We start from the raw sequence: 65,308 nt of genomic DNA, 5'->3' as shown, positions 1-65,308 counted from the left end.
CATAAGGGAACACAACCAGTGACAGACTGGCAGGTAGATTATATAGAGACTCTAATCCCCAGTGAAGGAGCAAAATATACTCTAGTTTGTGTTGACTCTGTTACACAGCTTGGCACATGTTCCCATGTAAACAAGCGAACCAGGCTGCTACAATAAAAAAAAGACTACAAAAACTGAACATTTTGTACACAGTTCCTTGAAGGATTGATAGTAACCAGGATACACATTTTACAGGTCATGATGTGCACAAATGTGGGACCAAGAGCAGGGTACAATGGCATTACCACCTGCCCTATAAACCCCAGGCCATGGCCCTGGAGGAAAGGAAGAACAGTGTCCTAAAACAACCAATACGAATGCTTATGTGCAAGCCTTCCCTGACAAGGGGGCCTAAGGGGGTTCCCGGGGCTTTGAATTAGATAAATTCAGTCCCCGCTGAGGTTTTAGCCCCATATACCAGACTAGGAGCCCTGAGTGACCCTACAACAATATAAGTGGCATCACAGGCTGTGGTAGTGTATCCACCAAGATTGTTACCAGAACAAAACTGCCTGGTCCTCTGGACACCTCAGGATCCAGCATTGGTAAGTGGAATCACCTATTGGCACCTGTCAGGGTAACCCTACCAGGGTGGATTGGTTACTTCAACTCTGGAATTGGAATAACAGATTGGCCTACTATAAGAGTCCACCATTCTACTGAATCGAGGGCCTCAACAGTCACAATTTACATGGAAATGAACTAAGACTATTTCAGGGGGGCAGAAGTAGGTCACCTTTCTGGCAAACAGCAAAATGGATGACTTTACTTCCAACCCCTCAAGTGACCTCCCCAGGGCAGCACATATGACACACTCAGCCAGGGAAAATGCCTAAAAATCAGTCACTGTTCTCACCACTCGAAGGGAAGCCACCAGTGTGATCATGATTGAAGGGGAAGATTTATCCTATTTGGTACTTACTAAACACCTGCCTTTCTGATTGTAGTAATGGTCTACTCTATTTTCTTCCCTTCAGGCCTGCCAATGTCTTTCTAGAGTGGGCTCACAGCTTTGCCGTAGTCCACAGCAAAAACAGCTGCTGGGACTGTGGACAACTGTTCTTCTCAAGCACCAAAAACATGTCTTAGAGTGTAGAAACCCTGTCTGCAACTGATTGGGCAGCTGCAGGAGACAAGGGAGGGACATTAAAGCCTGTTTAACTCATTGGGGTATAACAGATAGATGCCTTGGACATACCTGATGAGTGGTTTGCTGTGGCCAGCTAGTTTTCCTCTTTCCCCTCAGGTGGTGAGGTTTTTGGTTGGGCCTTGGTCTCTTCCTAGTTATAGGGTTTCTCTGCTGTGTTTGTCTCTATTGCTGATGTGGTCTGTGCCTCCAACGACAGCAACACTCTCTTTTCCTACCTGTAAAGGTATAACACCTCCTCTTGGAGCCCTCAGGGACTTTGTGGAAGAGGGGAAACGTGCCAGATTGTAGGAGCCAGCCTTGAGAGGTGGACCGAAGGAGAAAATGGCTTTTCAAGGCCATGCATCACTGCCCTCATGCTTTCCACTAATTCACTGCCATTTGCTAAGTTATTTTTAGGAAATTCTTGCTGAGGAAGCCTTATGTAAGCCTAGGACCATCCCTAGTTTGTATAAAGCCTGGCACTATAAAGCCTCTGCCCTGCCACTATGAGAAGCAGAGATCAGCTTGGTCCTGCTGACGCCCAAGATCCAGCTCGTAGGTCTCCCTAATAAACTCCTTTGCTGCCACTCTGGAGTGGCTTCCTCATTCCATGATCCCTCAGCTTACTCCATTTTTGGAAGCAAGTTTAACTTTACAAGTCCATGCTGGGACAGTTACAGTGATCACAACCACGGGTGCAACTTTCTATTAACAGCTCCCTCCACCTGAGCAGTGTTTCTCAACCAATTATCTCACAACTGGGGGTGGGCCTAGGCACACTTATTTTTAAAAAGCTGTCCAGGAGATTGTGATGCGCAAAGAGAATTGGGAATCACTGCATTTGCATTTAGGAATTTTCAGTCTCTTTACTGCAATAACACAGAGTGTGACACCACCACATTTCTTTTCAAAAGCCACCTTGGTAGAAACTAACCAAAATTAAACATCATATACCAAAAAGGCATATTATATTCCAGGTATCTCATAATATGGAGCCCTGGTGGCCCAGTGGTTAAATTTGGCTCCTAACCAAAAGATGGGCAGTTTGAATCCATCAGCGGCTCCTTGAAAACCGTAAGGGGTAGTTCTACTCTGTCCTATAGGGTCACTATGAGTCAGAATCAACTTGTAGGCAATGGGTTTGGTTTTGGTTTATACAATAGTATTTTGTGGATTTAATGAGATAATACACACAGAGCACATAGCAAGAATTCAATAAATTGTAGGTGTTTCATCATCGTTAATCTTAACTGAAAAAATTCAACAGTGGCATTTTGAACATCATGACTATTGGGTATAAGGTAGGTATCTGGGGGACTCAGACTTTCCAAGAGACTCTTGATTCTGTCATAGAAGGAAAAATACTTTTACCACTAAAAAATCACACTCTATTTAAAGAGAAATTAGGTCTTTTGTATTTTCATTCCCAGTAGCTCAGAATTACCTAACAGGTTCTGCTCCACTGATAGAACTACTCACAGGAAACAAATTGTAAGCTTCAGTGCCACAGTATCACTGCCAAAGCCGAATATCTACTAAGCAGCAGTGACAAGAGGATTATGAATTTACAAATTCTTTATATGGATCCTTATAATTTGGAACAAGATTATAATTGTCTCCTTCCTACCCCCATTTCCTTTACAGTTTATATCATGAAATTGCTGAGAACAGTTATGCTTTCTTTTCACTCTTGCCTCAGTTTTCTTGCTTAGCACTTACTACCAGTGTCATACTAGAAGTACAGAGCTGATCTTGAAGAAAAAGTCTTTGACCAAAAAAGGAAGTAGCCCTTCCCAAACTGTTAACAGAGTCCATAGGAAAGAAAATTATAATTCTAGTGTCAACTCTGATATTAACAAATAAGAAAGTCCAAAACTTACAGACAGATGCAAAAAAACAAATAAAATTGAAAGTGGGAGAATAGGAAGAACAACATAAATGTAGTGTTCCAACTAAGCTGGTGTCATGGTCATCTAGTGCTGCTATAACGGAAATACCACAAGCGCGTGGCTTTAACAAAGAGAAGTTTATTCTCTCACAGTCCAGTAGACCAGAAGTCTGAATTCAAGGCGCCAGCTCCAGTGGAAGGTATTCTCTTCCTGTCAGCTCTGGAGGAAGGTCCTTGTGAGACATCAGTCTTCCTTTGGTCTGGGAGCATCTCAGAGCAGGAACCTCAGTTCCAAAGGACACACTCTCTTCCTGGCACTGCTTTCTTGGTGGTATGAGGTTCCCATGTCTCTCTGCTCACTTCTGCCTTTGGTATCTCAAAAGAGATTGCCATAAAACACTATCTAATCTTGTAGATCTCATCAATACAATTGCCACCAATCCATCTCATTACATCATAGTGATGGGATTTACAACACATAGGGAAATCACATCAGATGACAAAATGGTCAACTGTCACACAACACTGGAAATCATGACCTAGCCAAATTGACATACATATTTTTGGGGGACACAATTCAATCCATTACAGCTGGTGTTGCTGGTGTTTGTACCATTAAAAAAGTAACCTTTCAATAGGACCAAAATAAACATCTGCTCTAAAATAATAGGAGATGATATGATCATCATCGAAACACTGAGTCCCAAGAGCCCAAGGGCTCCTGAGGGAAGAGAACTTGGGGATATGGCTGACAACCTTCCTGCATAAAGTTCTATTTTTAGAATTCATAGGAGACTATATTCCTTAGGATACATAAGACATAGATTTCAGAGTAACATAGATAAGTCCCTGTGGTAGAGCAAATATGCCACTTTCCCCACAAACCAATTCTGTGTGTCCTGCAATGTAAGTCCCCTCTCTGGCTGCTGGTTGCCAAGGATGCTATGCTTCCCATCCTGCCTGCCATTTGTTGCAGTAAAAACAGAAGATTACAAGGCAGACCTGTCAATTCTATGTGGAGATGATTTCAGAAGAGATATAAGTATAGGACAGCTCTTAAGCTCGCTGTTCAGTTATGTCTTCTAATGTGTGACTGTAAAAACAACAGCATCTCGACTTATATGAATGAATGTAAGGAGACTCATCCTTACAACTAAGGAGGGCTAGGGAAACTCAGGAAATTAAGAGATGAGGGCAGGGAAGAAACCTCAGTAATATGTAAACGCTGTCCTTATTAACCAATCAGAACCAGCTTTTTAGGGAACAGAGACATTGGCAAAGTGTTTTCTGAAAAAGACTGGAGAGGGCTGATGAGGAGCAGGGCTCAAAGAAACATCAGCTCTCTCTGTCTTATAGATGTATTTGGCTCTGCCTCAGATCAGATGACAGCCACCGAAAGATGAGAGACCAACCAGACGATTGAGCATGCCACATCGATGAATTCATTTCCATTTGGTTTGCAAGCCACTGGAATTTTCATACACATTACCCACCAAATATTTCTTCTCAATTTTCTTACTGTTTCCTTGTGGTTTCTTTGGCTTCTTGGGTACTCTGAATTCCTGTTACATAAAACGTACTCACAGCTTTGCCACACCACAGACAATCTACTCATAGAGCGAAGAGGAGCATTACAGCAAAATGTGATGTGAAAAATTCTGAATCTCTCCTATCCCATTGTGTCTCCAATTGCAATAATCAAGATCATCCTTAAAGGTATGGCATTTTGTGATGTGGAAAGTAATGCATTTATAACTCATACCTTAATAAATATTTTTAGCTAAAATATTTTAAAAAATCAAAGTGGGGCTGCATTCTGGACTTCTTTTCCTATATGAATATCACCACTTGGAGCTATTAAGGCTCAGTTAAAGACTATCCTTCACTAACTGAGGGGTTCCAAAATGACCAAACTATTGGCTACCAAATCTTAGATTTCTTTGGCCTCGTTTTGCCACTCTCACAATGCAAGTCAGACAATGTTCCAGATGAAGTCTAATTCTGAGAAGGATGTTTTCATGAAGATTTTATATGCTTCAAAATTACAATGACTCCCCAGTTCTCCTTCTACTTCCCAAAACTACTCCAACCTCTCACACCTTTAGTGGGATGAGAGCAACAGAGAGAGCTGCGAAGCAGGAGAGGAAATCCTTATCTGGAGAGACAGTTTACGGCTCTGCCATTTGTCCCGGAGGTTTCTACGTGGGAGTGCCTGGCATTTGTAGTCTTTTGTGTCCATCCATAAACTGGACAAACAGGAACCTTTCCATAAATCCTGTCACTTCAAGCAAAATTCTTAAAATAAGATACCAAATCTATTGTTCACTTTTTCTTCCTGTGAGGAGAGTTGTAACTTAGACTGAGGTTTACCAGTGGTATTTAAATTTAGCTGGTAAAAGACGGAATCAGGTATAAAGCCATTTTGTTGATGCCTAGGTATTCAAAAAGTGTCCCTGGGTGGTGCAAATGGTTAAGCTCTACCTACTAACTGAAATGTTGGCACCTTGGAAGAAAGGCCTGGGGATCTGCTTCCAAAGGTCACAGCCTTGAAAATCCTATGGAACAGTTCTACTTGGCAACACATAGGATCACTAAGACTCAGAATCAACTCAATGGCAACAAGTTTTTGGATGTTCAAAGATTTCCTGCATTAACAGACATGATGAACACTAAAGAAAGCATAGCATATTTGACATTTTTTTGGTCTAGGATATCAGATCAGCTTAAGATTAATAACAGTGTAACTCCAACACTGATCTAGAATGAAAGCAAATTGCATAAAGACTTTGTTCATTACCTTTCTCTATTTTCTCCTTCTCTGATGCATAGCATTTGTGGCTCTGATTCCAAAGATCTAAGTAATTGAAGGAAACCCTGGTGGTGTAGTGGTTAAGAGCTATGTCTGCTAATGAAAAGGTCCGCAGTTTGAATCCACCAGGAGCTCCTTGGAAACTCTATGGGGCAGTTGTACTCTGTCATATAGGGTCACTATATGTGTCTCATATTAAAAGTCTTTTATATCTTATTCTATGCATGATTTTCATACTTTCTTACACATGTTTGTAAGTACTGTTATTAACTATCTCCAAGATGCTTATTGCATAGTATCCTGTTCTTTCCTCTGAGAAAATTCTGAAACAGGAATGAGAAAGAGTTCAATGATTCACAGTGTCAGATCATATCAAGTGCTTTCAACGTTCAACGGTGTTCAGCAGTAAAGATTATTATTTGTTTAATAAAATAATATAACCTGAGGAACTTAGAAATTTCTTTTCAAAAGAAAGAAATATCCCCTGTGAATTAAGTAATAAGGCCGTTTCAGTCATTGTCGCTCTTTTCCTCTGTATACCTCAGGAAGTCATGAATATGTCAGGAGCCAACACAGTAACTGAATTCATACTCCTGAGTTTCCCCTGCTCCAGACAGGTTCAGATCCTCCTCTTCATGCTGTTCTCCGTGACCTACATCCTGACACTGATGGGCAACGGGGCCATCATCTGTGCCGTGAAGCTGGATCGAAGACTCCACACCCCCATGTACATTCTGCTGGCCAACTTCTCCTTCCTGGAGATCTGTTACATCAACACTACTGTTCCCAATATGTTAGGTAACTTCCTATCTGAAACTAAAATCCTCTCTTTCAATGCCTGCTTCCTCCAGTTCTACTTCTTCTCCATGGGCATCACTGAAACCTTCTTACTGCCCCTCATGGCTTTTGATCAGTACCTGGCCATCTGTAGGCCTCTCCACTATCCGACCATTATGACCAATCATCTCTGCATGAACTTGGTGGCCATCTGCTGGGTGACAGCCTTCCTCTGCTACCCAGTCCCTATCTATTTTATCACACAACTCCCTTTTTGTGGCCCCAATACCATTGACAACTTTGTCTGTGACCCAGGTCCCCTTCTGGCCCTGTCCTGTGTTCCTGCCCCTGGAATTGAGCTTTCTTGTTCTATATTGAGTTCTTTTATTATCTTCATCACCTTCTTCTTCATCATTGGGCCATATACCCTGGTTCTAAGAGCAGTGTTATGGGTCCCTTCAGCAACTGGCAGGCATAAGGCTTTCTCCACCTGTGGTTCCCACCTAGTTGTGGTGTCTTTGTTCTACGGGACCCTCATGGTGATGTATATCAGCCCAACCTCTGGAAATCCAGCTGGAATACAGAAGATTGTAACCTTGTTCTACTCATCAGTGACCCCACTGGTAAACCCTCTGATCTACAGTCTCTGGAACAAGGACATGAAGGCTGGCTTGAGAAAAATTCAGATGTGCAAGAAAACCCATCAAAGAGAATGAGAGCAGATGAGTGGACAGGATCAGGCTATTTTTCCCCCATTTCTGTTGCCAAGTAAAAGGTAAGCTTCTGTTCATGTGCACCTACAGACATAGACCCAAATTCATCAATTTCTACCTAGTTAAGGGATGAATGACAGCATTGCATTTAAACCAGATCTTGCCTGCAAATCAGGACTTGGTAGCTGGTAAAGTGAATTAAATGACCTGGATATCTGGACTTTAGACCTTTCTCCAATAATTTCTTCCCTTTTTACGTGTGATTATTTACCTAGTCCCTGACTTTATGTTTTTGTTTTGTATTTATCTCTGATTAGTGCATATTCCATTCTTATGCCTATTTTTTTTTTCCAGCCTAGTGTGTCTACTGTACCCCAGCAAAGGAATAGAGCATTCACATCGTTGAGGCTCAGGTAAAAGGAAATTAGTGCCACTCAATAAATCATAACTGAGCCAAAATTTTTATTTAATTGGCATCAAAGTTAGTAATAGTGATGTAAAGCACTGCCTCCCAAGCTTGTCTATTTCATAATTACTTTGAAAACATTTTAAAAGGTCAGATTCCCAGGCCTTTCTTCAAATCTCCTAAAACAGAATCTTTAGGTGCACAATGAAAAATCTTCATTTTAATGCAATCAGGTGATTCTGGTGCACCTGGACCAGCACCAGTAGCCGGGTTGGTCTTTTAGGGACACTACTTTAAATAAGCATGTGATAAAGACAAAATTTTTAAAAAAAAATTTATAAAAATTTTACATTAGTTTTGCTCTTAGCAGGGAAAAGGAAAGAAGCTACAGTGAATACTGTGACTAAAACACTTATGACACCAGGAGCTCTTCCCCCCACCCCCCGATTCAATTTTCAAGACCTCCATTTACAAAATAAGCATTAGATTACATTCTTCTTACCTTTCGCTGACTGTGAAAGATAGTTAAAATACCTGGAATAGGGTTACCTTTTTAAAGATTATCTTGCAGTGGCATTAAACCTTGGGGTTAGTTTCAAAAGAAGGAAGCTTAAGTTGAACACGCAGCCCAGAATAGGTGAGAGCAGAAAGGGAAAAGATAGAGTGATTCTAAGATATTGAAGGGGAGAAAAGGCAGATTCAGAAGCATTTGATGGCACTCAAGGTGATTTGGTCTATTTAGTCAAAGCAAATTGGTCTGTTGGCATCTGGGATCGATGTATTACATTCCTTAATTCAATAACCATTTATTGACAAGACCAAGTCCTTGCCTTCATGAAGTCACATTCTAGTAAGAAAAACACATAATAAGCAGTTAAACTTATAGATCTATAATTCCAGTAGTCATGAGTGCTGTAAAAAGAATAAAAGGGAGTAGGAATATTAAAAATATTGGGGTAGATGAGGGATAATTTAGATAGCATGGTCACAGAATTGCTTTCTGAGGAGGTGCTGTTTCAAAGGGAGGGAGTAAGCAATGCCAAGAGCTAGAGGAAGCAAGTTCCAAGTAAGTGTGGGAATATGTTTGGGGTTTTCAAAGAATAAATAAATAAAAAAAAAAAATTGCCATCAAGTTGATTCTGACTTACAGGGACCCTAATAGGCAAAGTACAACTGCCCCGTAGGGTTTCCAAAGAACGGCTGGTGGATTCAAACTGCCAACCATTTGGTTAATAGCCAAGCTCTTAACCACTGTTCCACTGGCGCTCTTTTCAAAGAACAGAAAATGTTACTTTGGGCTACACAGGAGGAAAATGGTATATGAGGCTGGAGAAGTAGGCAGGATCAGACCATCTAGAACCTCTGGGCAACAGTAAAGAGTTAGGATTTGATCTGAACTTTTGTGGGAGAATGTTCAATACTATGGAGAACCTGGTGGCATAGTGGTTAAGAGATAAGGCTGCTAACAAAAGGTCGGTGGTTCAGATCCACCAGGTGCTCCTTGGAAAACCCGTGGGGCAGTTTTATTCTGTCCTATAGGGTCACTATGAGTTGGAATCCTTGTTGTTTTTTTTTTGGTTTGTTCAATACTGTTTATAAAAGGAAAGTCTTAATGAAAATTTGACCAACTTCATAAACTATCCTTAAGAATGAAGATTTCTGGACTATAAGATTTTGTGTTGTTATTAAAGTCAAGTCCCTGAATTTGTACTGAACTCCCTTTTAAGCAAAATGAGGAAAGGGGGAAATATTACGTGTATACGATTTTCGTTATCTGTGAAACAAATGGGTTTCTCAGAGGCAGTAAATTCTTATGCTCCTTGTTGTTAGCTGCCATTGAGTTAGCCCCCTACTCATGCACAACCGAGCCAGATGCTGCCCGGTCTTTCACCATTTCCATGATTGGCTGCGGATTGGACCCTTATGATCCATAGGGTTTTCATTGGCTCATTTTTGGAAGTAGATCTCCAGGCCTTTCTTCCTAACCCTTCTTAGTCTGAAAGCCTAGCTGAAACCTATTCAGCATCACAGCACCACACAAGTGGTCATGGGTTGAATTGTGTCCCCCCAAAAATATGTGTCAAATTGGTTAGGCCATGATTCCCAGTATTGTGTGGTTGTCCTCCATTTTGTGATTGTAATTTTACGTTGAGAGGATTAGTGTGGGATTATAACATCACCCTTACTCAGGTCACCTCCCTGATCCAATGTAAAGGGAGTTTCCCAGGGGTGTGGCCTGCACCACCTTTTATCTCTGAAGACAAAAAAGGAAAGGGAAGCAAGCAGAGAGTTGGGGACCTCATACCACCAAGAAAGCAGCACCAGGAGTAGAGCGCGTACTTGGACACACAGTCCCACACCTGAGATGCATCTCGACCAGGGGAAGATTGAGGAAAAGGACCTTCCTCCAGATACAACAGAGAGAGAAAGCCTTCCCCTGGAGCCAACATCCTGAATTTGGACTTGTAACCAACTAGATTGTGAGAAAATAAATTTCTCTTTGTTAAAGCCATGCACTTGTGTTATCTCTGTTATGGCAGCACTAGACGACTAAGACACAAGCATCTACTGAAAGCGGGTAGTGGCTGCACTTGAGATTCATTGGCCAGGATCAAACCAAGGTCTCCCGCATGGTAAAGAGACAAAATATATAAACAGACATTTCATCTGAAGATACACAGATGGAAAATAAGTAAATGAAAACATGTTTACTACACAACAAGAGAGAGCAATGATGAATCTGCAAAACATCTCATGATAGGGATGAATCTAGAGGGCATTACGCTTAGTGGAAAAAGTCAGTCACAGAAGGACAAATATTGTATGAGACCAGTATTATAAGAATTCAAGAAAAGGTTTATGCAGGAAAAAAAAAAAAAAAAAAACTCTTTGATGGTTATGAGTGTGGGGAGAGATGGCAAGTGGAAATCATTAGCTAGATAGTAGACAAATGTCAACTTCCGTGAAGGGAAGCAGAACACACAATATAAGGGTAGTCAGCACAACCTGGCCAAGGCAGAGACATGAAAGTTTCCTAGACACAACCAAACAACTTGAGGGACCAAGTTACTGGGGCTGAGGGCTGGGGAACATACTCTTGGGGGGGACATTTTGGTCAATTTGCATAATAGTTCATAAAGAAATTGTTCTACATCTTACTTGGTGAGTAGCATCTGGGGTCTTAAAAGCTTGCGAGCAGCCATCTAAGGTACATCTATTGGTCCCATCCTGTCTGGAGCAAAGGAAAATGAAGAAAACCAAAGACACAAGTTAAATATTAACTCTAAGGACTAACGGAGCACAAGAACCAGATTCTCCACTAGCCTGAGTCCAAAGAATTAGAGTATGCCCAGCTACCAACCACTCTAACAGGGATCACAACAGAGAGTTCCAGACAGACAGGGAGAAAAAATGTGGAACACAATTCAAATTCACAATAAAAGACTAAACTTACTGATCCAACACAGACCGAAGGAACCCCTGAGACCACGGCCCCTGGACGCTCTGCTAACCCAGAACCAAAACCATTCCCGAAGCACACTTTTCAGACAAAGGTTAGACAGGCCTATAAAACAAAGAAAGTAAGTGGTCATTAAAAAGACAAGATAGAAAGAAAAGACCTAAATGGATATCAGAGGAGACTCTGAAACTTGCTCTTGAACACCAAGTAGCTAAAGCAAAAGGAAAAAATGTTGAAGTAAAAGAGATGAACAGAAGATTTCAAAGGGTGGCTCAAGAAGACAAAGTAAAGTATTATGATGACATGTGCAAATACCTGGAGAAAGAAAACAAAAAGGGAAGAACACACTCAGCATTTCTCAAGCTAAAAGAACTGAGGAAAAAATTGAACCCTCAAGTTGCAATACTGAAGGATTCTACATAAAACAAGTGTCTTAAATGAGGCAGGAAGCATAAAAAAAAAAAAGATGAAAAGATTACACAGAGTCACTATACCAAAAAGAATTGATCGACATTCAATCATTTCAGGAGGCAACATCTGATCAGGAACCAACGGTACTGAAGGAAGAAGTTAAAGCTGCACTAAAGGCATTGGAGAAAAACAAGGCTCCCGGAACTGACGAAATACCAATTTAGATGTTTCATCAAACGAATGCAGCACTGGAAGTGCCACTTATCTATGCCAAGATATTTGAAGACAACTACCTGGCAAACTGACTGGAAGAGATCCATATTTATGCCTGTTCCCAAGAAAGATGATGCAAACGAATGCAGAAATTATTGAACAATGTCATTAATACCACATGCGGGCAAAATTTTGCTGAAGATCATTCAAAAGTGGTTGCAGCAGTATATCGGCCAGAAATTCAAGGCCGATTTAAAAGAGGACGTGGAACTAGGTATATCATTGCTGATGTCAGATGGATGCTGGCTGAAAGCAGAGAATACAAGGATGTTTACCTGTGTTTTATTGACTATGCTAAGGCATTCGATTGTGTGGATCATAATAATTTATGGATAACATTACAAAGAGTGGGAATTCAGAACACTTAATTGTGCTCATGAGGAATCTGTACATGATCGAGAGGCAGCCATTCCAACATTCCAACAAAACAAGGGAATATTGCATGGTTTAAGGTCAGGAAATGTGTACATCAGGATTGTATCCCTTCACCATACCTATTCAATCTGTATGCTGAGTAAATAATCTGAGAAGCTGGACTATATGAAGAAGAACATGGCATCAGAATTGGAGGAAAACTCATTAATAACCTTGCTTTCTGAAAGTGAAGAGGACTGGAAGCACTTACTGATGAAGATTAAAGACCACAGCCTTCAGTGTGAGTTACGCCTCAACATAAAGAAAACAAAAATCCTCACAACTGGACCAATAAGCAACATCATGATAAACGGAGAAAAGATTGAGGTTGTCAAGGATCTCATTTTACTTGGATCCACAATCAACACCCATGGAAGCAGCAGTCAAGAAATCAAAAGATACATTGTGTTGAGCAAATCGGCTGCAAGAGATCTCCTTAAAGTGTTAAAAAGCAAACACATCACCTTGAGGACTAAAGTGCGCCTGACTCAAGCCATGGTGTTTTCAATTGCCTCATATGCATGCCAAAGCAGAACAATGAATAAGAAAGACTGGAGAAGAATTGACACTTGAATTGTGGTGTTCACAAAGCATATTGCCTATATCATGGACTGCTAAAAGAACGAACAAATCTGTTTTGGAAGAATTACAACCAGAATGCTGCTTAGAAGCAAGCATGGTGAGACTTTGTCTCACATAGTGTGGACATGCTATCACGAGGGATCAGTCACTGGACAGGGACATGATGCTTGATAAAGTAGAGAGTCAGCAAAAAAGAGGAAGACCCTCAACGATATGGATTGACACAGTGGCTGCAACAATGGGCTCAAACATGGCAACAACTGTGAGGATGGCACAGGACTGGGCAGTATTTTGTTCTGTTGTGCAATGGATCACTATGAGTTGGAACTGACTCAACAGTACCTAACAACAACGACAACAACATAAAACAAACAATAAAACATGTGAGGAATATGCTTCTTAGTTCAATCGAATATAAGAGACCAAATGGGCAACCCCTGCCCAAAAGCAAGACAAGAAGTCAGGAAAACTGGACAAATGGACATGGAGAACCCTGGGTGGACAGAGGAAGATTGCAACCAATGTCACAAAATGATATTTATAAATTTTTGAATGAGAAACTAACTTGAGCTGTAAACTTTCACCTAAAGCACAATAAAAAAAAAAAAAAAGTTCAACCTCATTAGCCATCAGGGAAGTATAAATTTAAAACATGAGAAACACACATACTAGAATGACTAAAATTTGAAAGATTGACCATACCAAGTGTTGGAGAAGATATAAAGGAACTGATGCTCTCATACACTGCTAATGGGAATGTGAAATGGTACAAAAACTCGTTGCTGTCCAGTCAACTCCAACTCATAGCAACCCTATAGGACAGAGTAGAAATGCCCCATAGAGGTTCCAAGAAGCAACTGGTAGATTTGAACTGCCCACCTTCTGAGCTCTTAACCACTGTGCCACCAGGGCTCTGAAATGATACAAGCACTCTGCAAAACAATTTGGCAGTTTCTTAAAAAGTTAATAATACACCTACCATATGATACAGCCATTTGGCTCCTAGGTATTAACCCAGGGGTAAAAAAAAGTATACACCATACAAAAACTTATACACAAATATTAACGGCAGGTTTATTTATAATAATCAAAGACTGGAAACAACCCAAATATCCCTTCACAAGTGAATGCATAAACACCCTTTGATATATCCATACAATTGCATATCAAAATTCAATTAACAAAAATATTCATAAAAAGAATAAGTTATTGATACATGCAACAACATGCATGAACTTCTAAATAATTATGCTAAATGAAAAAAGCCAGACCAAAAAAAAAAGTGCACACTGTATAATTTCATCTGCATAAAACCGTAGAAAATACAGTGAAGGTGAGATTAATGGTTTCCTGGAGACTGGGAACAAAGTGGGGAGGAGAAACCAAACCAAACCCATTACCATAGGGTCAATTCCAAATCATAGAGACCCCAGAGTAGAAATGCTCCATAAGGTTTCCAAGGAGCAGCTGGTGGATTCAAACTGCCAACCTTTTGGTTACTAGCTGAACTCTTAACCACTGTGCCGCTAGGGTTCCATACATATGTGCATACATATGTGTGTGTCTGTGTATCCCTGTATGTATATATGTGTGTGTGTGTTGTGTATGTATGTATAAGCCATTGCTCTCAAGTCAGTTTGACTCATAGGGACCCTAAAGCACAGAGTAGAACTACCCCATAGGGTTTCCAAGGAGTGTCTGGTGGGTTTGAACTGCCAAACTTCTGGTTAGCAGACAAGCCTTTTAACCACTGTGCCATCAGGGCTCCAAAAAACTGTGCTTAGAAGCCACAAAGTCAGTGGCAATGCCTTAACCCTATGTGTGTTGTAAGGCCTGAGGGCCTCTTCTATCCTTGTTGAGGGGAGTACCAACCTTCTCTCGTTTCATACAACACACACACATTATATATGGTGTGTGTGTGTATATATATATCCCCCACGTGTCTGTCAGTTTGTCATGCTGTGAGGGCTTGCGTGTTGCTGTGAAGCTGGAAGCTATGCCACTGGAATTCAGATACCAGCAGGGTCACCCATGAAGGACAGGTTTCAGCTGAGCTTCCAGACTAAGACAGACTAGGAGGAAGGACCTGGCAGTCTACTTCTGAAAAGCATTAGCCAGTGAAAATGTTATGAATAGCAGTGGAACATTGACTGATAGATATACTGCTGGAAAATGAGCCCCCCAGGTTGGAAGACACTCAAAAGCTGACTAGGGGAGAGCTGCTTCCTCAAAGTAGAGTCGACCTTAATGCTGTGGATGGAGTAAAGCTTTCGGGACCTTCATCTGCTGATGTGGCATGACTCAAAATGAGAAGAAACAGCTGCAAACATCCATTAATAATCGGAACCTGGAATGTACGAAGTATGAATCTAGGAAAATTGGAAATCGTCAAAAATGAAATGGAACTCATAAACATCGATATCCTAGGCATTAATGAGCTGAAATGGATTGGTATTGGCCATTTTGAATCAGACAATCATACGGTCTACTATGCTGAGAATGACAACTCAAGGAGGAATAGTGTTGCATTCATCATCAAAAAGAACATTTCAAGATCTATCCTGAGTACAATGCTGTCAGTGATAGGATAATATCCAAACACCTACAAAGAAGACCAGTCAATACGACTATTATTCAAATTTACGCACCAACCGCTAGGGCCAAAGATGACGATGAAATAGAAGATTTTTATCTGCTGCTGCAGTCTGAAATTGATCAAACATGCAATCAAGATGCATTGATAATTACTGGCAATTGGAATGAGAAACCTGGAAACAAAGAAGAAGGATCGGTAGTTGGAAATATGGCCTTCGTGATAGAAACGATGCCGGAGATCGAATGATAGAATTTTGCAAGACCGACGTCTTCATTGCAAACACCTTCTTTCACCAACGTAAATGGTGACTATACACATAGACCTCACCAGATGGAACGCACAGAAACCAAATTGACTACATCTGTGGAAAGAGACGATGAAAAGCTCAATATCATCAGTCAGAACAAGGCCAGGGGCAAACTGTGGAACAGACCATCAATTGCTCATATGCAAGTTCAAGCTGAAACTGAAGAAAATCAGAGCAAGTCCATGAGAGCCAAAATATGACCTTGAGTATATCCCACCTGAATTTAGAGACCATCTCAAGAATAGATTTGACTCATTGAACACTAGTGACCGAAGACCAGAGGAGTTGTGGAATGACATCAAGGACATCATCCATGAAGAAAGCAAGAGGTCACTGAAAAGACAGGAAAGAAAGAAAAGACCAAGATGTATGTCAGAGGAGGCTCTAAAACTTGCTCTCGAGCTTCGAGCACCTACAGCAAAAGGAAGAATTGATGAAGTAAAAGAACCGAACAGAAGATTTCAAAAGGCAGCTTGAGAAGACAAAGTAAAGTATTACAATGACATGTGCAAAGAGCTGGAGATGGAAAACCAAAAGGGAAGAACACGCTCGGCATTTCTCAAGCTTAAAGAACTGAAGAAAAAATTCAAGCCTCGAGTTGCAATAGTGAAGGATTCCATGGGGAAAATATTAAATGATGCAGGGAGTATCAAAAGAAGATGGAAGGAATACAAAGAGTCATTATACCAAAAAGAATTAGTCATTGTTCAAACATTTCAAGAGGTAGCATATAATCAGGAGCTGATGGTACTAAAGGAAGAAGTCCAAGCTGCTCTGAAGGCATTGGAGAAAAACAAGGCTCCAGGAATTGATGGAATATCAATTGAGATGTTCCAACAAACAGTTGCAGCACTGAAGGCGCTCACTTGTCTATGCCAAGAAATATGGAAGACAGCCTCCTGGCCAACTGAGTGGAAGAGATCCATATTATGCCTATATCCAAGAAAGGTGATCCAACCGAATGTGGAAATTATAGAACAATATCATTAATATCACACACAAGCAAAATTTTGCTGAAGATCATTCAGAAGTGGCTGCAGCCCTATATCGACAGGAAACTGCCAGGAATTCAGGCTGGTTTCAGAAGTGGACGTGGAACCAGGGATATCATTGCTGATGTCAGATGGATCCTGGCTGAAAGCAGAGAATACCAGAAGGATGTTTACCTGTGTTTTATTGACTATGCAAAGGCATTGGACTGTGTGGATCATAACAAACTATGAATAAAATTGCAAAGAATGAGAATTCCAGAACACATAATTGTGCAATTGAGGAACCTTTACATAGATCAAGAGGTGGTCGTTCGCATAGAACAAGGGGATACTGATTGGTTTAAAGTCAGGAAAGGTGTGCATCAGGGTTGTACTCTTTCACCATACCTATTCAATCTGTATGCTGAGCAAATAATATGAGAAGCTGGACTATATGATGAAGAACAGGGCATCAAGATTGGAGGAAGACTCATTAACAACCTGCATTATGCAGATGACACAACCTTGCTTGCTGAAAGTGAAGAGCACTTGAAGCACTTAATAACGAAGGTCAAAGACCACAGCCTTCAGTTTCGATTGCACCTCAACATAAAGAAAACAAAAATCCTCACAACTGGACCAATGAGCAACATCATGATAAATGGAGAAAAGATTGAAGTTGTCAAGGATTTCATTTTACTTGGATCCACAATCAATAGCCATGGAAGCAACAGTCAAGAAATCAAAAGATGCATTGCACTGGGTAAATCTGCTGCAAAGGAAACTCTTTAAAGTGTTGAAGAGCAAAGATGTCACCTTGAAGACTAAGGTGCACCTGACCCAAGCCGTGATATTTTCAATCACATCATATGCATGTGAAACCTGGACAATGAATAATGAAGGCCGAAGAAGAATTGACACCTTTGAATTGTGGTGTTGGCAAAGAATATTGAATATACCATGGACTGCTAAAAAAAGGAACAAATCTGTCTTAGAAGAAGTACAACCAGAATGCTCCTTAGAAGCAAGTATGGCGAGACTGTGTCTTACATACCTTGGACATATTGTCAGGAGGGATTAGTCCCTGGAGAAAGACATCAAGCTTGGCAGAGTACAGGGTCAGCAGAAAAGAGGAAGACCCTCAACGAGGTGGATTGACACAGTAGCTACAACAATGAGCTCAAGCATAACAAGAATTGTAAGGATGGCTCAGGACTGGGCAGTGTTTTATTCTGTTGTGCATAGGGTCTCTATGAGTCAGAATGGACTCAACGGCACCTAACAACATAATGTATATATATATATATATATGGAGCCCTGGTGCTACAGTTGTTAAGAGTTCAGGTGCCTTCAGTCTGTATGCCTTCAGTCTGTATGAATGATATGGATTGACATATCATTATTATCACAGGTTATCATCAAATGAAGTTTCAAAGTGACTGCTGCTCCAATTGTCATATTAATCCAACAGTCTAGGCAGAACTTTGCTACATGTATCACATTAATAATTAAACTCCTTTTGAAGAGCTAGTATGAGCCGAGCAACTAGGAGGCTATTACAGAGATAGAAGATATGGATTATTTCCTTGGCAGTTCACAATCTAAGCTGTACGGACATAAAACAATTAGGAGGCAATGTAAGATCAAATCTAGTAGAGCTGACTGCTAGATTTTCTGGTATTCTTCTCACTGCTGAACAGCCTGTCCTCAAATCCTGCTTTAGAGTCCTCTTTCCCACTGACACATTCTAGTATGACTTATCAACTTTTCTCCTGGAGGTGATAAGGCCATGTAAAATTATTCCAATATAGTTGGGACTCAATTAAGCATATGCAAAAAATAAATTAATGTTTATTTATATGACTGTACTCTGCATGAATAACTTAAAAAAAAATAACTTGCAGGATTAGAAATCAAATCGAGGAATTTAGATATACATTTGGCTACTCTTGATGATAGAATCAGTACCCTAGATATTTATTAATTTATCTATAGGAATTTGGTTTGTGTCTATTGTGTTCATTGCCCTGATTTGGGCATTGAGGGGGAGGCAAAAGATATTTAGGTTTTAGTCTTGCTCATAAAGGTACAGCTAAGCATCCCTACAAAATAGTATGCCATTAAATGGCCAAATTACAGATAAAGGTAAATTTCAGGGAAAAGGGAGGTCAAGGAGACATCAGGCATTATCTATTATCTCATGGAAAAGAAAGGGTTGATTAAGATTTGCTTCAGTAGATAGGCCGGGGCAAGTGCTCATGGTCAGGGGAAGCACTATGATTAAAACACCGAAACCCAAAATAAATCCACTGCCCTCAAGCCATTTCCAACTCATAGAAATCCTATAGGACGGAGTAAAACTACCCCATAGGATTTCCAAGGAGCAGCTGGTAGATTCAAACTGCAGACTTCTTGATTAGCAGCTGAGCTCTTAACCACTACACACCAAGACTCAGTTGGGAATAAGTGTGTTTAAGAGAAGTAAGAAGGCTGATCATCATGAAGTGCAGGTTTCTACAGTGGATCAGTAGGAAAAAAGACCAGTCTAGCAGCCTATTGAATGGACTTTGAACGACAAATGGAGAGTTCGTACTTCATAACTGATAGAGATATGAAGCATACTGGTTTTTGTGTGAAAGACAACCTCAAAGAAAGATGTGCATGTTTGATTTTTTGCTTTTCGTTTTTGATTGTTTTTAAGGCTCCTTGACTCATTGTCTTTAAGAATATTTATGTTCTAAATTTAAAAGATTCCTCCATCTCTTGAAAGGCTTCAGGAACTCATGCAATTAATTTCTTCTGCCAGTCAAGATTAAACCAGTGCCTCCGTCAGACTCAAAACAACACAACTAGATGGTACCCAGTTACCACCACCAACTGCTCTGACAGGGATCACAATAAAGTGTCCCAGACAGAGCTGGAGAAAAATGTGTAGAACAAAATTCAAATTCACAAAAAAGGACCAGACTTACCGATCTGACTAGGACTAGAGAAACCCTGAGAGTATGGTCCACAGATACCTTATAACCCAGTACTAAAGCCACTCCTGTGGTTTACCCTTCAGCCAAAGATTAGACAGGCCCATAAAAATAAAAAATGGGGACTAGATGGGCACACTAAAAGCCTAGGGGCAAGGGTGAGAAGGCAGGAGGGGACAGGAAAGCTGGTAATGGGGAACCCGAGGTAAAAAATGGAAGAGTATTGACATGTCGTGGGATTGGCAACCAATGTCACAAAACAATATATGTGTTAATTGTTTAATGAGAAACTAATTTGCTCTGTAAACCTTCATCTAAAGTACAAGAAAAAAAGAGTTACATAAATAAAAAAAAATTTTTAAGATTAAAACCAGCAAAGACATGGCACAGAAAAAAGTACAGATATATAACAACCCCATATAAATACTCAGTGAGCTATGCATATATAAAATATTTTATCGAATTTATCACCAATGACCTGAACTTGAACTGTTAAAAACCAAATGAAACCCACTGCCTTAGAGTTGATTCCAACTCATAGAAACCCTGTAGGACAGAACAGAACTGCTCCACAGGGGTCCCAAGGCTGTAAACTTTTAGGGAAGCAGACTGCTACATCTTTCTCCAACAGAGCAGACGGTGGGTCTGAACTGCCAACGTTTCAGTTAGCAGCCAAATGCTTTAACCACTGTACTACCAGGGTTAAAGAAGAGGGAAAAATAATTCTCTTCCTAAGTGTGAGCCAGAACATGATTTACTGATGCCATTCTCTATTGTTATTATAAATAACACAGGCCAGAAGTGACAAATTCAGCTTCTCTTTCAAGATGTCTCACTTTTGGCTAATTCATAATCCCAGGACTTTCTTTAGGGCATCTTTCATGTCCTTGTTTCGGAGACTATAGATAAGGGGTTTTAGGAGTGGAGTCACTGCTGAGTACACCAAAGTGACGATCTTCTGCATCCCTGCTGGGTTCTCTGATGTTGGGCTCACGTGCATTACCATAATAGTTCCATAGAATAGAGACACCACCGTCAGGTGGGACCCACATGTGGAGAAAGCTTTAGTTCGACCAGCTCCAGAGGGAACATGAAGAACAGCTCTGAGTACTAGGGTGTAAGATGCCAAAATGAAGAGGAAAGGCCCGAAGATAATCACTGAGTTGAAGGTGTAACAGATAAGCTCAGTAGAAGGTGCAGGGGTGCAGGCCACTGCCAACAATGGGCCTGGATCACACACGATGTGGTCAATGATATTGGGTCCACAGAAGGGAAGCTGGAAGATAAGGACAACGGGGACTGAATAGCAGAGGAATCCACTCACCCAGCAAACACAGACCAGGATCACACAGAACTTTCCAGTCATAATAGAGGGGTAGTACAGTGGGCGGCAGATGGCCAGGTACCGATCATAGGCCATAACTGATAAGAAGAAAAACTCAGTCGTACCCAGTGAAAAAAAGAAGTAGAATTGGAGGAAGCAGCCAGAGAAAGAGATGGTCTTAGTCTCAGAGAGGATGTTGACCAGCATGTTTGGGACAGTGGAGGAAACATACCAGATCTCTAGGAAGGCAAAGTTTCCCAAGAGGATGTACATGGGTGTGTGGAGCCTCCTGTCCCATTTCACTGCACAGGCAATAGCCCCATTACCGAGCAGGGTCAGGAGATAGACCACCAGGATTAATGCAAACAGGAAGTTCTGTGTCTCCCTTTGACCAGGGAAACCCAGGAGGACAAACTCAGTCACAACATGCATCGTTCTGTTCTGGGCTTTCAAAGCTGTACAAGAAACAGAAGAGACCAAGGGATGAGTAATAACGAACATTAGTAGGGTAAGCTAACAATAGCTTAAAAATGTACTAAGTATTTTCACATACTTTATCTCACTTGGTCTTCCTCATGGCCCCTTGAGCTATGGGGAAGTGTGCTTTATTGTCTTCTTCTTTTTTTTTTTTAATGAATAAGAAAACTGAAGCTCAGAGAGATTTAAGGAGTTTATTTGAATGTGCAAAGTTAATAATTCCTAGATACACTGGTCCATTTGGAGGTTAGTTTGAAATAAACACCACTACATTTCAAATAGTCCTGTAACCCTAAGTCTCAATTTCAACTTTAATGATAGAATCAGGGCCTCTTGGATATTCTACATACAAGTATAAATTTTGGATCCATGCTTTTACTTTGAACCAAAACCGAGTATAAATCTGAAACAAAAACAGCTGTTAATTTGCCTTCTTGCTCAGAGTACCATATGTAGACGTCTAATATAAGCACATGAGAATGGAGCTAGGTAGTAACCTTGAGCTCCCTTGCCTTCACTGCTCCCAAGAAGGTACTGTAGAACCCTTAGGATTCTATAAAACCGTTCACAAGCCACCAGTCTGGCTCCCTCTAGACCATATCTCTTAGGTGGCATCTGGATTCGCTGAACACTTCAGCCCTTTTCCTGCTTAAGGAGCCCTGGTTCTCTCAAGCACTTCCTTTAGTTGCACAAACTGTCTCCCTTATTACTTCTACACACTGATGCTGGGTCTTCTCTTTGTAGCCACACAAAATAAGTCTAATTCTTCATCCATGGGGTAAGTCTAATTCCTCATCCATGGGGGAAGGGAGTTTAAATTACTGAGGACAGCCATTATATGCCCTATACATCGTTTCTTTTGCCACCATTTCCCCTGGCTTGCTTTCCCCAGCAGCTGTACTATTCCACAACCTCACAGTCACAGCTGGGCACCTGAGGCACCTTGGTGTTTTGCTACTGGTAAGTCAATTTCTCTAGTATGTAGTCATGTGCCTTCATTTTGACCAGGAATTAAGCTCTAAACACAAAAATTTATGTCTTTTCATACTCTTGCTTTTACCTAAATTCAATGATGAATAGAAGGATCTCCTTACAATGTGCAAAGACCAAAAAGATCTTTCTGATGATGGGTGAATCAGGATTTGAGACAAATCTATAAACCTGGGTATTTTCCTAACAACCTTCTTGAAACTGTTGGTCCTGGTTGACTTCTATGTCCTAAACTTTGCCAGCTAAAACTCAGAATGTTTGGCTGGGCAAGCCACCATCAATATTTTAAGTTCAGTAATATATTGACTTTAAAAATAGAATAAATTACCACATTATTTATTTAGGTCACTGTTAAGATACTTACCGAATTCCATCCTTATGCCATTTAAACCACCTGCAGAGAGCAAGAGGCCTGCTTCTTAGTACTTGCTCAAACCTGGAGCAAACCCGGAAGGATAAATGTCTTATTGCCAAGGTTACTTTGGATATTTGCATTAACATTTTTTTTACAATGATGAAAAATATTATCTTTAACAAACACAATTTTTATGAAAACGTAAATTTCATCCAAGAGATTTGGTTCACTGGACTGCAATTGTGATGACCTGTGCACTAAAATTCCTGGGAGAGAGATAATTTCCAATATACTTCCTATAACTATACTTATCTTTGGCAGACCACATGTTGTCACTTTTGTTTGGAAAATACAGTTACTGGGCTTATAATAATTAAAAAAAAAACTTTAATGCTGAATATAGATTGCAGAATTTCCTCCTTTTACTTATTAATTCAGACATTTAACAAATATTTTCTTCACTGTTATATTCCTAGCAATGTGCTAAATTCTTGAAAAATTTCTCCCCCTTTGGAAGTTATGATTTGTAGAAACAATCAGAGCTGCCACCTACATCTATACAGATGTGTGTCTGCATGAGTGAGGCTTCCTGGGGCAGTGTGTTTCATGTATACCCCACTGTATGCTGTTTACTGGGAAAACAATATTTATTCCAATTAAAAACAATTTAGATAAACATATGTGGTGGGGGGTGGCATGATAACAAACTTGGCATAACATGGATGCAATGTCACTATATTCACAATTTCTCAGCGGGGGACCATTTGGATTAGAGCATAGACCAGACACTTCTAATGGTATGATCAACAGGTGTTTATTACTCACAGAATAAACAGGGCAGGGCTGAGCAGAACAGCACACATCATCACCCGCCTAGGGTCTCTGAAGTTAGACACCCAGACACAGGTTTAGAATGTATCAAAGCATGCCCCAGTTATGTCTTGGGAGGAAAACATCTAAGTTCCTCTCGCTCAGGATTAAATACTAATCAGACAGCCATGTCTATGTGCCAAATAGCATGGAGAGAGAACAGTTAGGGGAAGGATAGTAATAAAAAGTGGGAAAAAAAAGTGGAAGGCCCCCTGTGGGCAATGGGCATCATTTATTGCTAGATTTACTGGTGCCAGAGAATAGTCCTTCCTCCTTTGCCCCACTAAGAGAGGTTAACAGAGTTCTAGGTTTTTTCAGAGGGCAATAATCTCCCCCTAAAGCACAAACTTTGCTTTATGCTCACTGGACTTTTTGAGACAATAGGCAGAAATATGAGACACAAATTAACTTACCTTAGTCACAGCCAGTCAAGATCTTGTAAGTCTTGAGTCCCAGCTGGTCACTTGACTTCGTAATGTCTGAGACTTTGTCAACATGATTTATGCTGCAGTGAAATCTCAGTTATCTATGGAATACAGGGTTAGAGAAAGATGGGTAAGGTGGATAAATGAACTTCACAGATAATCTGAAATCTTACTGGATCTGTTTCTACTTGCCACTAACTCCAAAGTACATCTATTGGTAGCTCAAAGGGAAAAGTAAATTTACCTCATTTATCTTTCTATTCACCATAAGTGTTCATACAAATGGGTGGCTGCAGAGAAGAGGAGGAACAGAGAGCTTGAGCAATCCATTCTCTATGAACTAGAAAGGGAGCCAAACCCTCCCTGATAACCAAACATTTGCTGAGAATTCAAGACATTTGACCAGCAAAGAGCATTCACTTCTTAAGTTATAAGTGAAAATGTTCTTCTTCCTTTAATATTTATGTATTACAATAAATCTAAAGGACCAGAGAGTCTGCTAGGCTAATTCTTTCTCAGTTTCCCCTTGCTACTTGACAACAACTTGAAAAATATAAGAATGACCTGCTTTAATTTCTCTTGATGAAGTATAATCTATCAATGAAAACTACATTGCACCAATATTAAAAACAAAGCCCTACCAGATTCCCTGGGTAATACAGAGAGTTAATGCACTTGTATGTTAGTTGAAAGGCTGGAGGATCGAGTCCACCCAGAGGTACCTTGGATGAAAAGCCTGGTCATCTATTTCTGAAAAATCAGCCATTGAAAACCCGATGGAGTACAGTTCTACTCTGATGCACATGGGGTCACCATGATTTGGACTGACTCCACAACAATTGTTCTGCTTACCAGATTCAGACTATGTTCTAATGGAAGGAAATTTAGTGGCCAAAAAATAATACCCAAGACATCTGCGCATCATTTTCCCTAAGTGAGCTGCATGGTGGGCACACTGTGGTACCTTGTGAGCCCTAAATGTGACTATATCACCCTGAGCAGTTCTCAGGGATGTCTTGGGAGAAGAGAACTGCAGGGTCCTATAAAGAACAAAGGAATGAAGACTTAGTGGATTTACAGAAGGGCCAGCATGCTCTTAGGCTCTGACAGCAGTGGTGTTACTGGCGCGGTGATACACTGATGCATGCACATTCCTTATGTACCGGGTGGCATTTCTGGCTCCAAAAGAAAGTTGTGAGAGAAGCTCCAGCCTCAAGGCTCTCCTTATTAACATGACCTAAAAACTAAGTCAGGGATGGAGAACATTATTTGTGGCTTCAGAGACTTGCTTCCTTACAGTGTAAAGAGCCTTTAGTGCTCTGAACAAAATGAAGTTTATTTTTCAGGTCAGTGATAATTCAGTGTTTACAAGTCTCTCCTGAAAGGACCCATAGCTCCCCAGTGTACTCCTTGGGAGGCATCCCCGTGCTTAGATCTAATCTGATCTATATTTGTGTATATTTCCCCCAGAGGCTGGACTAGTGAGACACAGAGATCAGGATAATTATCCAGACAGGCCAGAGAAACTTTCTTTTTAGTGAAGACATCATCCTCTAAGGAGCGAATCTCCTAAAAGGGGGGAAGGTGAAGAGAGTGGGCAGTGGAGAGGGTGGGCGTGGGGGGTGGGGAGTGGTGGCTGATGGGGGAGGTGAGATCACAGTGTGACTGTGTGTTTGATCTTCTCTCGAAAATAGACTTACTTCATTGTTGGTAACTAACCAATAAGCAATTACATTAAAAAACTTTATACATAATTTAATTTTGAAACATTTAATATAAAATAATCTTTTTCAATTTTAAATGCAATTTGAAAGCATTTGGTTGAAAAAGTTAGTCTTCTGTAAAAGAAAATTTGTAAAGCTGTTGGTTGACATGATGTAATACTACTGAAAATGAAAGTTTGGCACTGTAAATGGTTCAGAGGTGGGAAGTATGAATTCTTTCAGTGATGTCAGTGGAAGGAGGACAAACAACATGAGGCAGAGAACCTGAGGACCTGAGAGAAAGATGAATTCAATCTGAGCTATAAGAGCTCAAGTAGGGACCATGGCTGAATTTAGAAGTGAGGATGAAGAAGTGTAAGTTTTCTGAAAATGTAGTCTCTGCACCAGCAGTATTAGCATCACTTGACAACTTGTTAGAAATGCACGTTTTCAGGCCCCACCCTGACCTACTGATCAGAAGCTCTGAGTGTGGGGCCCAGCAATCTGTGTTAACAAGCTTTCCAGTGTTTGTGGTGCACACCAAAGTTTGACAACCACTGTGGTAGAAGATAGAGCATTAGCGTCAGTAGGGTCAGGAATCAAATGAGTATAGCTTGGACAGAGGAATAAGAATGACATTTGTAGGCATAATAGGCATTTTGAGCTGAGGTGTGTGTGATGTTGAGCGTGGAACTAAGATCTAGTATCTGGAAAAGCAGGGTTGGATTTAAGCAACTGGAGAGACCTTTGAAAGAGTCCTAGGATAGGCAAGGAAATGGTGGAAAAGATTATTCAGACATTTTATGAGTGTGGGTGCCCTGGGCTAAAGAGGGACACTGGGTGAGAGCAGGGTTGAATCTAAAGAGAAGGTAGGGGTAACGGAAAGAAAACTGGGGCACAGGTAATTTGAGTTCTAATCTGAGTATTTTCACTTATTAGATGTAACAGCTTGGTGAGCTCCAGCTTCTTCAAGTATTAAATACATACTCACTTTTCCTGTATGCCCTATAGGGTGGATATGGGATAATGAGGATGATATAAAATAATGACTATAACTGTTTTGTCAATTATTAAGTAAAATAATTATGATTACAAGTAGTTCAAGAGCCTCAAGGGTTGATTTCCAACTTCTCATTTTCTTTCTCAAGATCGTCATGGAAACATGATTCCTAAATTAGAATTTCCTTCCCTGGGGCTTGGAGAGGGCTTGGAGAAATTGCCACTCCTCTGGGGCAACCAAGCTCCCTAGCTTTTCCCCCTTCCCAAAAATATATTCTCAAGGGCAGGTGAAACATATAAATTCCTTCAAGAAGAAACAACTTTTTTTTTATTTGACAACTAGAAATAAGAATTTTAGAATACAAATACCCAAGAGAGTAGACACACTGGCATGAAGGACTTTTCAGAAAACTTATAAATGATGACAGGAAGTTCTTTCTGAATTTGTAATAGAGAAGCAACTGGAAGCTAGAGGGTAGGACGGGGAAACAAGAATAGAATGAGGCACAAAAACTAACTCAAAATGGATCAAAGACCTAAATATAAAACCTAAAATGATAAAGATCATGGGAGAAAAAATAGGGAAAATGCTAGGGGCCCTAACACATGGCATAAATACAATACAAACCATAAGAAACAATGCACAAACACCAGAAGAAAAACTAGATAACTGGGAGCTCCTAAAAATTAAACACTTATCCTCATCACAAGACTTCACCAAAAGAGTTAAAAAAAAAAAAAAAAGAACCTACAGACTGGGAAAAGAAAAATTTGGCTGCAACATATTCAACAAGTGTCTAATCTTAAATTCTGTGGAATACTTCAACACCTCAATAACAAAACTCAAATAATCCAACTAAAAAATGGGCAAAGGATATGAACAGACACTTCACCAAAGAAGGCATTCAGGAGGCTAACAGACACATGAGGAAATGTTCACGACCTTTAGCCATTAAAAAAAAAAAAAACCATTGCCTTCGATTCTGACTCACAGCGATCCTATAGGACAGACTAGAACTGCCCCATGGAGCTTCCAAGGAGTGCCTGGTGGGCTTGAACTGCCCACATTTTGGTTAGCAGATGTAGCTCTTAATCACTACACCACCAGGGTTTCTATTAGCCATTACAGAAATGCAAATCAAAACTACAATCAGATACTGTCTCACCCTGACATAACTGGCACTAAAAAAAAGAAAAAAAACAGAAAATAACAAATGTTGGAGGGGTTTCATGGAGACTGGAGCTCTTATGCACTAACGGTAGGAATGTAAAAGGCACAGCCACTATGGAAAATGATATGGCACCTCCTTAAAAGCTGGAAATAGAAATACTATACAATCTAGCAATCCAACTCCCAGGAATATATCCTAGAGAAATAAGAGTCATCAAATGCATACACATATGCACATTTGTATCCATTGCAGCATTATTCACAATAGCAAAAAAATGAAAACAACCAAAGTGCCCATCAATAGGTGAATGGATCAACAAATTATGGTACATACACACAATGGAATACTGCACATAAATAAACAACAATGATGAATCTTCAAAACGTCTAAAACATGGATGAATCTGGAGGGTTTTATGCTGAGTGAAATAGTGAACCATGAAAGGACAAATATTGCATGAGACCACTGTTATAAAAATCCAACAGAAGATTTTACACATAGAAAAAAATAATCTTTGATGGTTTCCAGGGAGAAAAAGAGTAGAGAGGAGAAACCACTAACTAGATAATACAAAAGTGTTAATGCTGGCGAAGGGTAAGACAGTACACATTATAGGCGAAGTCAGCACCACTTGACCAAAGCAAAGCCATAGAAGCTTCCTAGACACATCCGAACAACTTGAAGGACCTAGTTATTGGGGCTGAGGTCTGGGATCATACTCAATTAATATAATATAGTCCATAAAGAAAACGTTCTACATCCAACTTTGGTGAGTAGCAACTGGGGTCTTGAGAGCTTGTCAGTGGCTGTCTAAAGTACATCTATTGGTCCTACCATGTTGAGAGCAAAGGAAAATGAAGAAAATCAAAGGCACAAGGGAAATACCAGTCCAAAGGACTCATGGAACACATGAACCACAACCTCCATCAGCCTAAGCCCAGAGGAACTAGATGGTGCCTGGCTACCACCACCAATCCCTATGACAGAGATCACAATGGAGGGTTCAAGACAGCACAGGAGAAAAATGTAGAACAAGATTCAAATTCACACACACACACACAAAAAAAAAACAGATTTACTGATCTGGCAGAGACTGGAGGAACCCCCAAGAATGTGGCCCTCAGACACTCTGCTAACTCAGAACTGAAGCAGCTCCCAAAGTCCACCTTTCAGCCAAACACTGGACAGGCCTATAAAACAGTAACAAAGATGAAGAACTTGCTTCTTGGTTCAATCAAGTACAGGAGACTAAATGGGCAACACCTGACCAAAAGAAGATGCGAAGGCAGTAAGGGATAGGAAAACCTGATGAATGGCGTGGAAAGGGAAAGAGAGAGAGTGCTGACACATTGTGGGAATTACAACCAATGTCACAAAACAATTTGTGCCTAAATTTTTGAATGAGGAACTAATTTGTGCTGTAAGCTTTCAGCTAAAGTACAATGAATTTTTTAAAAAGTCTTAAAAAATTACTTTAGAAAAATCCATGAAAGAGAAAAACAAGTCTACACCATATAAACCAAATCCAAACTAGTTGCCATGGAGTCAATTCTGACTAATGGCGACCCCGTGTGTCTCAGTTTAGAACTGTGCTCTGCTCCACAGGGTTGTCAATGGCTGACTTTTTTGGGAAGTAGGTGTGACTTCCAAGATGACTTTGGGTGGACTTGAAACTCCTTTTTTTTGGGGGGGGGTGGGTTATGCTTTAGGTGAAAGCTTGCAGAGCAAATTAGTTTCTCATTCAACAGTTCTTACACTAATTGTTTTGTGATGTTGATTGCAATTCCTCCCCATTTTTCCTGGTTTCCATCCATCCATTTTTCCTGTCCTTCCTGCCTTCACATCTTTGCTTTTGGGCAAGCGTTGCCCATTTGGTCTCGTATACACAATTAAACTTAAAAGCACTTTCCTTATGTGTGTTTTTGTTTACTTTGTAAAACTGTGTCATATATGGCTGAAAGGTGAACTTCAGGAGTGGCTTCAGTTCTGAGTCAAAAGGGTGTTTGGGGGGCTATTATCTTAGGAGTTCCTCAAGTCTCTGTCAAACCAGTGTCTGTTTTTTTTTTTTTTTGTGTGTGTGTGTGTGTGTATGTGAATTTGAATATTGTTCTGCATTTTTCTCCACCCTGTATTGTGAGTCTTATAGAGCAGTCAATGGTAGTAGCTTTGCACTGTCTAGTTGTTCTGGGGTCAGGCTGGTGGAGGCTGTGGTTCATGTGGCCCATTAGTCTTTTGGACTAATACTTCTTTTATGTCTTTGGTTTTCTTCATGCTCCCTTTCTCTGGATGGGATGGGCCCCAGAGATGTGCCTTACATGGCTGCTCATAAGCTTTTAAGACCACAGACGCTATTCATCAGTTGAATGTAGAAAATTTTCTTTATGAACTATGTTATGCCTACTGAGCTAGGTATTCCCCAAGACCATGGTCCCAGCCCTCAGCCCCAGTAACTCAGTTTCTCAGGGTGTTTGCATGTGCCTAGGAAGCTTCTATGGCTTCACATTGGTCAAGTTTTGTTGATTTCCCATATATTGTATACTGTCTTTTCCTTCATCAAAGTTTACACTTGTCTACTATTTAGTTCCTGGTCAATGTTCCAGCATTTCAGGAGGTAGCATATGATCAGGAACCGATAGTACTGAAGGAAGAGTCCAAGTTGCACTGAAGGCATTGGCAAAAAAACAAGGCTCCAAGAATTGATGGAGTACCAATTAAGATGTTTCAACAAACGAAAGCAGTGTTGGAAGTGCTCATTCATCTATGCCGACAAATCTGGAAGACAGTTACCTGGCCAACCAACTGGAAGAGATCCATATTTATGCATATTCCCAAGAAAGGTATCCAGCCAAATGTGGAAATTATCAAACAATATCATTCATATCACACATAAGCAAAATCTTGCTGAAGATCATTCAAAAGCAGCTGCAACAGTATATCAACAGGGAACTGCCAGAAATTCAGGCTGAATTCAGAAGAGGACGTGGAACCAGGGCTATCATTGCTGGTGTCAGATGGATTCTGGCTGAAAGCAGAGAATACCAGAAGGATGTTTACCTGTGTTTTATTGATTACAGAAAGGCATTTCACTGTGTGAATCATAACAAATTGTGGAGAATGGAAATTCCAGAACACTTAACAGTGCTCATTAGGAATCTGTATACAGATCAAGACACAGCTGTTCAGACAGGACAAGGGAATACTGCGTGATTCATACTCAGGAAAGTTGTGTGTCAGGGTTATATCCTTTCACCACACCTATTCAATCTGTACGCTGAGCAAATAATCCGAGAAACTGGACTTTATGAAGAAGAACATGGCATCAGGACTGGAGGAAGACTTGTTAACAACCTGCATTGTGCAGATGACACAACCTTGCTTGTTGAAAGTAAAGAGGACTTGAAGCACTTACTGATGAAGACTAAAGACCATAGCCTTCAGTATGGTTTACACCTCAACATAAAGGAAACAAAAATCCTCACAAATGGACCAATAAATAACATCAAGATAAATGGAGAAAAGATTGAAGTTGTCAAGGATTTCATTTTGCTGGGATCCACAATGAACACCCATGGAAGCAGCGGTCAAGAAATCAAAAGAGGCATTGCATTGGGCAAATCTGCTGCAAAGGACCTTTTTAAAGTGTTGAAAAGCAAAGAGAACACCTTGAAGAGTAAGGTGTGACTGACCCAAGCCATGGTATTTTCAGTAGTATCATATGCATGTGAAAGCTGGACAATGAAAAAGGAAGACCAAAGAAGAATTGATGCCTTTGAGTTGTGGTGTTGACAAAGTATATTGAATATACCATGGACTGCCAAAAGAACAAACAAATCTGTCATGGAAGAAGTACAACCAGAATGCTCCTTGGAAGCAAGGATGGCGAGACAGTGTCTTACATACTTTGGACATGTTGTCAGAAGGGATCAGTCCCTGGAGAAGGACATCATGCTTGGTAGAGGGTCAGGGGAAAAGAGGAAGACCCCCAACAAGATGGATTGACACAGTGACTGAAACAATGGGCTCAAGCAAAACAACTATTGTGAGCATGGTGCAGGACCAGGCAGTGTTTCATTCTGTGGTACATAGGGTCGTTATGAGTCAGAACCGACTCAAAGGCACCTAACAACTGTCTAGTTAGTTATTTTCCCTCCCTCTTAACCATCAAAGATTGTTTTTTTCTGCGTGTAAAACTTTCTTGAGTTTTTTTTTTTTTAATAATTTTTATTGTGCTTTAAGTGAAAGTTTACAAATAAAGTCAGTCTCTCACACAAAAACCCGTATACACCTTGCTACACACTCCCAATTACTCTCACCCTATGAGACAGGCCGCTCTCTCCCTCCACTCTCTCTTTTCATGTCCATTTCATCAGCTTCTAACCCCCTCCACCCTCTCATCTCCCCTCCAAGCAGGAGATGCCAACATAGTCTCAAGTGTCCACCTGATCCAAGAAGCTCACGCCTCACCGGCATCCCTGTAATAGTGGTCTCATACAGTATTTGTCCTTTTGTGATTGACTTATTTCACTGAGCATAACGCTTTCCAGATTGGTCCATGTTGTGAGATTCATTGTTGTTTACCATTGTATAGTGTTGCATTGTGTGTGTGTACTATAATTTGTTTATACATTCATCTGTTGATGGACATTAAGTTGTTTCCATCATTTAGCTATTGTAAATCATGATGCAACAAATATGGGTGTGGGTATCTATATTTAAGTGGCAGCTTTTATTTTCTTTAGGATTTATTCGTAGGAATGGGATTGCTGGATTGTGTGGTATTTCTATTTCTAGTCTTTTAAGGAAGCATCATATCATTTTCCATAGTAGCTGATCTCCAAAAAAGTGTGTTAACCATTTGTACAACAAAGGGATTCCTTACATGGTTCTATTGGGGGGGGGGTAAGGATAGGGGGTAAAAATGATTTAGAGTAAAATAATTTGAATTTTCCACTTATTAACTATAACAAAGTACAAATATTAAAAAAAAATAGAATGAGGTGAAAATGCTGAATATACTAAAGGAAAATTTCCAAACCATCACAATTTTGCTGAGTGTGCCCTCTCCCCCTCTTTTGTCGTTATGTATGCAGGACATGTAGAATCACAGAGTGGAACTTCTTCACAATGCTGCATTGCTGATAAATGCTATTCAAACTACTATTCTAACAGGGAGTTGATTATTATTTTTTTTTTTATAAAAGCAAAATCAACCACACTATACAATTATAGCTCACTTTTACGTTTAAGGTAACACTTTGGCCTAAGCTACTCTGCCTGGATTTACCCTCCATTAGATGACAGTTTCTCGAACAGCAGGCATAGTGTTTAGGAAAAATTACTCAACTTCTAGGTCAGAGTCCTGGATCCCTGGGTGGTGCAAGCAGTTTCTGATTGGCTACTAGGGAGCAGTGGTTATGAACTTGGCTGCTAACCAAAAAGTTGGCAGTTGCAATCCACCAGCTGCTCCTTGGAAATATTATGGGGCAGTTCTATTCTGTCCTATAGGGTCAGTATGAGCTGGAATCAACTCAACAACAATGGGTTTGGGTTTTTGTTTGTGTTTTTTATACTAACCTAAAGTTTGGTGGTTCACACCCACTACCAGAACCATGGAGCAAAGGTCTCATGATCTGCTTACTTATACAATATAGCTAAGAAAACCCTATGGAGCATTTCTACTGTGTAGCGCATGTAGTTGCCATGAGTTGGATCAACTTAACAGCAACAAGTTACTGGTTAGAGTTATCCAGGCTACTTCAACAGTATGATTCAGCATAATCAGAGACGTCTATGTATGTAGATTGCACGATGTAAAAAAAGATAAAAATCATGAAGGAGAGTTTCTTTAATCAAACATATTGCTTAGGTATTAAGGAGTAGAATGTGAGTCATATATACATGAAAGTTTTGTTCATACAAATTTTCCCTTTGTAGCCCTTCATAATAGTACTGTTTCATGGAGCAATTTTAGTGGACTCAAACAAGAATGATTTGAATTGTAAAATTATTACATTATGTCCATCTTCAATGAAAGTTGCTATTTTATCTAATCTTACTAGCAGGGCATTAGGACTTAGTCATTTTTACAGTAGAAATAATAGTAAAATGGGATCCTTAAGATCCTATGTGGGTTTCATCTCAGATGCAATCTCACATAAACTCCAACCTGCAGTCTAATACCAGCAAAACATCCAAGGAGCTGAACATTTGTAATGCAAATACAATTATGTTACTCACTTGCTCACAACCTTCCAAAGGCTTCTCATCTCATGCAGAAATAAAAGTTCTTAAAATGATTTATAACGTCCTGAACAATTTGCCTTCTTGGTCACTTTCTGACTTGATCTTCAATAGTCTTTGTCTTATTCTCTCTACTGCCAAACCAACCTCCGTGGTGTTACTTCAACACACTCCTGCCTCAAAATTTTGTAGAGAACTGGCTTCTGCATGAAATACTCTTCCCTCAGCTGTCTACATGGCTCACTCCCTTACCTCCTTCATGTTTTTGCTTAAATCTTGACTTCTGAGGGTGACCTTCCCTGGCCACCCTATTTAAAATTTCAGCCCTCTTGCCTATGCTCCCTACCCTCTTTCCCCTTTCTCCATAGCACTTATCTATCTCTGACATGCTATGTATTTTACTTATTTATTGTTCCTCTCTCCCTAACTAGAATGTAAACTCCACGTGGGTAGTGATTTTGACTGCTTTGGTTATAGCGTCTCTCTAGTGCCTAGAAGAGCGCCTGAAACATAGTAGTTGCCCAATAGTATTTGTTGCCCAATGAAAGAATGACTACTACTTTTTCTAATGTTAAAACATTTACTACTTATGTAAGCATGAAACTTTCAGTTTGTCCCTAGTCTGGAAGACTCTCAACCATCAAGAACCAAGGAAATTAGAAGGTTGTTCTGTTACTAAATCCTTTAGTTCTGTAGTCATTAGGCATTAAAATTTGTTTCATATTCACTTTTTAAAATATTAGACTGTGTTAAGAAAAGCCTTGAGTACACCAATGATGATCCACCTGGGATAACAGCTCTCCGAACTTCTACATCCCATCCCTCCAGTAATCAAAGCTAAAACATTGAGAAATACCACAGATGTAATGGCCTTGTATCTACTGGGATTGCCCATGTTGAAAATATAGTTGTTACATTTAAGTCAATTATAATTACAGCTCTTCCTGGTTAGCTGAAGAATAAATCAATGAAGGGCCCCACTGAGAAAACATTTTCTTTAAAGTGTGCATTGGCAGCTGAAATCAAGTCTTTCTTAAGTGATCCTTTATGTGTGGACAGTGGTCTGCTTGGTCTCCCATAGATTATGCTTATTCTATCCTCAAGACTTTCTTCAAAGCAGACTTCATCTCTTTGTTATGTAAGCTGTAAATCAGAGGATTTAAGAAGGGAGTGACCACAGAATAGAACAAAGTAATAATCTTCTGAAGTTCAGCTGGGTTTTCAGATGTGGGGCTCACATACATTGCCAAGAGGGCCCCAAAGAATAGACAGACCACTGTCAGATGAGATCCACAGGTGGAAAAAGCCCTTTGCCGACCAGCTGCTGAAGGAACTTTTAACACAGCTATCAGTAAAAGGATATAAGACCCAAGGATGTATAGAAGGGTGAGGAAGATAATGAGGGAGCTCAGGATATAGAAGACAATCTCAGTGATAGGAGCTGGGTCACAGGACAGAGACATCAGTGGGTCCATGTCACACACAAAGTGATCAATGATGTTGGGCCCACAGAAAGACAACTGAAAGAGTTGCACTGTGGAGACTGAGTAACTAAGGAACCCAAACACCCAGCAAAGAGAAATCAAGAGATAGCAGAGTTGTAGGGTCATGATGGTTGGGTAGTGCAATGGGCGGCAGATGGCGAGGTACCGGTCATATGCCATGACACAGAGGAGATATATTTCAGTTGTAGCGAGGGAAGTAAAAAAGTAGAACTGCAGGAAACAGCCAACAAAAGAGATGGTTTTTGTCTCTGAGAGGAAATTGGCCAGTATCCTAGGCACAGTAGAGGTAATGTACCAGATTTCAAGGAAAGCAAAGTTCCCCAGGAGAATATACATTGGGGTATGGAGTCGTTGGTCCCACCTCACAGCACAGACAATGCTGCCATTTCCCATCATGGTAGATATATAGACCCCAAAGAATAGTGAAAAGAGGAAAATTTTCATCTCCTGGCCACCAGGGAAGCCTAGAAGGACAAATTCAGTCACAGTGCTTTTCACTGAATTGTTCATGAATCCCGGGGCTGCAGAGAAGATAGAGAACACCATTATACAAGTTGTTTTGCTTCCTGAGAAATGTGTAGGAAGCCTACGCATGGCACATATTTTGGCCATTTGGGAATTAGTTTGGAATAATCCATCCTCTGACTCTTCCTTAAAAACCACCCATCAATGATCCTATAGATTCTAAATTTCAATAAACTTGAGCTCATAGCAATAGAAGCTTTATATTTTATGGGTTTTCTTCATCAATGAGTTAGATTTTTAAAAAATTCTCTCTCCCCTTTGAAATTTTGAAAACTCAGAAACGTCACCCTCTCATCTCTGTGAAAGGCAGCAAAGTGACTATCAATTTGTGTTTCTTTTTCACACCCATATTTATTTATTTTGATAGCACCACTCTAAGTTACTTCTTATTAGGAGTGGAACGACTGTTTTTTGACATCTCTTACCCAATGGAAAGTACTTGACACACTTCTCAGATAACCTGGAGGTGTGAATGTCCGTTAATCACTTGTTTCTCTGTGTTGCTCACATCAGAATACTTTTCTCTTGTAACATATTAGTGAATTACAAGTCTTAACACTAGAAGCCAAGAGGAAAGGAAAGGTCATAGTAATATTTTCCTGGAGAGTAGAGAGCTAATGGTTATCTCAGGATATTCCTTGAATTTGCTTTACTTCAAGCTTTTATTTTACACCCCTGTAATTTATCAACTGCATCTGTGCTACCCTAAACAAATACAGTGTTGTAAATAATTTTATCATAAATCTCATTTGAAATAATTCCTTTCAAAATACGTGGTTTGGATGCTTAGAAGTAATCATCCTTGTGCTATCCAGATATTGCACATGATAGGTTTCTGTGTTTCTGACTGTAATCCCGTCTGCAGGAAACTCAGAATCTTAATAAGCTTGGAAAGACCATTTATCAAAATCAAACAAACAAATAAGTAAACATGACATATCTCTAAATGTTGCTAAAGATTATTTCTTCTTGCTGAGCACACATGATTTTTTTTTTCTTTCTGGTTGGTGATACACAAAACATATATGTAAAAAATATTCAACAAGCCTCTTCCAAATGCAAGGATGTTTATTAATATTATTTTGTGTAAAAATTTTTTAAAAAGATGTTACTAATGGTTGGAGGATATATGTATGGGAATTCTCTGTACTTTTAGCACAGTTTTTCTGTCAACCTAAAACTGCTCTAAAAAATAAAATCTACTACATTAAAATATATATATATTATTTGGTACAAAATTTAAAATAGTCTAAAGCAGTTATGCCTTGAGATTTTAATTTATTAACACCACAATATTTAAAATTTACTTTTCTAAAATAGAATACATCTTTTTTAATATTAAGAACATAAAAAAATATGGACACAGACAAAGAAAAATGAGAAATCACCCCTGTTCCTGGAGAAAGCAATTTTATGTCTTTGGAGTATTGTGTTACTCTATTTTTTAAAAAACACTAAAATGAGATTTTCAAAATACATTGTTTTATAACCTTTTGTTTTAACTTAAAACTTTTTAGTCTTCTTTCCATGTAAAAATGCATGGCTCACTCAGGTCACCCAGCCACCCGCAACAGGGGTCCAAAGATAACTGGTACCTCCCAGTCCCTACAACCAAAAACTATGGTTGCCCATGGTCCATCTGCAGAACCCATCCACCTGCAAGCTTTAGGGAACAGGGACGTGCACTCCTCAGAGACACTCAGGGGTCGGCTCTCAGCCCCCTGCCTGGTTCAGAGTGTGAGCCCCTGCTGCAATCAGATACCGGTATATATGCCAAACACCCCTGCCTCTCTAAGACTGTAGGACAGAACCTGTACCACACACTTGATGATCAGATATCTGGAAACCTGAGCTGAATTCATACAAGAAAACTGAATGGACTCCTAGACTGATATACCTGATAACAGCTCCAGCCAGCTGGGGACAGGACACCAGAGCTCCAAAGGTGAAAATAATCAAGCTAGCTCACTCAAGCAACCCATAGGGTATACCAAAACAAAACGAAGCAAGCAGCTACAACACACTAAGCAAGCAGAAACTAATGCAATAGCTTATAGATGGCTCGGAGACAACAGTCAATATCTAGTCACATAAAGAAACAGACCATGATCACCTCTACAGACTCTCAAAACAAAGAATCCAGGGATCTTCTAGATGAAAGTGCATTCCTGGAACCACCAGATGCAGAATACAAAAATTTAATATACAGAACCCTTTAAGACATCAGGAAGGAAATGAGACAATACTCAGAACAAGCCAAGGAACACACAGATAAAGCAATTGAAGAAATTAGAAAGATAATTCAGGAAAATAATGAAAAGTTTAATAAGCTGGACAAATCAATAAACAGGCACCAATCAGAAATTCAGAAGATTAACAATAAAATTAAAGAAATAGACAATAGAAAGTCAGAGGAGCAGAATTGAGCAAGTAGAAGCTAGAATTAATGAACTTGAAGATAAATCACTTGGCACTAATATATTTGAAGAAAAATCAGATAAAAGAATTAAAAAAAATAAAGAAACCTTAAGAATCATGAGGGACTCTATGAAGAGAAATAACATATGAGTGATTGGAGTACCAGAACAGGGAGGGATAACAGAAAATGCAGAGAGAATTGTTGAAGATTTGTTGGCAGAAAACTTCCCTGATTTCGTGAAAGATGAGAAGATATCTATCCAAGATGCTCAATGAACTCCACATAAGGTAGATGTTAAAAGAAAGTCACCAAGACATATCATAAACAAACTTCGCAAAACCAAAGGTAAAGTGAGAACTATATGAGCAGTGAGGGATAAATGAAAAACCAACTACAAAGGAGAGCCAATAAGAATAAGCTTGGACTACTGGGCAGAAAGCATGCAGGCAAGAAGGTGATGAGATGACATGTTTAAAAAATTGAAGGAAAAAAATTGCCTGCCAAGAATCATATATCCAGCAAAACTGTCTCTTAAATATGAAGGTGAAAGTAAGACATTTCAAGATAAACACAAGTTTAGGGAATTCGTAAAAACCAAACCAAAAATACAAGAAATGCTAAAGGGAGTTTTTTGCTTAGAAAATCAATAATATCAGGTATCAACCCAAGACTAGAACACTGGGCAGAGAAACCAGAAGTGAACCCAGACAGGGAAGTCCAAAAAAAACAAAGGAAGATTATTAAAAAAAAAGCTCAAAACAGGGTAACATTGATGTTATTATATAAAAGAAGACAACATTAGAATAATAAAGAGGGACTAAGAAATGTAATCGTACACATTCCATATGGAGAGGAAGATAACAGGCGATACAAAGAAATAAAAGTTAGTTTTAAATTTAGAAAAATAGGGGTAAACAATAAGGTAACCACAAAGGAGACGAACGATCCTACTTATCAAAATAAAATACAAGAAAAAAATAGAGACTCAGCAGAAACAAAATCAACAAAAACAAATATGAGGAAAGGACAATATATAAAGATAATTGACTCAGCACATAAAATTAAGTGGGAAAAAGAAACTGTCAACAACACACACAAAAAAATCAAAATGATAGCACTAAGTTCATATCTATCTATAATTACTCTGAATGTAAATGGAATAAATGCACCAGTAAAGAGACAGGGAGTGGCAGAATGGATTAAAAAACAAGATACTTCTGTATGCTGCCTACAAGGGATACACCTTAGAGACACAAACAAACTAAAACTCAAAGGGTGGAAAAACATATTTCAAGCAAACGACAATCCAAAAAGAGCAGGAGTGGCAATATTAATTTCTGACAAAATAGACTTTAATGTTAAATTCACCACAAAGGATAAGGAAGGACACTATATAATGATTAAAGGGACAATGTACCAAGAAGATATAACCATATTAAATATTTATGCACCCAATGACAGGGCTGCAAGGTACATAAAACAAACTCTATCAGCATTGAAAAGTGAGAAAGACAGCTCCACAATAATAGTAGGAGGCTTCAACACACCTCTTTCGGTGAAGGACAGGACATCAAGAAAAAGCTCAGTAAAGACACGGAAGATCTAAAGGCCACAATCAACCAACTTGACCTCATAGACATATACAGAACACTCCTCCCAACAGCAACCAAGTATACTTTCTTTACTAGTGCACATGGAACATTCTGTAGAATCGGCCACATATTAGATCATAAGGCAACCCTTAGCAGATTCCAAAACATTGAAATATTACAAAGCATCTTCTCTGACCATAAGGGCATACAATGGAAATCAAAAACAGAAAAAGGAGGGAAAAGAAATCAAACACTTGGAAACTGAACAATACCCTGCTCAAAAAAGACTGGATTATAGAAGACATTAAGGATGGAATAAAGAAATTCAGAGAATCCAATGAAAATGAAAATACTTACTATCAGAACCTTTGGGACACAGCAAAAGCAGTGCTCAGAGGCCAATTTATATCAATAAATGCACACATGCAAAAAGAAGAAAGGGCCAAAAGCAAAGAATTATCCCTACAGCTTGAACAAAAAGAAAGAGAGCAACCAAAGAAACCCAACAGACATCAGAAGAAAACAAATAATAGAAATCAGAGCTGAACAAAATGAAATGGAAAACAGAAAAACAATCGAAAGAATTAACAAGACCAAAAACTGGTTTTTTGAAAAAAATCAACAAAATTGATAATCCACTGGCCAAACTTACAAAAGAAAAACAAGAGAGGAAGCAAATAAACCAAATAAAAATGAGATGGGCAATATTACAAGAGACCCAACTGAAATTAAAAGAATCTTATCAGATTACTATGAAAAATTGTACTCTAACAAATTTGAAAACCAAGAAGAAATGGATGAATTCCTAGAAACACACTACCTACCTAAACTAACACAAACAGAGGTAGCACAACTAAATAGACCCATAATGGAAGAAGAGATTGAAAAGGTAATCATAAAACTCCCCCCAAAAAGGCCCTGGTCCAGACGACTTCACTGCAGACTTCTACCAAACTTTCAGAGAAGAGTTAACATTACTACTACTGCTATTTCAGAGCAAAGGACAGAATATTCCCAAACTCATTCTATGAAGCCAACATATCCCTGATACCAAAACCAGGTAAAGATGCCACAAAGAAGAAAATTACAGACCTATATCCCTCAAGAATTTAGATGCAAAAATCCTTGACAAAATTCTAACCAATAGAATTCACCAATATATCAAAAAAATAATTCACCATGACCAAGTGGGATTCATACCAGGTATGCAGGGATGCTTCAACATTAGAAAAACGATTAATGTAATCCATCATATGAAAGAAACAAAAGACCAGAATCACATGATTTTATCAATTGATGCAGAAAAGGCATTTGACAAAGTTCAACACCCATTCGTGATAAAAACTCTCAACAAAATAGGAATTGAAGGAAAATTCCTCAGCATAATAAAGTGCATTTATACAAAGCCAATTGCCAACATCATCCTAAATGGAGACAGTCTGAAATCATTCCCCTTGACATCAGGAACCACAGAAGGATGCCCTTTATCACCACTTTTATTCAACATTGAACTGGAGGTCCTAGTCAGAGCAATAAGGCTAGATAAAGCGATAAAGCGCATCCAGATTGGCAAGGAAGAAGTAAAATTATCCCTATTTGACATGATCTTATAAAAAAAAAAAAAAAAAAATTTTTTATAAACAGAAAATCCTAAGGAATCCTCAAGAAAACTACTGAAACTAATAGAAGAGTTCAGCAGAGTGTTGGGATACAAGGCAAACATACAAAAAACAGCTGGATTCCTCTACATCAAGAAAAAGAACATCAAAGAAGAAATCACCAAAGCAATCCCATTTAGAGTAGCCCCCAAGAAGATAAAATACTTAGAAATAAAACTTACCAGAGATATAAAAGACTTATACAAAGAAAACTACAATACACTTCTGCAAGAAACCAAAAGAGGCTTACATAAGCGGAAAAACATACCTTGCTCATGGATAGGAAGGCTTAACATTATAAAAATGTCTATTCTACCAAAAGCGATACATAGATTTAAAGCAATTCCAATCCAAATTCCAACTACATTTTTTAATGAGAAGTGGAAACAAATCACCAACTTCAGATGGAAGGGAAAGAGGCCTCGGATAAGTAAAGCATTACTGAAAAAGAAGAACAAAGGGGGAGGCCTTACTCTACCTGATTTTACAACCTATTATACCACTGCAGTAGTCCAAACAGCCTGGTACTGGTACAAAAACAGATACACAGACCAGTGAAACAGAATTGAAAATCCAGATATAAATCCACCCACATATGAACAGTTGATAGTTGACAAAGGCCCCAAAACAGTTAAATGGGGGAAAAGGCAGCCTTTTAAACAAATGGTGCTGGCATAACTGGATATCCATCTGCAAAAAAATAAAACAAGACCCATATCTCACTCCATGCACAAAAACAAGCTCAAAAAAAAAAAAATGGATCAAAGACCTAAGTATAAAATCTAAAACGATAAAGATCATGGAACGAAAAATAGGGACAACGTTAGGAGCCCTAATACATGGCATAAGCAGTATAAAAAACATTATTAAGCATGCAGAAGAAAAACTAGGTAACCGGGAGCTCCTAAAAATCAAACACCTATGCTCATCCAAAGACTTCACCAAAAGAGTACAAAGATTACCAACAGGCTGGGAAAAAGTTTTTAGCTATGACATTTCTGATCAGCTTCTGATCTCTAAAATCTACATGATACTGCAAAAACTCAACTACAAAAAGACAAATAACCCTACTAAAAAATGGGCAAAACGTATGAATAGTCACTTCACTAAAGAAGACATTCAGGTAGCTAACAGATACATGAGGAAATGTTCAAACTACAATGAGGTTTCATCTCACTCCAACAAGGCTGGCATTAATCCAAAAAACACAAAATAATAAATGTTGGGGAGGCTGTGGAAAGTTTGGAACACTTATACATGGCTGGTGGGAATGTCAAATGGTACAACCACTTTGGAAATTGATTTGGCACTTCCTTAAAAAGCTAGAAATAGAACTACCATACGATCCAGCAATCCCATTCCTCAGAATATATCCTAGAGAAATAAGAGCCTTTACATGAACAGATATATGTGCATCCATGTTTATTGCAGCACTGTTTACAATAGCAAAAAGATGGGAGCAACCAAGGTGCCCATCAATGGATGAATGGATAAATAAATTATGGTATATTCACACAATGGAATACTACACATAGATAAAGAACAGTGAGGAATCTGTGAAACATTTCATAACATGGAGGAACCTGGAAGGCATTATGCTGAGTGAAATTAGTCAGTTGTAAAAGGACAAATATTGTATGAGACCACTATAATAAGAACTTGAGAAATAGTTTAAACTGAGAAGAAAACATTCTTTTGTGGTTACTAGACGAGGGAGGGTGGGAGGGTGGGAGAGGGGTATTCACTAATTAGTTGGTAGATAAGAACTACTTTAGGTGAACAGAAAGACAACACGCAATGCAGGGGAGGTCATCACAACTGGACTAAACCAAAAGCAAAGAAGTTTCCTTCCTGAATAAATTGAATGCCTCAAAGGCCAGTGTAGCAGGGGCAGGGGTTTGGGGACCATGATTTCAGGGGATATCTAAGTCAATTGGCATAATAAAATCTATTAAGAGAACATTCTGCATCCCACTTTGAAGAGTGGCATCTGGGGTCTTAAACTCTAGTAAGCAGCCATCTAAGATGCATTAATTAGTCTCAACCCACCTGGAGCAAAGGAGAATGGAGAACACCAAGGACACAAGGTAATTACGAGCCCAAGAGACAGAAAGGGCCACAGGAACCAGAGACTACATCAGCCTGAGACCAGAAGAACTAGATGGTGCCCAGCTACAACTGATGACTGCCCTGACAGGGACCACAACAGAGAGCCCCTGAGGGAGCAGGAGAGCAGTGGGATGCAGACCCCAAATTCTCATAAAAAGGCCAGACTTAATGGTCTGAGATTGGAAGAACCCCGGCGGTCATGTCCCCCAGACCTTCTGTTGGCCAAGGACAGGAACCGTTCCCGAAGCCAACTCTTCAGACATGGATTGGACTGGACAATGGGTTGGAGAGGGATGCTGGTGAGGAGTGAGCTTCTTGGATCAGGTGGACACTTGAGACTATGTTGGCAACTCCTGCCTGGAGAGGAGATGAGAGGGTAGAGGGGGTTAGAAACTGATGAAATGGACAGGAAAAGAGAGAGTAGAAGGAGAGAGCAGGCTGTCTCATTAGCGGGAGAGTAATTGGAGTATTTTTTTTTTTTTAGCAAGGTATATATAAGTTTTTGTGTGAGAGACTGACTTGATTTGTAAACTTTCACTTAAAGCACAATAAAAATTATTTAAAAAATGCATGGCTCTACATCATTAATTCAACCACTGCATTGTCTTCTATTGTATAAATTGAATCAACCCCTAGTGATAGATTTATGCTTGATCTATAAAATAAATTTAAGATTATTAGAATATTAATGATTAGATTAGCCAATGAAGAGTGCCCTAGTTTTTGATGATGAATATTGTAGATACACTTTTGATACCTATCATATGCTGAAACCAGTCAGACAAAACCCTACTACATATAAGACAAATTCCCTGTGTATTTCCATGTTGTTGTTGTTAGGTGCTGTCAAGTCGGTTCCAACTCATAGAGACCCTGTAGGACAGAGTAGAACTGCCCCATAGAGTTTCCAAGGAGCAGCTGGTAGATTCAAACTGCCAACTTTTTGGTTAGCAGCTGAGTGCTTAGCCATTGCTCCACCAGGTCTTCTTATCTGATTCAATCCAGCTGAACTCAGCAGTTCTGGTACGTCACATACTTAAAGGAAAATTAAAAAAATCAAATTGATTTGAGTTCAAGTACTGTATGACCTACTGTGTGATCCTGGGCAAGTTAACACCTATCTTGCAGAACTCTTTAAAACAGAATTGAACACATGCCTAGCACAGTGCTTGCAATTTAAGAGGACCAAAAAAAAAAGTAGCTGTTAAAATATAAATAATAATGCTACAAACAAATGTGATTACAGCTTAATTGGGATAAAAATGTTTAGCATAATCACTTAGTTAAAAAAATCACTTACAAACCTAAATAACAAACATAAATTTAAGTGAATTTAACAGACTGGGTTAAGAAGCTACCCCGTTCCAATGTATCATGTAACAAAGCTACAGGCAGCTCTCTCCGTTTCTCAGATTTATTTTACTAATCTTCTTATATATTCTGGCCTCAGAAACACACAGCTGGATATGACATAAGTAAGAAGACATGAAAACACATTAATGTTCACAATTCAATACACAGAAAATAAATGATTAAAGGAAGGGCATTGCATTAACTGGGGTATTGACACTGTGAAAGGTGAGTTATGTACCACACTGAACAGTCTTCTAATATCAAATTATGAAATTTATCAATTTTCTGCAAAATGAGGCATTCCTTTGTAACTCATGAGGCAAGAAAGTTTAAGGGAGCGTTAAGCTGAGGAATATCTGAGTAACTGGGTCCTCAGTCATCAACTTATTATAATATAACCAATTATTGTGGATGAAATCATGTATCCAGAAATATAAAACCCACAAAACTTTGCAAAACTATATTAACAGTGAAAGGTGATTCCACTGGAGCTAGTGTCCAAGAGGATGTCTCAGGAAAAATCCAGCCAAGGATAGATAGGGAGAAAAGTTACTCACCCCTCCTGATAAGACTAAGTGTGGACATAGCTGGGAACAGTATCTGAATACCCTCGTTGATGGTTTTCAATCCCTTACAGGGAATCAAAACCCAGAGGTCTCAGCCTTGAAACTTCTCCTGATCACTAGTGCACACTTGGATGTTATTCAAAATCCAAGGAAATAACAATGCTAACCAATGAACCTCTCTTTCCTCCCTTCCTGAGGGGCTCAAAAGAGAAAGTTATAGCAACAGGGTACTTCTGTTGGGCAATAGTGATAGCCAATGGAAAGAAGCATAGCCCTGTAATCAGTCCTTGAGGTGTGGGCCTTAATTGCCAGTTTGGTATTTTCCTCAAGACCTTAGTCAACCACTGGCACTCAGATCTTTCTACTGTCTGGCCCAGCAGAGAAAGTTCATCAGATGATTTTTATAGATTAGTTACTTTTGCTTCAGAGTTGATGGAAACACAGGTATGAACTCATGAGGCAATTTCAAAAAGGAGGGGCAGGTGAAGGATGCAGAAGAGAGTGTTGTTGAGATTCTCAAGGGGTGCAATTAAAGTTGTATCTTAGAGATTTCTGTGAAGTCTTCAGTCCCTCCCTGGGATGGTTTGTGCTCCAGAGTCCTTGGAGTAGCAACCTTTCTTCCATCCATAGTCTTCATAAAGTTTAGAGTAAATTGATCTCTAGAATGAAGGCAGAAAGAGTGTGTTAAAAAGTCAATGGTGGGATGTCTGTATGGATTTAGAGGGAGCTGCTTTTTGTTTACAGGAGAAGTCTTTTTCACTGAGTTTATAAAATACTAAAAATGTACATTGTTTATATTCTCTGGAGGTGTGTTTTCCTCACACAATTGACGTCTGTAAATTTTTACTTCCAGGCTTTAATTACTGATAGGCTATTCCTTTTCTATTTGTCCTATTTGTTCTTCGTTCCTTTACTCCTTCTTTCTTGTTTGGATTATCCCAGCAATTTTATTATTTTGTTTTCTTTTGTTAGCTTTTTAGTTATACAGTCTCAGATAATTATTCTAGTAATTATAATATGCATCCTTAATTTATTACAGTCTATACATTATATACACATTAAATTGGAGCCCTGATGGTGCAGCGGTTAAGCGTTAGGGCTGCTAATCAAAAGGTCGGCAGTTCACATTCACCAGGTGCTCCTTGGAAACCCTATGGGGCAGGTCTACTCTGTCCTATTGGGTCGCTATTAGTTGCAATTGACTGGAGGGCAATGGGTTTGGGTTTGGTTTTGGTATACCTTAAATTAATACTTTTACCACCTCCTGAACAATTTAAGATGGTAACAATGGTTTAAACCCACTTATTCGTACATTTCATTTCTACTTATGTTATAAATCCACTAGATATTATAATTATTGTATAAACAGTCAGTTGTTTTTTATTTATTCACATATTTAACCTCCCTAGAGTTCATTCCTTTTTCACTTCCAGACCATTCCTTTGTAACTTCACTGCAATGTCACTTTTGTCATACACCAAGTGACTTTATACTGTGGGTCTTTTATTGGACTTGCTAATTGGTTCCATTGGCCTATTTGCTTGCCTTTGCCCTGATATCACAATGTCATTACCTTTGTAATAAGTCTCGATATCTGGAAATATACGTCATCCACCTATATATTTTTTCTTCCTCTCTTTCTTATCTCTTTCCCTTCTCTTCACTTTTTTTTTATAGTTATATAGTATTACATTGTCTGAATATACTGGAATTTATTTGCCCATTCTCTATTCATGATTATTTCAACTAAAATTACGACTAACCCAGAAAAAAAAAAAAAAAATTAGGACTAGCTAGTTAATTTTCCTAACAATAACTGCCAGAATTTTGGTTGATGTATCGTTAAACCTATAGAGCAATTTGGAGAGAATTGATACTTTCACAATACTGAGTTTCAATTCATGAAATAATATAACCACCATTTATATAAATCTTCAATTTTTTTTTTTCTGTCATGAGGCCTTGTACATCTTTTGTTAGATTTATTTTTTGGCATTCGATAATTTTTGATGCCATTATAAGTAATATCATTATAATATTTAATAGCTTTTGTTGCTGGTATATAGAAATAAAATTAAGATTTGTATATTGGGTCATATTCAATGATTTTTAAAAATTCACCTATTAAATATGACATTTTCATGGGAGATTATTTTGGGTATTATACATATACAATTATACCATTTTAATTTCTTTTAGATATTACACATAAATGTATACAATTTTCCAATTGTATATCCTAACTTTCCACACCTTGTAGCTTTATTTTTCCTGCCTAATTGCACTGGCTAGAACCTCAAGTACGATTTTAAACACAAGTGTTTACAGTGAGCATTCTTGTCTCCTTCTCAATCTCAAAGAGAAAAACTTTCAAATTAAAATATTAAGTGTATTTAATGTAGCTTTTTTTTTTTTAAATAAAACCTCATTATCAGTTAAGAAGTAATTCTTTTATCCCTGTTTTACTAAGATATTTTAAAATGGGTGATATTGAATTTTAATATGTGTTTTGCTGTATGTTTTGATAAGATATAATGTTTATACTCTTTTGTTAAAGTGATGAATTACATAGATCGATTTTCTAATGTAAAAGCAAACATGAAGTTTTCAGGTATAAATTCAATTTGGTCTTGATTTTTTTAACATATTTTTCCTGGTTATGATCATGATTTAGCAGCTTAGCAATTAACCCTTCTGACAAATGTAACTATAAAATCTGGACAAAATACAAGAATGGATTGGAGAACAATCCATACAGGTAAAACTTCAGGGACTACAATTCCAGAAAGAAGGCAAAAGCAAGGAAGTGTGTTCCATTCACCTCCCACAGCCCCATCCCAGGATGTTTGACAATTAACTAAAAAAAAAGAAAAAAAAAAACCAAACCCATTGCCATGGAGTGGATTCCAACTCATCGTGACACTATAGGACAGAGTAGAATTGTCCCATAGGGTTTCCAAGGAGCAGCTGGTGGATTCAAACTGCCAAGCTTTTGATTAACAAGCAGAGCTTTTAACTATGCTACCAGGGCTCCAACAATTCACTACGTGGGGGGAATATGGAGACGTGGAGGTATGGGGAAGAGACTAGGGCTTGGGAGATGGAGGAATAAAGTCTGAGTAGAAAGCATTGGTTTTACTGAACCGAGGAGATAGAAGATTTGGACTTTGCAACTGCCTAAGCAGCAAGTATTTGAGAAACACATTCTTGAGAGAGGCTGACCACAGAGAAGCAACACCCAGAATTTGATGAAACGTTCCCTCAAAGCATTTTCGGATTTCTAGGAGCCCTGGTTATGAGCTCGGCTGCTAAGCAAAAGGTCAGCAATTCAAATCCAACACCCGCTCCTTGGAAACACTATGGGGCAGTTCTACACTGTCCTATACAGTTGCTATGACTTGGAATTGACTCAAAGGCAATGGGTCAGGGTTTTTTTGTTTGTTGTTCATTTTTAATGGGGTGCCTATGCCTTGGAATAGATTCAATGGCAAAGAGTTTGGTTTTTGGTTTTTCAACCGTTTGTGGAGCCCTGGTGTCTAGTAGATAAGCGCTTGGCTGGTAACCACAAGGCTGACAGTTCAAATCCACCAGCCACTCCCTGGAAATCCTATGGGGCAGTTCTACGCTGTCCTATAGGATTCCTATGAGTCAGAACCAACTCAATGGGTTTGGGTTTGGGGCTTTTTGGAGATGTTCATATGCAAGATGAGACTTCAAGTAATCTAGTAGAAAGCAGAAACTGAGAGTCTAAAGATATAAGCAGAGATTTCAGGAGTCACATGGTGCAAGAAGTACAGAAATAGGAGTCAGGGCACACTAGAAGTGGCCCTGGTACACAGTCCAGGCTTCAGTTGAGATCTCATGAAAGTCATGCTCCTAAGGAATTTATCCCAGGAATAAGATCAAAACTGACATAGACCATTTTTAAAACACATAAAAATAACTCTTAAATGGGATTAAAACTGTCTGCGCCTACTCTATCTACCTGCTAAAAGAAAACCTTATCTTGGTTTGGTTACTACACCCAATGTCTACAGAATTTTTTAAGCACAATGTGCTGCATTCAAAAAAAAAAAAAAATTGAGGCATGCTAAGAACCAGGACTAAATGATCAAAAACCAAGAGAAGAAATAGAAAATATAAACAGACTCATGGGTGGGTAAGGTTTTGGATCAATACTAGGATGAACAATAATATGAATGACACCTGTTTTTCTTTTTCTAAATCCAAAAAAGAGGTTACATATGAGTTTAACATTGCTTAAGAGTCTTTTTGATTGGTACTCTTCTTTATATTCTCATAAATTTATGCAGGGATCTTTCCATATCTTTGTTCCTAAGACTGTATATCACAGGGTTAAGGAGAGGGGTCACAACAGAATAAAAACGGGTCACAATTTTCTGCATTCTGTCTTCATGCCAGATGTTGGAGTCCCATACATAACCAGTACTGAGCCACAAAAAAGTGAAACCACAGCCAGATGAGATCCACAGCCGGAAAAGCCTTTTCTTCATCCAGCTGCTGAGGGGACCCTTAGTGCAGCTCTTAGGACCAGAGTGTAGAACCCCATGATGAAGAGAAAGAGAATAATGATGGGCAGAGGGCTTAAGGTGGAGAAGACAAGCTCCATCACAGGAGCTCTTTTGCAAGTTGGTGCTAGAAGAGAACCTGGGTCACATAGGAAGTGGTCGATTATCCTGGATCCACAGAAGGACATCTGGGAAATGATGATAATGGGAATCAAGAACCAGAGGAAACCAAATACCCAGCAATTGACCACAAGATTGGTGCAGAGACAACCAGTCATAATGGTTGGATGGTGTAGAGGCTGGCAGATTGCAAGGTATCAATCAAACACCATAATCGCCAAGAAAAAGCATTCTGTACAACCTAGGGAGAAGAAAAAGTAGAATTGGAGAAAGCACCCAGAGAAGCAGAAAATTTTGGTCTCAGAGAGGAAGTTGGCCAACATGTTGGGGACAGTGGAGGTGACATACCAGATCTCCAGGAAGGAGAAGTTGGCGAGTAGGATGTACATGGGAGTGTGGAGTCTCTGATCCCAGTGCACACCACAGATGATAGAGCCGTTCCCGATAAGAGTCAGGAGGTAGACAATAGAAAAGAGCACTAACAGGAGGATCTCACCCTCCCTGGAGCAAGGGAAGCCCAAGAGGATGAAGCCAGTGATGGTGTTGGAATTGTTGGGGGTGTTGAAGGTTTTCACGTGTCTGTGAGCTGTAAAAGACCAACAAATACTGAATAACAGCATGAAGATAGATGGGGACCCAGAGCTATATTGGAAGCATCTTGAGAAAGAAAATAAAGATTTAAGTATCAATTGCTACTCTTTTTCTTTGCTCCTGAAATATTGTCCTGGCGTGTTTTTTTGCTGTCATTCAGATTTTAACTCTGGGATCAAGTAAACTTGTTGGTGTAGAATACCGAATATACCATGGACTGCCAGTAGAACGAAAAAATCTGTACAGCCAGAATGTGCCTTAGAAGTGAGGGTGACTATACTTCATAACATGTTCTTTGCACATGTTATCAGGAGGGACAAATCTCTGGAGAAAAACATCATACTTCGTGCAGTAGATGGTCAGTGAATAAAAAAGAAGACCCTCAACAAGGTGGATCGACACAGTGGCTGCAACAATGGGCTCAAACAAAGCAAGGATTTCAAGCCAGGCTCAGGACCAGGCAGTGTTTTATTCTGTTGAGCACGGTGTTAGTGTAAGCAGAGTTGACTTGATGGTGCCTAACAACAACAAAAACAAACATCTCCAACCTTATCTCATGGTTCTATCAATCAAACTCTCAGTCGTTCTCTGTCACACACACAGTGTTGTGCACATGGGTGTGTATACATGCTCTACTAATATAAGCTCTGCACATATAAAATAGGGTTCACTGGAGAAAAATTGTCAAGATGAAAAGTAACTGGGGGCCCATCATCCACTGAGCTCTCATGATTCCACTGAGAATTGTGCATATTTGGATTGTACTCACCAAGGCCTGCCTTTCAGTAGTGAAGGACTCAACCACCCCTATAATGCCCTATACCAGGGGTGGGCAAATTTTTCTTAAATATTTTAGGACTGTGGGCCATATAGTCTCTGTCATAACAACTGAACTCCATTTTCATGGTGCAAAATAGCCACACATAACACCTAAATGAATGAACATAGCTGCATTCTAATAAAATTTTATTTCTGTCCACTGAAATTTGAATTTTACATAATTAACATCACATTATGTCAAATGTTTTATGAACTGTTACTCTCCAATTGATTTTTCCAATCATTTAAAAATGTGAAAAACATTCTTAGCTTGCTGGTATATAAAAACAGGCAGCTGGCCAGAGATGACCCATGAAACACGGTTTGCTCACTCTTGTTCTACATATTTATAGGGACAGGAAAACAAGGACCATCAATTTGACTATAGAACAATGGAAGTTCCTTGGTTGAGCAAGTGACCTTGTTAGAAAGCTGGGGCCTCTACAGGCCAGCAGCTGGAATCAGCCTGGTCTTCTACTGAGCTAACTCAGACCTGCTGGCCAGCTTTTAGCTAAGGTACTGAAATGAGTTTCCAAAGCCATCAAAATATGTATCTACACACACACACACACCACACACAATGACACACTCATACACTCACAGCCTTCCCCAACATAATACCTCAGCAATATAACTTTGGTCTTTCTGTTTCTAAAAACAGCCAAGACCTTTCCTGACTCTTATTGTCCTTCATGCTCACTGTTTATGCCCAAGTCCAGCAGAGTCTAAGGAAGAGAGTAGGTATTATGCAAATATTTGTTAAAGATGATTGTCTACACTGTCACAAACACAGAAAATATTGATATATACTTTCCCTCTACATAAACTATTTATATATATACATACAAGAGAGGGAGAGAGAAGGAGAGAAAGACAGAGATGTGGATAGATAAATAGATTTTGACCAGTTACTTCTTTTGAACTTTACAAAACATTTAAGATGAAATTTGAGAAGCTGGCATATAGAAGAAAGGTTCCAAATGACTTGAGGCTACTAGAGAATTCACTTAGACTTCAGGGGAATTCCATTTAAAGGAAGTAATGGAAGATTGAATGTTCTGGGTGGTAGGACGTATTCCAATCTAGATGGTTTTCTCTCCTGCACCTAAAGCTAATTAGGTCCCCACAGTCCTGGATGTAGAAGTAGAAGAGAGTGTGGGATGCAGATTCTAGGTTTAGCATTGCAACAGAGTTGATTAGGCACTCCAGTGAAATCTTTTAACCTTTACGAAGTATAAGAGAGTTTGATTATATGATTCTTAACTGTTTTTTAATACAAAATGTTTATTCTTATTCCAAATATACAACAACTACACACGAGATCAAGGCTTTAACATATAGATATTTTGGGCAGGGCCAAGATGGCTGACTAGGCAGAAGCTTCCACTGAACCCTCTTTCAACAAAGACCCCCCAAAACAAAAGAATCGATTATGTACTTGACAATCTATGAACCCTGACCATCAAACACATAACTAAGGTATTGACCTGAGTGACAGGGGAGTGAGAAACCATGCAGAAGCAGCGGCTATTTGTGGATCCCAGCACACAGTGCCCTAGCCCTGATCCCTTGGTGCTGTGATTTGGCACAAGTGCGGTGGGGCTGATGGTGGTGTCCTGAGACAAGGCAAGCAGGGTACGCAGCCCTAACCCTCTGGGGCAATCTCTGTGAGGACCCAGCTAGCGCACACAGGCTACACACCGACCTGACTGACGGCGAGCGAGAGACCATGCAGAAGCAGCGACCAGTTCCAGAGCCAGCGCAGCACCTCATCCCTGATCCCTTATTGCTGTGATTTGGCACAAGTGCAGTGGGGCTGAACCCTCTTGCAACAAAGACCCAAAAATCAAGTGAATCAATTATGTACATGACAATCTATGAACCCTGACCATCAAACACATAACTAAGGTATTGACCTGAGTGACAGGGGAGTGAGAAACCGCCCAGAAGCAGCGACTAGTTGTGGATCCCAGCGCACAGAGCCCTAGCCCTGATCCCTTGGTGCTGTGATTTGGCACAAGTGCGGTGGGGCTGATGGTGGCATCCTGAGCCGAGGCAAGCAGAGAAAGCAGCCCTAACCCCCTGGGGCAATCACGGCAGGGACCCAGCCAGTGCACACAAGCTACACACCAACCTGAGTGACAGGGGAGCGAGAGACCACACAGAAGCAATGACCAGTTGCAGAGCCAGCGAGCAGCACCTCAGTACTGATCCCTTGGTGCTGTGCTTTGACATGAGTACCTTTCAGGGAATCAGTTTAGCCGTAACAACATGGAAGCAGGAGACCTCCTCTAGGCTCCAGATTTCCCAGCAATGTGCCTAACTCTCCTGGAAATGAAACAACTTCTTACTGAACATCTACTACATATCTTCCACTGTCATACATTTTGAATAAATGTGTGTGGGTAGAACAAGCATATTTCCAAGCTGCAGGATTTTACAGAACAAAAATTAGCATTGATCTTTCAGAAGGGAATTTTATTATTTCATTAAATAAGCTTTTTCTGAATTATTTATTAAGATCGTATTTGCTATTCTAGGAGACGTAGTTATCTAATGCTGCTATAACAGAAATACTGCAGGTGGATGGCTTTAATAATCAGAGATTTATTCTCTCACAGTCTAGGAGGCTAGAAGTTGGAATTTAGGGTGCCAGCTCCAGGGGAAGGCTTTTTCTCTCTCTCTGTCGGCTCTGAGGGAAGGTTCTTGTCATCAATCTTCCCCAGTCTAGGAGCTTCTGAGTGCAGGAATCCTGGGTGCAAATGATGCATATACTGGCTCCTTTTGCTTGGTGGTATGAGGTCCCCCTGTCTCTCTACTCACTTCTCTCTTTTATATCTCAAAAGAGATTGACTCAAGCAAGATACAGCCTAATATTATAGATTGAGTTCTCCCTCATCAACGTAAGTGTCCCTATCTTGCCTCATTAATGTCATAGAGGTAAGATTTACAATACAGAAAAATCACATCAGATGACAAAATGGTGGACAATCTCACAATATGGGAATCATGGCCTAGGCAAGTTGACACACATCTGGGGGACACAATTCAATCCATACCAGAGTCTGTTTTTGCTTAGTAAGATAAATCAATTTAAAGAAATTTGCTTCATAGTCAAATTTTTAGGAATACATTTACTTAGAAATAAGGAGTATACGTTACTTACAGCAGCAATCTCTTTCCAAAAAAATTACGAGATCTTACCTTTATTCCCTCCTTTGTACCTTCATTCCTTCCTTTATTTCTCCATCTCTTTTCCCCTTCCTCCAAAACAGAAGTTTATGCAGTACCATAACACACAGGATAAATAAAGATTCACATCCGGAGTACGTGTGAAGGTTTTGCAGGAATAATGGGTTCATCAGACACCTCTCTGATTCTTTCCCTTAGTTGGATATCAGCAATAAGCTTTCTTGCAGGTAGAGAAGTGTCAGAAGATGACATTGCCTTCTGAGGACACAGATTTATTGACACTTCCCACTGGTGAGCAGAATGCTACCACTTCTCTTAGAAGCAGAAAAGCCAAGATTGCTCTGATGCTCACTTTTTCTGCTACACAGTGGGAGCTACGTCTCAGGTAGAAAACCATTTTCTTGTAGAGAATGTGCAGGAGACATCACCTCATTCTGGCTATCAATTTCTGCAGCCAAGTGATTTCAGGCGAGCTCCCCAGCTGGGTGGTTATATAGATCCTATTCCTAGATTGTCTATATCAGTGGTTAGCTCAGGACTATCAACAACTACAGAATGATACCACCTTTTCTTTTTTTTTTTTTTTTTTAGTTTTCTCTTCTGGAATCGGGTTTGCCATCCTCATTTTTTCTGTTTTTAAATTCCATTGTTGCTTTGGATAAATATTCCTCCCTTCCTTCTTCCCTCCTTTTGTGTGTGTGTGTGGCTTTCTCTCTCCCTCTTTCTGTTTCCCTCCCTTCCACCCTCCTTTCTTTTCTTTCTTCCTTTCCTTCTGGTATCTTTCTTCTTTCTTTTCCTCCTTCCCATCCTCCCTCTCTTTCTCCTTCCTTTCCCCTTTCTGTCCTGGGCGCCTTTTGGCTTTTTAGCCTTCTTAGAGGATTTTCTTGTGCTTCTGGGAAAAAAAATCACTTAAGAAACTTGTTGAGCATTTCCATCATTAGTCTTTTAAGGCTGAGTTTGTACTAAAATTTTACTTCGAATATTATCAGACCTTCTGCATTACCCTACTGTTATGACAGAGTGGCTGTGAGCATATTGGTGTCCCTGTGATCCCTCATTGTTGTCCTTATACACTTAATTGTCATTTTCATCTTTTTCTGATATTACCGATCACTCTGTGTGGCATGGACACACTGAAACTGTCCTGAGTTACCATACCCATCGTAGAATATCTATTCCATCCCCTTAGTCCCACATCTGAAAAAAAAAAAAAAAAGAATAGAGTGCAGTTAAAAGTCAGACATTCACTCATTATGTCTGGCATTCACTACATTATCACTACATCATGTCTCTGTAGTGATCCAATCTCAAATCCTCTTGTCTATAGCCTACTTGACAAGGATCTGAATTTTGCCCTCAGTCATGTCTTTTGTGGAATGAGAATTAACCAAAGCCCATGAATTGCCTTTTTATAGCCCAATGGTTCCAACTCTTCCTGTTTTGGTGAAGAGGTACATGGAAGCCTTATCCTCTTCTGCCAATCCAAATTGACCTGTCTTTAGAATTTATAAATCTTTAGCTTTTAGTAAAAAAAAAAAAAAAAAAAAAAAAAATTCTGTATGTGTAATCAAATTTTCGTAAAGGTACAATAAAGAAAATCAAAAGGCAAATAATGGATTAGGGAAAAATATTTAATACATATGACTGATAAAGAGTTTATCTCTGAAATATAAAAGATTTCTTAAAACATTCTTTGACGCATTATGAGGGTGGGGAGGGAGAGAGAGGGAAATTCACGGACTAGATAGTAGACAAGAATTATCTCAGGTAAAGGGAAGGGCAACACACAATACAGGGGAAGCCAGCACAACTGAACTAAACCAAAAGCTAAGAAGTTTCCTGAACACAACCAAACACTTCGAGGGACAGGGTAGCTAGAGCTAGGGTCTGGGGACCATGTTTTCTGAAGACTTCTAGGTCAATTGGCATAACAAAGTCTATTAAAAAAATGTTCTCTCTCCCACTTTGGTGAGTGGCATCTGGGATCTTAAAAGCTCGTGAGTGGCCATCTAAGTTGCATTGACTGGTCCCATCCCCCTTACAGCAAAGGAGAATGAAGAACACTAAAGACACAAGTTAAATATTAGCCCAAGAGACAAAAGGACCACATAAACCACAGGCTTCACCAGCCTAAGACCAGAAGGACTAGATGGTGCCGGGCTTCCACCAATGACCACCCTAAAAGGGAAAACAACGAAGAGTCCCTGAAGGAGCCATAAAAAAGTGCGGAGCAGAAGTCAAATTTGCGTAAAAACGCCAGACCTAATGGGGTCTGACTGAGTCTGAGGAGCCCCAGAAGCCATGGCCCCCAGACGCTTGTTAGCCCAGAGCTAAAACCATTCCCAAAGCCCACTCTTCAGACAACAGTTAGACTGGATTATAAAACATCAAATAACGCTCATGAAGAGTTTGATTCTTAGTTCAAGCAGTTACACGAGACTAAATGGGCAGCTCCTATCCAGAGGCAAGATGAGAAGGCAGGAAGGGACAGGAGCTGGTTGGATGGACATAGGAAACACGGGTGGAAAGGGGGATGTGCTGCCACATTATAGGGATCACAACCAGTTCACATAACAACATGTGCATAAATTTTTGTGTGAGAAATTAACTTGAACTGTAAACTTTCACCTAAGACACAATTAAAAAAAAAAAAAGATTTCTTAGGAAAAATATAAATAATTAAAAAATGAATAAGGACATTAACAGACGAATTATAACAGTGGTAATTCCAAAGACCAGTGACATAGGAAAAAATTTCTCAATCTTATCACTAATAAAACAGGTATCGATGACATTACCAATAGGCTATTTCCTCTGGCCCACCAGACTGGCAGAATTTAGTGATGATATGCATATTGTTTGTGGAAAAGTGAATGTGTGCAGCCTTGAGTGAAAGTAATCTGACAATACCTGTTATATGCATTGGTCTTTGATCCAGAAATACACTGAGAATCTATCATACAAAAATTGCAAGTATATATATACTTGCAATTTTTATAGGATATGTATACATATGTGTGTGTGTCTGTGTGAACCAAACCCACTGCCGTCACTTCCGGCTCATACCGAGCCTATAGGACACAGTACAACTGCCTCATAGGGTTTCCAAGGAGCAGCTCATGGATTTGAACTGCCGACCTTGTGGTTACCAGCCAGCTCTTAACCACTGCCGCCTGGGCTCCATATATATGGTTTTTGATGGTTGCAGTCTTTCAGAAGAAGATTGCCAGAACTTAATTCTGAGGTACCTCTGGGTGGATTCGAACTGCCAGGCAGTCTCTTTTGCCAACTGAAGCAGTAAATTGCAAAACTTCAGTCAGGCTTTCTTGAAGTGCCTCATAGACCCCTTCTAGGGACATTCCTGATCTTTATCTTGAGGTGAATATGAGATGTAATGAGCTGTGCTGAAATATTTCACTTTCCTGTTCTCTCACACCTCACGTTTCCATACTCTGCGCACACTATTCCCCAGCACTCTCCTGAAGCAACTTAGCTCCTTTGGTCAAAGTACATAACACAATTTTAATTTTTTCTCAGCCTAGACTGTGACTTATCCATTTTATTGGATTCATTTTCTAGCTCAGCACCTGGCATATTGAAGGTGTTCGTTAAGTATTTTTTAATAAATAAAGAAGATAAAAAATAACAATTCTGAAAAGAGACCACTTATAAGTTTATCATAATTAATTTCCTTTCACACATCCTCAGAAGACAAAGTCATGCCCATCTTCTCCAAAACCAACAAGTCTGGTGAAATGTCTGTGGGTTCTCAGGTCCTGGCACCTTCGTTTTTCCATTAGCCTACTTTCTAGATTCCCCAACAAACCAGGAATTGTCTCAATTCTCAGAAAATTTACTAACAGACACATCATCTTTCTTCTTTCCCTCCTCATCCTTCTTCTTCCTTAAAGAATATTGTATGCGGTACAAAATTCAAAAGCTACCAAAGGGTACCGGGTGAAAATAAGCCTTTTTGCTTCCCTGGTATCCAAGACGTCCTCTCCTCCCATATGCAATCATTGCTAGGTTCGTCTTGGTCATTTGAGAGATTCTTTTTTTTTAAACATGCACACACACGAGTTTATATTTTTTATACATAAATAGCAGTTTACATACTGGTGTTCATTTATTCACTTGGCAACATATATTGGAGGTGGTACCAAGGTTTTAATTTTTAAGTTCCAAGAAATTTATGCAGGGTATGTTTCATATCTTTGTTCCTCAGACTGTAGATCACAGGATTAACGAGTGGGGTTCCCACAGAATAAAATAGGGTCATGATCTTCTGCATTCCAGATTCATGCTTGGACGTTGGGCTCAGATACATGACCATCACAGAACTATAGAAGAGTGAAACCACAGCCAAATGGGATCCACAGGTGGATAAGGCCTTCCTTCGTCCAGCTGCTGAAGGGACCCTGAATACAGCTCTCAGAACCAGAGCATAGGACCCCATAATACAGAGGAAAGGAATAAATGAGAGTAGAGAACTTAAAATCATCCAGAGGAACTCCATCACTTGGGCTCTGGAACAGGTGAGTGCCAACAGAGGGTCTGGGTCCCGCAGGAAATGATCTATAATCCTAGATCCACAGAAGGACATCTGGGAGATGACAATGATAGGGACCGGGAACCAGAGGAAATCAAGTATTCAGCAGCTAACCATGAGATTGGTGTAGAGATGTCCAGTCATAACAGTGGAGTAATGCAATGGCTGGCAGATGGCAAGGTATCGATCAAATGCTGTAACTGCTAAGAAAAAGCATTCTGTAGAATCCAGGGAGGAAAAGAAATAGAACCGCAGAAAGCACCCAGAGAAGGAGATGAACTTGATCTCAGAGAGGAAGTTGGCCAACATATTGGGGATAGTGGAGGTGACATAGCAGATCTTCAGGAAGGAGAAGTTGGCGAGTAGGATGTAGGTGGGTGTATGGAGTCTCTGATCCCAGCACACAGCACAGATAATGGAACCATTCCCCATGAGGGTCAGGAGCTAGATGACAGAGAAGAGCACAAAGAGGAGGACCTGACCCTCCCTGGGCCAGGGGAAGCCCAGGAGGGTGAAGCCAGTGATGGTGCCGGAGTTGCTGGGAGTGTTGAAGATTTTCATGTGTCTGTGAGCTGTAAAAGACCAGAAAATATGCAATATCAGTGTAAAGACAGATGGGGATCCAGATTTATATTTAAAGATTCTTGGGAAAGAAAATAAAGACTTATGTATCAATTGCTACTCTTTCTTTAATTCCAAATATTGTCCTGGCTTGCTTTTTTGCTCTCATTCATATTTTCAGTGGTGTTTGATTAAATTTTGTTCAGAATTGATAAGTTCTTGAAGGAGAGTTTTAGAGAAATTTTAAAATTACATTAGACTGTATACTTAGTAGAATATATATATATCTATATATGCATATATACATAGATATAGATAAGTGTGTGTGTGTATTCTCCTAAATAAAATATATATGTATATAGGGAGATATGTTGTCTTTGTTGTGTGCTATCCAGTTGATTTTTGACTTGCATATATGTGTGTGTGCTCTCCTAAGTATGATATATATGTATATAAAAAAAAAAGAGAGAGGTATAAATGTATACATCTATTTTGCGATATGTCTATATATATATTCATATCAATATCTATATCAGAGTCAGCTCTGACTCATGGCAACCCCATTTGTTTCACTGTTGAACTGAGCTCCATAGGGTTTTCAATGGCTGATTTTTTGGAACTAGATTGCCTGTCCTTTCTTCCCAGGTGCCTCTGAATATAGCCCTTACTAAATTAGGATAGTAACAGGAACACAAAGGTTATCTGTTGCCCTTACCTGGTATATACAATCTCAAATGTAAGATTTTTGAAGTGTGACTTAAGACACTAAAGAGTCTCTATTAGGGGTAACTCTTTTAAAAGACCCCTCAGGACAAAAGGCATAAAGTTGCAGGAGCAAGTAGTTACTCTTATAGGTAATCACTTATATAAGGCTCTCTCCAGATATCCCCCTGCCAGGTAGGAATATGGGTGATTAGAGAGTTGTGTTAGGAGAGGGAAAAATTTAGTGAGGGGGACTGGGGGAGGGCATAATTTTGAAGCTTAAATAATTCACAAAAAGTTCCTTTGTTTGGGTCAAATTTGTTTAGGACATTATTTGATTTCCACAGCAAGGGGAATCCACACAGCCAATAAAAAAGTCTCCCAAGGTTCTAAACATCTCACCTTAGTTTATATTACCCCAGAGCTTTTCTGACCTCCCCTGGGGTAAGCAGGAGAGGAGAAGACGGCTGCTCTATGAACTACCTCTTCTATATGTTCTCACTCGGTCTTTAAAAACATCTGTCTAGGGGGATTATATTAAGTTTCAAACAACCGTATATTCATGAAGGACAGCTGAAAGCAGATTTCACAAAAAATCTGTTATTTTCAAAATGACTCTGTAGTATCTTCATTTAGGATCAGGAACACCCCCATACGTAGCAATTGATATACAAACCTTTAGTTTCTTGGTCCTTGTCTTTTTGTAGAATGTTTTTAAGGTAACGTTGTGGTCGTTAGTTTACATGGTGCACTGACTCAAAAGTGACAGAAGTGACACAAAGTAAAACTTGACATAACTGAGGAACTCAAGGTATCTAGTCTCAGAAGTTACAATAGAACAAAAATTTTATCAAGACTCTAAGTTTATAATATCAGTCTTGAGTGTTAATATTATCTTAGAGTGCAGGACCAGGCAGTGTTTCGTTTTGTTGTACATAGGATTGCAATGAATCAGTACTGACTGGATGGCATCTAATAAAAGCAACAATATAACTCAGTGCTAATGACCAATTCAAGGAATCTGTTGCTAACAGTGGCTTTTTTTTTTTTTTTTAACCTCCAGATAGTTCTGTAGATTTTCCTCAAATGCTAATTTATAGGCAATCACCTATTTGGCCATCCCATTACTAGAGGAGTGGATTATTGTGGTCTTTCTTTTTTTCCTTTTGTTCGTTTTAACGTCCCATCTCCTCCCTTTCTGTTATCCTTTATACTCAATTCAGCTGCAGCTCCTATCGTCTTTATTTCTAAAATACATCTTGATGCCTTTGTTTCTCTCTCTTCCCTGCCACCCCCTAGTTCATTATTGTTTCTCTGGATCGCTACAAAGGCCTCCTGAAGGACTTGCTGTACAATCCATTCTCTATGCAGCAGCCAAGCCTTTGAATCATGTATATCAGATCATGTCATTGCTTCTCATAAAAATATTCAGTAACATTCTCAACAATAGCAATAAAATAAATAAAACTTAGGGGAAAAAAGTTCTCAGTAACTTCTCTTTAAACCTAGAATAACATAAAACAAAAGCTCAATTTTATGGTTAATGGGCCCTTGAAGGATCTGACCTCTGCCTATTTTACCATCTATCTCACCCCTTTCCACTTCTTCTGTTACAGGGGCCTTCTTTCAGTCCCGAGTCCCTTGGTGGTGCAAGTGGTTAACGTGCTTGACTGAAAACCAAAAGGTTGGAGGTTGAAGTCCACCCAGAGACACCATGGTAGAAAGTCCCGATGATCTTCTGAAAAATCAGCCATTGAAAACCCTGTGGAGTACAGGTCTACTCTGACACACATGAGGTCATTGTAAGTTGGAGTTGGCTCCATGACAACTGACTTTTCTTTTAGAATAAGCCAAGTCCTTCTTTGACCAGGTTCTTTGCTCTAGGTGTTCTCTTTGCCTGCTACTCCCTTTTGGAGTTTTTATTCTTCAGTTTTCAGGCTAAGCATTATATTCTCAGGGATGCCTTCCTCGCATGCCATGTGTACTCTTTCCCGCCATTCCCTATCCATAGCTTTTTATTTATTTTCTTCCTGATGTTGTTGTGGTTGTTAGGTGCCATTGAGTCAATTTTGACCCATGGTGACCCCCTGTGACAAAGTAGAACTTCTCCAAAGGGTTTTCTAGACTAATCTGTATGGGAGCAGATTGCTAGGTCTTTCTCCTGTGGAGCCACTGGGTTTGAACTGCCAACATTTTGGTTACCTGCTGAGCCCTTAATCATTCCACCACCAGGGCTCCTTTTTTTCTTCCTAGTACTCATCAATATCTGAAATTATTTTGTTTCTCTGCTTATTGTCTCTCTGCCACGTGAATGAGGGTAATGGCCTTATCTATTGTTTCACTGTTTTATTATAGAACTTAATACAAAGTAGGTGTTTAGTAAATATTATTGTATAACTGGATAGTTATGCTCTTTAAAAAAAAAAATTCTATGGACTTCCAGCCACATGGCACCATACACAAAAGCACCATGCCATCCCTCCACAGCAAATATCCAAAAAACTAAGTAAAACATAGGCAAAGGGCATTCCTGGAACCTAAAGTGCCAAATGAAGAGATAGAGAACTCAGCCAACCACCAAATGGAATAAGAAACTGACAGAGGATGGAGAGTGAGGAGAGATACCTTTGGAGGGCCCCACGGCTAATGCAGCATGGATCCAGCCTCTTGGACTCCTGTACAGGGTCAGCCAACAGGGAACATGGGAAAGCAGCTTCGCAGAACTCCCAGGAGGAGACAGAGCATCCAGTAACCAGCTATACATGCTTTCCCACCCCCATTCTCTCCCCACTGTTCTACCTCTGAGCTTCCTGGCTGACTGCAGTGGCTTGGCCCTCAGGAAAGTGCTGCACCCATGCTCCTTGGATTCACCCCCCCCATGTTGGAAATCCAGGAACAGGACTATGGAAAAGCAGCTTCAGGATGTTCCCAGCAGGAGACAGAGCACCTGGTAACAAATGATATATATATATACACGCTTTCCTAGTTCTCCTCTTCTTCCTCCCTGCTTCAGTCTCCTCTGCTTCCTGCCAGCAGCAGTCTCTTGGCCAGGAGGCACTGCTTTGGCCTCAGGTGACTTGGATTCACCCTGTCCACACTCCCCTAGCCCCTGAGCTGATGTTGGTTCTTTCCATCTCTTTTGGTTTCTTCTGTATCTCCTACCACCTTTTCCTCCTTTTTCTGGAGCAGCTAGCTCTGTGTGCCATCTTTTCTTCTTCTTGAAAAGCTGTGAAGCCAGGCTCAACTGGAAAACCACTCCCCTGGCCTGTGACACCGTGCTGGTGGGATCCCTTGGGCTTTTTTTCTCCTTGTTTTGCTTTGTTCTCTTTTGTTTGTTGTTTTCTTTTTCTTTTTGAAGCTTGGAAGCCCCATCTAGCCAGACTGCACTGCACAGCTTAGGAGCCACTCCCCCAGTCTGAGCATCTGCATAGGCGGGATCCCTGGGGGCATTTTTTTTCTTCTTTCTTTTTTTTTTTCTTTTCTCCCTCTTTTTCCCTTTCTGTCTGCCTTTGTTTCTCAGCTCTTATCTCTCTACACTTATCTTCTTTTCCTGTCTCCTGAATACCTGGTGCTATGTGACATCTATACCCCCTGTAGCCAGACTATACTGCGCAGCCTGGGAGCCACTTCCGCAGACTTAGCAGCCCCACCAGTGGGACTCCAGGACCTCTGGGGCCTTTTCTTTTCTTCTTTTCCAAATTTTTATCAAGTTATTTTTTTCTTTCTTTTTCCATTTTTCATTTTTCTTTTCTCCAATCTCAGTTTCCCATCTCCCCACTCCAATGGGAAGCTCCCTTAGCACTCTTTCTTTTCTCTTTCTTTATTTGCTTGTTTGTTTTCAGCTCCTGTTTTTCTCTCCTCTCTCCTCTTTCCCACACCACTATTAGCTCCACACATCACAACCTCCCCTATCTTTCCTGCCTACCTGCACCATGGACTGAACATCACACCCCCGAGCAACACAGACACAGCCTACTGGAACCTGCCCAGCTCTGATTCCTGGCCCACCCTGTTGGCCCTAATACGTGCCACAAACAACCCATCCCAGCCACTCCCTTTCAGCTGAGCCTGTCCTGCTGCACCATAGCTGAACGACTGGCCCTGCCCATTAGACAAGGAGGTGAAAAGTATCATGACTACAGACAAGCAAACAACAAAGAATGCACAGCCCACCTGCTCAGACATAACCAAATAAAACAAAAAAAGGGAC

General features: G+C 39.7%; 3 protein-coding genes, 1 non-coding gene and 2 pseudogenes across 4 annotated transcripts; 1 reads left to right on the top strand and 5 right to left on the bottom strand.

The window, feature by feature from the left end:
* The first annotated feature begins 6,277 nt into the window (after positions 1–6,277).
* On the top strand, positions 6,278–7,618 carry LOC100676390 (olfactory receptor 11H6-like). The gene has a single exon (XM_023542002.2). It carries the CDS (start codon positions 6,417–6,419, stop codon positions 7,356–7,358), a length of 942 nt encoding a protein of 313 aa, XP_023397770.1. The 5' UTR covers positions 6,278–6,416; the 3' UTR covers positions 7,359–7,618.
* Positions 7,619–14,669: 7,051 nt separating this feature from the next.
* Positions 14,670–14,795, bottom strand: LOC111748940 (U6atac minor spliceosomal RNA). Its single transcript, XR_002784386.1, has one exon. It is a non-coding gene; the product is annotated as a U6atac minor spliceosomal RNA (small nuclear RNA).
* A 5,805-nt stretch (positions 14,796–20,600) lies between these two features.
* On the bottom strand, positions 20,601–21,692 carry LOC100676672 (olfactory receptor 11H6-like). The gene has a single exon (XM_003422833.4). It carries the CDS (start codon positions 21,576–21,578, stop codon positions 20,601–20,603), a length of 978 nt encoding a protein of 325 aa, XP_003422881.4. The 5' UTR covers positions 21,579–21,692.
* Positions 21,693–34,847: 13,155 nt separating this feature from the next.
* Positions 34,848–36,472, bottom strand: LOC111748936 (olfactory receptor 11H7-like). Its single transcript, XM_023541999.2, has one exon. The coding sequence runs from the start codon at positions 36,423–36,425 to the stop codon at positions 35,397–35,399; it is 1,029 nt and encodes a 342-aa protein (XP_023397767.1). The 5' UTR covers positions 36,426–36,472; the 3' UTR covers positions 34,848–35,396.
* Positions 36,473–50,196: 13,724 nt separating this feature from the next.
* Positions 50,197–51,425, bottom strand: LOC111748937 (olfactory receptor 11G2-like; annotated as a pseudogene).
* An 8,017-nt stretch (positions 51,426–59,442) lies between these two features.
* LOC100677521 (olfactory receptor 11G2-like) lies at positions 59,443–60,406 on the bottom strand (annotated as a pseudogene).
* Between the last annotated feature and the right edge of the window lie 4,902 nt (positions 60,407–65,308).

Source organism: Loxodonta africana, chromosome 10, assembly GCF_030014295.1.
Source record: "Loxodonta africana isolate mLoxAfr1 chromosome 10, mLoxAfr1.hap2, whole genome shotgun sequence".
In the NCBI taxonomy this organism is placed as follows: domain Eukaryota; kingdom Metazoa; phylum Chordata; class Mammalia; order Proboscidea; family Elephantidae; genus Loxodonta; species Loxodonta africana.
The sequence above is the reverse complement of the archived record's forward strand: the minus strand, read 5'-3'. Positions and strand labels throughout refer to the sequence as shown.

Bases quoted from the DNA above. Each gene is read 5' to 3' on its own strand.
- LOC100676390 (XM_023542002.2), top strand. From the start codon at position 6,417: ATGAATATGTCAGGAGCCAACACAGTAACTGAATTCATACTCCTGAGT.
- LOC100676672 (XM_003422833.4), bottom strand. From the start codon at position 21,578: ATGTTCGTTATTACTCATCCCTTGGTCTCTTCTGTTTCTTGTACAGCT.
- LOC111748936 (XM_023541999.2), bottom strand. From the start codon at position 36,425: ATGGCCAAAATATGTGCCATGCGTAGGCTTCCTACACATTTCTCAGGA.